Source organism: Panthera leo, chromosome C1 (assembly GCF_018350215.1).
Source record: "Panthera leo isolate Ple1 chromosome C1, P.leo_Ple1_pat1.1, whole genome shotgun sequence".
Taxonomy (NCBI): Eukaryota; Metazoa; Chordata; class Mammalia; order Carnivora; family Felidae; genus Panthera; species Panthera leo.
Window position 1 is genome coordinate 88919498 of NC_056686.1, and position 72089 is coordinate 88991586.

The window sequence follows — 72089 nt, forward strand, 5'->3', positions numbered from 1 at the left end:
TCTGTTGGCTATCTGGATGTCTTCTTTGGAAAAATGTGTCTTCATGTCTTCTGCCCATTTCTTAACTGGATTATTTGTTTCTCAGGTGTTGAGTTTGATAAGTTCATTATAGATTTGGATACTAACTCTTTACCTGATGTGTCATTTGCCAATATCTTCTCCCATTCTGTAGGCTGCCCTTTAGTTTTATTGATTGTTTCTTTCACTATGCAGAAGGTTTGTATGGAACCTCTCAGCTGAACTCTATATCTTTGAACTCCTATGTTATATATATTTATTTGTTTGTGACTTGTTTGAAGTATATCTCAGGTTTGAGGATATTTTCAAAACATAATTGTTTCGTATGTATCAACACATCTCTGTATTTCAGTATCTACACATACATACACACACGATATCCAGGTTCATTATCCTTCATACAAGAGTTTTTTTTTTTTTATTAAGATCTAACTCTATTTGTCTCATCATTTCCTATTGTTTATGAACATTATCTTTATGTGTGTACTCACATATTCTGTCATTATTTTGATATAGAGTTGGATTTCCATATGTAAACTCATAACATCATCTTAACTAGAAATTTCAAGTTTAAATGTAGGATTTTACCCCAAGTAGAAATTTGGAAACATTTTAATAATACATGAGATAGTTTCATTTAAATCTTGATAATTCCATTTTCCATTACATCTTTAATATATTCTGATCTCCAATAGAAAAATGGCAACATATATTGTGCTTTGTGCTCATAGTAACTTAATGGGAGGCAATAAAACATGAAGATTAAGACCAAAGTTCCAAGTAAAGGCTTCCCCGGATTCCCACTTGGTTATTTGTGCCTTTGGGCAATTCACTAGGTATTTTTCTGCCTTGGATTCCTTATCTGAAAAGCAAGATTAATGTTTTTTCACAAGGCTTTCCAAGGGTTAATGAGCATATGCATATATAAGGCAATTAGAAGAGCTCCTGGCACATATGCATAGTAAGTGCTCAGTAAATTCAACTCTTATTAACATAGGGTTAATATTTGCAGTTCTAAGCATATGGTGGTTTAGACACTATTACCACAATTTGGATACTTGGTAGGAATATTTTCAAGAACCAGTAATCTTGTTGGTTTGATTAAAGAAATGCATTAAGACAAGTTACTTTTTTTCATATTTCTTTTTAAAAAGATAAAGGGGAGCCTGGATGGCTCAGTCTGTTAAGCATCTGACTCTGGATTTCAGCTCAGGTCATGATCTCATGGTCGTGAGATTGAGCCCTGCATCAGGCTCCACACTGGGCATGGAGCCTGCTTGATATTCTTTTTCTCCCTCTCCCTTTGCCCCTCTCCCCCACTCATGCTCTCTATCTCTGTCTAAAAAAGTACAATTAAATTAAATTTAAGAATTAAAAAAATAAAAAGATAAAATAAAGTAAAAGTTTTCACTGTAATGCCCAAACTGTTTAAACCATTCAACCAATGACTATAGTCATGCACAGGAAAATGATATATAACATAGCAAATCTATGTTAAGTATGTTCTTCCATTACGTGATAATTAATATCAAGCAAGATTTTTCCCCAACCCCAATTAATTTTGCATACATGTTAAAATTCTCATTTACACCAAAGACTAAACACTTCCTGTCCTTACCTTTTTATTCTTTATTTGTAAATGACTACTCTTCCTACTTCCTACATGAAGCAAATGGATCTTTGGGACTATGCATTTTAACTTATGCTTTGGCATCCCATCATCAAAGTCTTTAACTAACAATGTTCCAAAACTAGGCCAAGATTTTGCCTAATTTGATCATTTATCTTCCAAAGTCAAGTGTAGTCTAGGTCTGTTTTATGATTTAACTGTTTTCAGAGACTGCCTCCTGGTCTCTCTCCCTATTCATATGGCTAAATATAGAAAGGAAGAGTAATGTGACATAACAATTCCTTTTAAGCAGGAAAAGTCTTATGGTAACATGTCTTAGGTGTATTTATTTTTAAGTGCCTTCTATGTCTACTGTTCTAAGCCCTAGAGATCTCATCTGAAAACATAGTTTATAGTCTATTGGGTGGGGGCAGGGATAAACAAATGAACCAATGCCTAAATGATATGTTATGTGATGATTTATGTTTAAATTGTAAGATATGTGAGATTGCTACACAGTGAGGGAAATATTGAGGTTTTGTTCAGTTTCTTATATTTAGGTCAATAGAAAATTTAGCATTTTACAGATGGCCATTGTGTTTAAAAAAGACTGTTCTTGCAAAAAACTGCACTTTAAATTTCACGTATTAATATCAAAATACTTGTTACTAATTTACCTTGTTAGTAATGCCTATGTAAATATTAGTGTAAACATTCTACAGAAGGTTGGGAGAGAGTTAAATAAAATTTATGCCACACATTTAACTAAATATGCTGAAAAAATGATTACATAGTAGTTTATCCACAAGTTCCTTTTTTTCCCCATAAGTTCCTTTTAAGAGAGTTACCAGAAAATCTTGAAACCATGTATAGTAATGATAATTACATAATATTTTTCTTGTTAGCTCTGTAGATATTTAATTCATTTATATGGGTAAAAAGTGCTTATTCAGTATGTTCATCATCTACTCTCATCACCCAAACTCTGCATATGATTATAGACTGGGATACAATCTGCATTGATGTATGTATCATCATCTGCTGATGATCACCCTTTTCTGATAATTGTTAGCCAGTTAGGGTTTCTTGATACCCAAGTCATCAGAAACTTTTACCAGTTCCTTCTCAAAACTTTAATAATATACCTAAATGACCTTAGATTTTTCTCTCCTTACCCAGCTGTCAGTTAAAAATGCCTGAGGCTGAAATAATACTCCTTGCCTGTGGCAACCCCATGCCACCTGCCCCAGCTTGAACCACCTGCACCTTCTTCATCTCCCACTCTTCCATAGATTATATCATATTGTATTTGATTTTTTAGGTTGAATTTAAACTCCCGGTTAAGGTCATTCCTCCCTATTTTTGATTTTTATTTTCTTTGCCTTTCTTCTTTTTTAATATGTAGAAGATAATATTTAAATTTGAATGATTTTTTTTTTTCTTCTCTGCCTTCTCAGCACTATTTCCCTTAATGAGGAATTATTTAATGACTTCTAAGACGGATGTGCTGTGATTTGTCCATTATTCCCTGTAGGAGCATAAACCCCACATAGCTCAGTTACCTTTAATTTAAAATCTATTATAGTCCCACTGAAATAAAGTCAATAATACATCCCTGACAGATAAGACATCTTAATGCCGTTTTTGTCATCTGACTTAGTTATTAAATTTAATATCTTATAGGTGATTCATAAAGTATAACTTATATTAAAATAACTTAGTAAAATAAGTCTAGCCCTAAGTGATAACATCACATTACTACTTTTAAATAATGACAGTGTTAATTTATCTAGAAAAGATCCTAAGTATTGTTAAGGGAATTATAGGATTTATGTTGTGTCATTTCCATAGCGCAATTGTAATTTACAGAGGGTGACCAAGAAACAGGAAGGCTGTTGAATTTATTTTTCTGTATGAAAAAAGGGCTAATGTCAAAATGAGTAAAATAAATAGTAGACCCATACATACTAGGTCTTCTCATCTTTCTTTGCGGAAGCTCAAGCTACTTTTTTTCAAAACCCTCCCTGCTCCCTATAAACTAAAAAGAAGAAATGCATTACTGTATTTTAATACATGAAGTTGGAGGACTCTTTCTAAATATATTGCTATAAATTTAAAATGCTTCTAAATATGAATACCCTCTAAATATAAAACATGTAAATATAAAACATTTCTCATGAAAAGGTCATTTTATTCTTCAGCCATACTAGTTAAAAGGATATCAGTACAATTGATTTGTAATTATACATATGTGACTCATCCATTTGATTAATTGCCAAAATAATACAATTTTTTAAAAAATCCAAATCAATTTATGTCAAATATTATCATGGTGGATTCTCTCCAACATCTCATCAGTGTTTTCTAAGTGAATATTTTAGACAAATTCTAAAAAATTCCCTAAGGAATGACTTCTAGTTTCACCTACGTCTTGCATGCAAGTCTTATAATTTGAATAATTCAGCATCTACCTGTGCAAGGATATGTGCCAAATGGTGGGAAAGACAAGGTCCCTCATAGACCAATAATAAATAATCAAGGAAATATAAATCTAAAAGAAGTAAAGAATGACTTTTATGGGTATGTTTAAACTCAACCTGAAATTTATAAAGAATTAGTGATCTAATCCATGGAAGCATTGAGATATGGAAGAAGGGGTTGTTTCAAGTTAAGGCGAGTGTCAGAGGGTTTCTATTGACATAGAAGAGAAAGGAAATTTTTCCTACATGGGTTTATTTATTCAACGCATGTTTATTGAGTATCTACTGGATACCAAACACAATTCCAGGTAAGTGGAAAACAGCAGTGTTCCAAAACTATTAATATTTCTTCTAGTCATAGAAACTATACTAGCAGTGAAAGAAAAACAAGCACAATGAATAGGTAAATAATATAGCATGCTAAAAACCACTAAGTGCTATTTTAAAAGAGCAGATGAGGGAGTACAATACAGTAAAAAAGAGATGAGAGTACTAATTTGGCCCAAACTTTCTAGTTTGGGGTGGAGTTACAAAGAAGAAAAGTTAGTTAGCTATCTAGTTATCTATGGATAGATCATTTAAGGCAGAAAGAACAACCAAAGCAAAGAAAGGTTATCAAGTCCAAGTAGATCGTGTTCAAAGACTGGAACTGGTGATAAACAATACTCAACCATACTGGTCTTGATAACTATTACAAAGATGTTGGCTTTTACTCTGAGCAAAATAAGGAAGTACTGCAGAATTTTGAGCTTAGGAGTGAGGGGATCTGTGTTAAGTTTAGCATCTGTGTTGAGGATCAGTATGTGGTGGATATGTAGATGGAGGTCGATGAGGTTAGAAACAAAGAAGCATATTATAAGACTTTTTCAGTCCTCCAAATAAATGGTGATGATGGCTTAGCTCAGGTGGCAGCAGTGGAAGTGGGAGAAGTTATTGGAATTTGAGAAAGGTAGAGCTAACAGAATTTCCTAGCAAACTGAATATGACACATGAATGGACTAACCATATAAATTATTGTCAAAACTGAGACTACTGTGAAAAAGAGGATACTAAAATTAATTATATAATATGATTATTGTATTTGAATTAATTGAATTCTTGTATTTCTTAAATACTATAACTCACATTAATTTTCTGTTGTTGTGTACAAGTTACTACAAATTTAGCCACTTAATACAAATGTTATCTCACATTTAGGTCAGGAATATGGATAGGGCTAATGAGGTCCTCTGCTCAGCATCTCACTAGGCTGACATCAAGGTTTACATGGACCATTATCTCATTGAGGCTTGGAGTCCTCTTCCAAGCTCACTGGTTATGGGCAGAGTTCAGTTCCTCATGGTTGTATGACTGGGGTCCTACTTTCTTGAGGGTTTTAAACTGGAAGACACTTTCAGCAACTTGATTTGCCCTCAGGTCCTAGCCACATTGCCATTCCCAACATGGCAGCTAAAGTTGTTAAATCCAGCAAGATAATCGTTCCCCCAATCTTTTCTTAATGTGTTTTTATTTATTTTTTTATTGGAGTGTAGTTGACACACAATGTTACATTAGTTTCAGGTGTACAACATAGTGATTCAACAAGTTTATACATTATGTTATGCTTACCACAAGTGTAGCTACCATCTGTCACCCTACAAAGGTATTACAATATCATTAACTATATTCCTTATGCTATGCCTTTTATTCATGTGACTCATTCATTCCATAACTGAGAGCCTGTATTTTCCACTCCTCTTCAACAATTTTGTCCATTCCACCTCCCCACTGCCAATTATCAGTTTATTCTCAGCCATCAGTATTTACAGGTCTGATTCTGCTTTTTGTTTGTTTTTGTTTTGTTTTATTTTTTTGCTTTTTTGTTCTTTTTAAATTCAACTTTGAGTGAAATCATATGGCATTTGTCTTTCTTAATCTGACTTATTTCACTTAGCATAATACCCCCTAGGTCCATCCATGTTGCTGAAAATGTGTAATATTCCTTTGTGTATTTATACCACATCTTCCTTATCCATTTGTCTGTCATGGATTCTTAGATTGCTTCCACGTCTTGGCTATTGTAAAATTGCTGCAGTAAACATAGCAGTGCATAATTTTCAAATTAGTGTTTTCATTTCTTTGGGTAGATACCCAGTAGTGGAATTACTGGATCATATGGTATTTCTATTAATTTTTTAGGAAACTCCATACTGTTTTCCACAGTGACTGTACCAACTTACTTTTCTGCCAACAATGCATGAGGCTTCCTTTTTCTCCACATCCTGACCAACCCCTGTTATTTCTTATATTTTTCACTTTAGCCATCACTACAATAGAATCTTATATAACCTCATACACCCACAGAAATGATTATCCTACCATGTTCACAACATACCTCTCATACTCTATGTGATGGAATTATCCAGGATGCATGTAACAGGGCAAGCACCTTGGCAATCATCTTAGAAATCTTTCTGCTGCAATTCGTTTTTCTTTTTTTAAAAATTTTTAATGTTTATTTATTCATTTTAAGACAGAGAGAGAGAGAAAGCACAAACAGGGGAGGGCCCCAGAGGAGAGACAGAATCTCAAGCAAGCTCCACACCATCAGAGCAGAACATGTAACCGTGTGATGATGACCTGAGCTGAGATAAAGAGTTGGACGCTTAACTGACTGTGCCACTCGGTTGCTCCCATGGTTCATTTTTCAATAGAGTTTTATTATTTTTATATTTTCCAAAAATTCTAGCTGATTTCTTTGGTATTATATTTAATGGTGAGTAAATTGTTGTTTATTTGCCTGGTTAGAGCAGAGCAATTTGTGACAAGTAAAGGATATTCTTAATTTTCTGACAATAGTTGAAAAAACTGATTACATAGCTGCAAATGTTTTCAGGTAGGTATGTATGATAGTGTGACTCTGTGGAAATTATAGAATTAATAATCACTGAGAATGGGTTAGACCAAGAGGTGATCCTGCTTAGTGAGGGTTGATTATATTTGGGCTAAGTTTAATAGAACGAATGTCATTTGGGTGATGAAATATATTGGCTGTCACTTCTACCTCAAAGCCAAATTCCACCTCTAATTGTCTCATAACCTAAGCCAGACCCAGAAAAGAATCACAAAGTCTTAACCAAATACTGCTGAGATTATTCTAAACATCAAAGTCACCTTAACAAGTGGAATAATTTTTCCTCAAATGAAAAGTTGGTGTGCTGTGTTCTTTCATGGAAGACACAGTGACCATCCCACAGTCACTTAGAATGGTTTTAACAGTATAGGGACATATGATCTGCATACCCCGATTAGATTAGTAGTAGGCATTGTTTCTTTGCAATCATGGCAGACAGAGATCCCTTCACCACTCCCAACAAATTCCTACCTCCAATAAGGGAATTCCACAATTATACTTCAAAATTAGCAAATAAACAAAGGAACTTGCCACATCTGGCTAATTACTGCTTATAGGGGAGTAAATAAAAAGTAGATGTCTGGGAAAAATATGTCATCAATGAAGCTGTAAGGAAGATGCGTAGGAAAAGAAAGGTTGATTTAATAGCGCCATTTTGTCAATAAATTCTACACTTATAAATATGAAGATAAAATAACAAGCTTATATATAAAGTAATGTAGGATACATTAAGAATTTCAATTCTTAGTTAAAATTTAGTCTTGCTGAAATAGAGAAAAATAGAATGAAAATAAACAAGGAATTATAATTGTACATGCACCAATCAGAATGTCAGTGTACTGGATTTTCCAAAATGCCTTTAAAAATGGTGATGTTCCAAGTTAAACCTATCCTATTACCTTTGTTTTCATTAAGGTCACACATTGCTGACTTGTTTAAGAGTCCATCTCTACTGTCCTGTGATTATGCAAGCTGTTGTAAGATAGCAAAAGAAACATAAAGTAGAGCAGAGAGAAGATCACAAGATTTTATTTAGAAGACTTAGTTTTAAGTCAAAGCACTACCACTTATTGAATAAGTGATCTCAGTCCAATCACTTAAATTCTGGTAAGTGTCTTCCTCATTTGCAAAAAGGGCATCATAGAACTTACTCTGAACTTCAATGTGTTAAAACGCAAACATATAAATGCCAATTATTTGAAAACTTGAAGGAGCTTTCAGTAAGACGTTCTTGTGATATTTATTACAGTCCATTCTTATTGAAAAAATGTTATGGTTAAATATTTTGTTTGTGAAATACCAGAAAAGCAATACTATCCAATTCATACTCCTATAGTAATCGTAACATATGCTTCTTAGTATGATACTGACACCTACAGAGGCATTAACAAATCTTACACTTGCATACTAGTTCTAAATAACTCTCTTGTTACATAACATTTGAATGGGGATTTTCCAGGTTTCTTTCACAAGATTTATGAGATCTATCGCCAAATAGGTGAAAAGTAAAAGGGAAACACTTTCACTTACTGGAAATGCGATCTAGAATTTTATACTTTGATCAGAATGATTTTTTCATTATAAATTTAGAGCATAGATCATAGCTAAACTTCAGCATTTTAGTTTTAATTCTCTGTGTGATTTCTAATTAAAACACAAGATTTTATTAATTCATTATTTATTTAGTGATATCAAATTCACAAGATTTATAAATTATGTTGTATGATTAATTAGGAAGTGGGAGTTTTGTGTTTTCTGATTCATTTATTTTCTTAATAAACTTTATTTTCAAAATATTTTTAGATTTATAGAAAAATTAAAGATATAGTTTGAGAGCTCCCATATATCCCACAATATTTCTTCTCTTACCATCTTATATCAATATGGTACATTTGTCATGAATAAAGAATTACTATAGCTAAAATCATGCTGTATTCAGATTTCCTTGTTTGTTTGTTTGTTTGTTTGTTTGTTTTGGATAGCTTATGTCTTTTTTGGTTCTAGGATCCAATCCAGGATACCACATTACATTTAGGCTTCTCTTTTATGAACATTACCTTGAGATCTGAGGACTACTGATAAGATATTTTGCAGGGTGCATCTCTATTGACATTTGTCTGATCTTTTCTCCCCTCATTATTAAAATGAAGTTATAGTTTTGGGGGAGGAAACCACAGAAACAAAGTGAAAATCTCATTATCTCAAATGAAGAGTACATGACCTAGCATGATTTATCATAATTTATTACTGTTCGTGTTAATTTTGGTCACCTGGCTGAAGCAGGACTTTTCAGCTTTCTCCACTGTAAAATTATACCTTTTGCTCCTTTCTATAATGCATTCTTTGAAAAGAAGTCACTATGCATGGCCTAAGGAGTAGGACTTTATAATCTACCTCCTTGAGGGTGGAGTTTCTACATAAATTATCAGAATTCTTCTGCATGGGAGATTTATCTTTTCTCTCCATTGATTTATTTATTTATATCAATATAGACTTATGGAAAGTTAATTTAAATTTTGTGTTATAATCCAGTATTACCATATTTTTTATTGTTTTTTAATGTTTATATGTATTTTTGAGAGACAGAGTGCAAGTGGGGAAGGGGCAGAGAGAGAGGGAGACACAGAATCTGAAGCAGGCTCCAGGCTCTGAGCTGGCAGCACACAGCCCAATGCAGGGCTCAAACCCACGAACTGTGAGATCAGGACCTGAGCCAAAGTTGGACACTTAACTGACTGAGCCACCCAGGCCCCCCTGGTATTACTTTATATTTTTAGGTTTGAATTATTTCAGCTTTGGCTACTGGGAACTTTTTCAGTTGTCTCCTGGGTGTGCCCTGTCATTGTGTGAGTATGTGTGTATGTGTATGTGAGTGTATTTTAAGCACTTCCTTACTTTCTGAGACCATGATATGCTCCGGCCAATAGTGTGTATTTTATGCCTCAGTTCTAAAATCAACCAGGTAAGGAGCTCTTGTTTGTTTTATTGGAGAATAACATTAGAGACCAGAATTTGGGTCCAAGCGTGCTTGTTGCTACTAAAGTGTCTTTGTACATAGACACTGTGAGTTGACAGAGAAAGGAAATATATATGAAGGTATAGTAAGCTGTGGCCTTAGACATATCTATAAATATTTTTGTATGTAGCCATCTATATGAAAGTAAGCATTAGCTCATACTAATGTCTCCAGTCTAGCTCATTACCACATGGTCACTCTAGCCTTACCCACCTTGATTATCTGTAACCTCCCCCTCCAACAGCAAGAAACCTGGTTCCCATCACCTGATATCCTTTTACTTAACTGTTCAATAAGTCCTAGGTAGAAACTATTAAAATGGGACCTTCATAAATAAGTTTGGATATATTAACTGTTATAAAGCTATACTTGCTGATTCAGTGGAACCCTCAGTAATTTGGAATTTGGGGGCTTAGTTGGTTAAGTGTCCAACACTTGATTTTGGCTCAGGTTATGATCACATGGTTTGCAAGATCAATACCCATGTTGGGCTCTGCACTGACAGTGCAGATCCTGCTTGGGATTTTCTCTTTCTCTCTCTCTCTCAAAATAAACTTTTTTAAAAAGAAATTTGGAATTCGTTTTGTACATATGACAGCTTAGAATCGCACCTTTCAATAGTTATACAATGTGAGCCACAAATGTGAGCCACATATATAAGATTTTCTTAAACACATTAAAAAAGTAAAAAGAAGCAAGTGAAAATCAAAACATATATATATATATATATATATATATATATATATATATATGTTTGACCAACTAGAATAAAGTGCTAATGTATGGTTTCTTTTGCCTTTAGTCTTATAGAATCCACTCATTTCCATTTAATGAAGACAACATTTTATTCCATTTTTTCAGAGAGGTTATTTTATACATATGCAATAGTTACATTATTATGTCAAATTCTAGATTTCATCTTGGAATTCCTTGACTCCTAAATGATTTTTTCATTTGAGTACATTAAGGCGGACTCTTAGTGCTAAAAATTTCTGTGTTTTCACAAAAGGATAATGTCATGCGTCCACCATTGCAGTATTACCGAGAATAATTTCACTTAGAACAATTAGAAATCCCTTGTGCCTTACCGATTAACTCTCCACCTCAAACTCCTATCACAACTCATCTGTTACTATTTCTGTAGTTTTTCTTTTCTAGAGTCTTATATAAATGTAATTAAAAAGTATGTAGTCATTTTACACTGGCTTCTTTCACTTACTAATATTCATTTAAAATTCATTTATGTCTTTGCATGGCTTATTACTTTGTTATTGCTGAATAATATTCCTTTTTGAGGGGTATCTTGGTTAGTTCCTGTTTGGGAAATAATGAATGCATTTACTATAAATATTCATATGCAGGTTTTGTTGTTTTCAAACTAGTAAATACCTAAAAGCACAATTTCTGGAACACAAAGTAAGATTATGTTCAGTTTTGTAAGATGTAGAACTCTCTTCCAAACTGACTGTACCATTTTGCATCACACCAGCAAAGAATGAGAGTTTCTATTGCTCAACATTCTCACCATCAATTGCATTTTCCATTTTTTGGATTGAAGCCAATTTAGATATTTAGTGCTATCTCACAGTGTTGTAATTTACATTTATCTAATTACGGATGATGTTGAACATCTTTCCATATGCTATTTGCTGTTTGTATATCTTCATTGGAAAAGCATCTGGTCAGACCCTTTTCACATTACATAGTTGGATTGTTTTGTTTTCTCATTGTTGGGTACTGGGGGTTCATTATACATTTTGTATATATGTTCTTAATGAAATAAATGTTTTGCATATATTTTCTCTCAGTGTGTAGCTTGACTTCATTCTCTTAAAAGTATTTTTTACAGAAAAAAAAGTTATTTCTTTTTTAAGTTTATTTATTTATTTTGAGAGAGAAAGCTTGAGCAGGGAAGGGGCAGAAAGAGAAGGAGACAGAGAATCCCAAGCAGGATCCATCAGCATGGGCCTGACATGGAGCTTGAACTCACAAACATCAAAATCGTGACCTGAGCTGAAACCAACTGAGCTTAACCAACTGAGCCACCCAGGTGCCCCAAAAGTTTTTCATTTTAATAAACAGCCAACTAATTTTTTCCCTTTTATGGATCATACTTTTGACTGTGTTCTTAAAAGTAGTGGTGAATAATAGTAGACATCCATGCTTTGTTCATGATCTTAGATAAAAAGCATTTTGCCTTTCATCATAAAGTATAATGTTAGCTGAAAGTTTTTTATTGATGTTCTTTACCAAATTGAGGAGTCCCCTTCTACTCCTAATTTGCTGAGAGTTTTTTTTTTCATAAATGGATATTAGATTTTATCAAATGCCTTTTCTGTATCAATTTATGAGGTTATATGGCTTTTCTCCTTTAACCTGTTGATATACTGGATTACACTGATAACTCTTAAATGTTGAACCAACCTTGCATACATGAAATTAATCCCACTTGGTTTTGATTCATTTAATTTTGGTATGATAAATAAAAATATGCATTTAGCAAAATTCAGGCAAATGTAAACCTATTATAATTATTTAAGTACAACTTTACTATATTTTAGGCAATCCCTCTGAGGTACTTCATTTAATATATGGGATGTTTTAAATCTAACAGGTAGTATTACCATAAAATTCTATTACTGTAATTAAATTGATTAGGTCCATTTGAAAATTTAGAACCTTATATTTTTTGGAATATGTATTTATATATTTGACACTAAAAAGACTAGAAAATAAAGATCATAAAAGCATTTGTTTTCCATACATTCTATTCATCCCCAATAACTAGCATCTACTGTATTATTTATGAGGAATTACTTTAAAGATTTTTTTGTTTTGTTTTGTTTTGTTTTTGTTTTTCTCTTTTTCTTTGGGAGTAAAATATAATAGAACACCACATAGAATATCCATTTTCTTTGGTTTGCTAATATTAACTAGTTTTTCCTATATTTATCAAGAAAAATACAATTCCCTGTAGTTAGAGCCATTCAAACTAACAGTAGGAATTCTTAATGTTGATGGAGGTATCGATCATACAAACATTAAAATTATGTCTCCTGTAGTAAACATCAATAAAAGAGTTGTACATTAATCAGGAAATCAATAGATTAGTCAATAAAAAGGCTACATTTGACAAGATGATGTTGTCAGAAAACCTAGTGGCTGAGGGACCAGAAACTAAGTAATTCAGTGATTGACCTATTTATTTGACTTGAGGCTACTCTCAAATTGTATATGGAGAAATACAATGTAGAAACGAAATATAGGAAGCTCTTTATTTCTCATTCATTTAATTTGAGCAAAGGCTAGCTTATTATTACAATAACCTCTACTTGTTTAGCTACTAAAACACTTACCTTCTATTTTGTATTATAATTCTACTAATTGTTCCAAACTGGCTGAATATTTATAAGATCATTAATCACAATTTTCTCCTTTCTTACACACCCTGCTATTATTAATTATTTTAAACTACTCATTTCAACAATAGATGTTTGAGAATCTCTGTACTTAATTTAATCCAAACTAAACTAAGCATATAGCTGAATTAAAGCATTTAAATATTTTAGACTAACACAATCCAAAAATAATAAAAATATAATTACTACTTCAAAGAAGGCTTCACATTTTCTTTCTAAATTATTTTATTTTAGATAATTAATCTTCCATTTACTTATTTTAAAGAAAATAAATATGAGAATGTGATTTTTTTTTTTTTTTTGCATTTTGCTGTTTGGGAGTACTTTACTTTGTTTAATTTGAAAGTCAAGAGCATTTTTATGAGCCATAATGGTCCAAACCGTAATAGAATAATTCTTCAAAGGTTGCTTTTTCCATAATAGGAGGTGTTCTATCAAGACTTGTAGGGGGGAAAATAAGAACAGCAACAATAAAAAACAGTGTCAAGGTTGGATTTCCTTTAAGTTTTCCCAAAAGCTCTTAAGTTCTAATTGAAATTGTTAGTGGTATTGATTTCAGTGTATGTGCATGTGTGCATGTGCGTGTGTGTGTGTGTGAGTGTTATATACACACAATATATCTATTATATACATAACCATATGACAAAACCATGCCATAACCAATGACAACATTCAACAACTGTAAACATTTTGAATTTTCAACAAATATTTACAAGACAGCCAAAGCTCACTTTTGCTAAATATTTTGTTCCAGGGATGTGGGGTTGTCCTTTCCTCTGTCTTCTTGAGTACTGCCAGTAATAATTGGTTGAGAGCGCTATGAGTTTATAGTGTTTCTTTTAAGAAATAGTTATCTATAAATGGGAATAAAATAATGTTAACAAATTTTTGTATCCCGTGTGTAAGAATATCAGTGTAGAACTCAAGATCAAAATTTATATCATACCAAACATAAAGATTCTAAAAGAATTTGTGGAAATAAAAAAATAATTCTTTTGCAAAAGGATGTCATAATTTGTTTTAAACAGACAAAAAATTTGTTAAAACTCCATGTACCCAGAAGTTAAACACCGCAAAGAAGCATAAGATTCATTATTTTACCCACTTACGGTAAGAAAAGAAAAAAATAATAAAAGCTATTAACACTGATATTGGCATTATTATGATTAAAAGTTTTATGGAAAGGAAATTACTTAAGGCAATTATAATTTTATCAAGGAGATTGTTTCATGTGTTCAGGATGATTTCTTGTGATTAGATCTCTTTGTTCTCTTTCCAAATGTTTCATAGTTTAAATGTCACAGATTACAGATGGCTCAAATTAAATAATGGAAATATTTTTGGCTCCATCAATTCATACTAATTGTAAGAACTCCATATATCAGTTAGAATGTACATTTATTGTTTTGTATGTAACGGCAGTCTTCAAAACCTTTTGACGTTTTCAATTCTATTAGAAATTGCTAAAAGTATATTATGAAAAAAGTTGAAGCATGAGGAATCCAGCAGCATTCACTTTTTAATAAAAGATATTTAAGTGCTAAATATTTTCATGTAATTAAAAAGTCAGAGCATATTCTCAATTTTTTAATACTATAATACGCTTGCTTTCTTTTTACTTTAAGTGTGAAACTTAAAAGATTTTCATGGTCCGCTCACCAAAAGGATAATGGAAGAACAATGTTATTAGAACTTTTTTTAAGTTTATTTCTTTATTTTGAGAGAGACAGAGACAGTGCGAGTAGGGGAGGGGCAGAGAGAGAAGGAGAGAGAATTCCAAGCAGGCTCTGCATTGTCAACACTGGGTTAGAACTCCCCAACCTTGAGATCATGACCTGAGCTGAAACCAAGAATTGGACACTTAACCGACTACACCACTCAGGAGCCCCAGAACATTTTTTGATATTAAGATTAAAAAATACTTTTTGTGTTAAATATAACAAAGACCAGAATGTGCTTTGTGTTTAAAGATGGGTAACAGTAAAGAAAGTAAATATTCCTAAATAATAGAGCTGGAAAAGGTATAATGGTGAAGTCATTTAAGTTAAACTGTAAATTGGTTTTAATTTTACCTTAAGAAGACGTAATTGGGAAGTTAAATTTATAGAAAAAAATGTACTTCAAAAGCAAAATATTAATTATTTGAGAATTATTTTTGGTTTAAATTATTAAACTTACTGTTTTCTGTGATTAACCTAGGTAATCAAAAGCGACAATGATTAGATTTTTAAAAATACATACTCTGCACATATTGGTCTATTATTTTTATTAAATACAAAAGCTGTCATTAAATCATATAAGACCAGCAAAGTTAGAATCATTAACAGTGCTAATCGCCTCTGCCAAAATTATAACTGTTTAATTATTTTCACATTGGAGAATCTTTAATTCTAACAATATTATTCCTTCAAGCAGTTCTAATTATATGGAATTTGAAGTTAATTTTGTACATTGATTAATACCACAGCAATCAAATCCAAATGTTAAAAGAGTTTGAGTCCTAAACCATTAAAATGTATTTTAATACAGACTCATGTAGAAACCAAAGAGATTGAATCATAATGTTTTTGTTTAGAACAACAAATAATGCAAATATTATGATTTCAAATTACTTATTTTAGCTCCTATTTTAAAACATCCTCTCTTGAAACTTAATTTTTCAAATATGAGTTTATCTCACTCAAATTTGAGAATGTATATTTATCACTTTCTACATGGTTTTGGAGCTTGAGAAGAGAAGTCCTGTCTGCTCCCACTAAATGTGATATATCAGACCTTTGTATCTACCTATGGTTTATTTCCTACTCTCTGGAAGGCATTTGTCTTGCTCAGGCCCCTAGGTGCTAGATATCTAGGTGCTAGATATTTCTTGATTATTCATATTAGTTAATATAATGTAGTGGATCAATGTGATATATTGGGATATCCAAATGGTTTAGATCTCTTAGTACCATTAAATGATGGAGGACAGAAGAGGTGATATAGGTCTGGGGCAAAACTGTACATGTGTATTGTTACCTATTCCACGTAAATATGAAAATGTTTCTAATCCTCTGTTCTGTTAACAATAAATAATAAAAAAGAAAGCACTCACCAAATCAACAATGAATTCTTACATCTAAGACCATAATAATCTATTCTCACAAGGACCACATATCTAACACTGCAATTGGGGCTGCCCCTTGTTTGAGTTCGTAATAGATTATAGCCACCCTCTAAGATCCATCTGTTTTCTGCAAAAGCCAGAGTCGTGAATTAAGTGGAGATATCATGGGGACCATTGCTTCTGCATCCTTTGATCTTTATTAAATTATACTATGTGGCCTAGGATGACTTACTGTTTTCTATTTACTATCTTGGCAGAATGGTAGTTTCAGTCTTTATTTTGCCTTCTTTGTTATGAGACATCTTACCCCACACACCAAGTAATTGATGTGACAGTTATGCCAAATATTTAGTATGCCCATAATAATTTTACATTTAGGTACTGTAAAATGACCGCTAAGAGGATTCATGGGTCCTTATAGATCCACACTAAGCTGAACTTTGGGCAGGAGTCCATTATACCAAAAGTAGAAAACCAAACAAAATTAGAAGCAAAATAAAACACATAAGCAATTAGCTCACACAATCAACTGTGGAAAAGGCAGAGGTATAGATTATTTCAGCCAGTACAATTCCAATAGTATTCTTTTTTATTTTTATTTCTTCCTTCCTATTTTGTTTTGTGTTTTGGTTTTATTCTGTTATGCTGACTTTTTCAACTAAACTGGAATCATGAATACCAATGACTTCTAGACTCATGTTTTTACAGCTCCACCACCAGAGAGGATGAGTTCCTTTTCCTTTAGTTTAAACTTGGAAGAATTCTGGCTGGCCTGAGTCAGATCATAGAGCCATTCAAGTGTCCAGAGATGCATATGGTTGCCAATTAATAGCTCCTATTGAAGCACTGTAGTTACAGGTGGAAAAAAATTATCCCCCTAAAAAAAGGTTTGGTGAGGAATTTGGAGTAATTCCAAAAATGATAATAAAATAGGTGTCTACTAAAATGTAGAGTAGGCTTCAGATAGTTTGCCACAATTGTTAAATGATAGGGTTCATCAACAGTATTGGAATTATAACCTTAGGGCAGATTTAAGTAAATGAAAATGAGGTGAAATATGGGTAGCACACTTCAAGAAAACATTACATTCCCCTAATAGAAATGCAAAGAGCTTCTTAATCTCATTCATTTTTTTTCAATGTTTTATTTATTTTTGAGAAAGCAAGAGAGAGCGTGAGCAGAGGATGGTCAGAGAGAGAGGGAGACACAAAATCTGAAGCAGGCTCTAGGCTCTGAGCTGTCAGCACAGAGCCTGATGTGGGGCTCGAACCCACAAACTGTGAGATTATGACCTGAGCCAAAGTCAGACGCTTAACCAACTGAGCCACCCAGGCACCCCATTCATGCTTAAATGTTGTAGAACAATGTATCCTACTTAGGGAATGATCAAAACTAATGATTTTTTTCAACAAATAAATTATTCCTTAAATGTTCAACTAGTAATAGTAACAGCTTTCTAATTATGCTTTTCACAAATCTTCTTTCATGTAAACTGTACAGGAAATTTAACTTCAGATGACATTACTGCTTTTAGAAAGAAGAGCTGGAATATTTCCTTACCAGTGTCTGTGATAATATTGAAAAATATTGTGTATTTCCCCAAATTGGAATAAACCTATTATATAGGGAGATATTAGGGAATTTTTTTTTTTTGCAGAACTTGATTTCCAACATTTATATTTTATAGAAAACTATTATTGTGAGGATTTAGTATCAAAATCTGAATGATTCAGAGATATATAGTTAAACTGCTTGATCTCTACAGAGACATTAAAATCCTTTTCTCTCTGAGTTACTAACATTTCATCTTACTTAACTCTCAAAACTTTCCTTTTTTTTCAAGTGATTCTTTTATTGCCATTACTCTTGCAATAATGATTATTACTTCCAGCTACCAAACTTTCAGCTGAAAAATATGCTTTCTTTCTAAACTTCAAGTAAATAATAAAATGCATTATGAATAATCAGAGTTATATATCTATGTCATTAGGTTCCAAAAATATCCTTTTTTTCCTTATTGAGAAGTGATAATTGATATGAAATATTATGTTCTTGGGGCGCCTGGGTGGCTCAGTCTGTTGGGCGTCCAACTTCAGCTCAGGTCACGATCTCGTGGTCCCTGAGATCCAGCCCCGCATCGGGCTCTGGGCTGATGGCTCAGAGCCTGGAGCCTGTTTCTGATTCTGTGTCTCCCTCTCTCTCTGCCCCTCCCCCGTTCATGCTCTGTCTCTCTGTCTCAAAAATAAATAAAACGTTAAAAAAAATTTTAAAAAGTAAATAAATATTATGTTCTCTTAAAAATGTGCTCATAACTAATGCATTTGCAATGGCATTGCAGTAATATAATTCACATTCTCTAACAGTTTTCTACCTTCTTCATTCTCCATTCATTTTATAAATATTTAGAGAGTGGGAATGGAAAACTGTTCTTTCAAATAGCTTCTAATTTGCTGCATTTCACAATCTCATGTTAACAGAATATAGTTCTTAGAAATGGGGTATATGTTTTTTACTGATTTTCATTTTCTCCCTTAGCTAACTAGACATATGTGCAAGCAATTGAGGTAGTGGACTCAAATACTTTAAGTTCCAGGAGAACAAATGTCCTATCTTCCAATTCTCCTTTCTATAACTAATACCTTGTACAATGGAGGTTCATAATACTGAATTAATGGAATGGAATTTGATAATATTAGCACAAAACATTTACTAGGACAAAGGGGACTGTATGTATTTAATTTAATTCAATTTAATAGGCATTAAATTGAGTAAATTTTAATTAATAAATAATTTTAAAGTAAATGTTAATTAATAAAATTTACTTTTATCTGTTAATATTGCCCTGAACTGTAACCTGGTTATGAACAAAACACAGAAAGAAAAAGAAAGGAAATAAAGATTAAGAAGACACAGTATAAGCAGTACATGATCATGTTAGTCATAATCATTAGGTATTTAATATACAGTGCTGATATTTATTTATTTATTTATTTATTTCGCCAGATATTTTTTCTAGCCATTGTGGCAGGGAATTTTGAAATAAAGAAGTATATCATGGAAAATATCTATGCAATATAACTTTAACATACATAACCTCTAACCCAAGTGAACTTTGTGACAAATGCACATAAGAAAAACTTCCTGGAGTCTCCTTTCCCATTTATTAATAAGACCAGTGGAAAAGAGAAAGTTAAATAAATTACAATAGCTCATTTGATTGAATCCTGAACATCAGAGACTAATATATCAAATTTATTGGAGCTACAATAGCAAAATGCAGGATAATTTTTTTAAAGTCTAAAAACACCAAAATTATCTGAGACAAAACCCTGGTTCAAATGTAGGTATTGAGGAATTAGTATTCATTGTGATGGGGTGTAGTAATTTGGGGAAGGTGTTAGCCAGGGCTGGTTTCTTATCAAGACACTTATCGGGGGAAGGGTCTTCTACCAAGCTCATTGGAGCTATTGGCAGAATTCATTTCCATCTGGCTGTAGGACTCATGGAGACTTGCTTATTCAGAATTTTAAGTAATTCTATTGAAAAGAGTATGTCTTATCTAACATGATTACTTCTCATCTGTGTTACAATATAATGTAATATTATCATGGGTGTGGGGAATAAGCTTAGAAATTCCCTGGGCTTACACCAATGGGTTAACAAGGCATAAAGAATTACAAAGTCATAGGGTGTTCTCACTTAAGCTTGGGTGAACAAGACAAGACCCCAGAATAAAATATGAAGGGGCAGGGCCCCCAGAATAGAGAGGGGAGCAAAGTTCCACGATACAAAGGTATATGAGGCAAGCAAGATTAGGCATTCAGGGCAAAAATACCCTCCAATTTAGTACTATACAAGAAAGCTGCTTTCACAGGAGGGAAGGGCCAAGTTAGGTGAACAGGTATATAGGGCTATAGACCGCTGCTGTACTGCAGGTGATGCTGCCCAGAGCGGAGCTGGTTAACAAAAGAAAAGGTACCTTGTTAACCCTGAGGTTATTTGCCCTATCTGTCTTATCCCCTAGACTAGCTAAGATAAACAGACACGGTGCCTCCTGTCTGCCATTAACAACCATCTGCCTATCTGCCCAGCGCCAGTATTTGTTTTATATTGACCCAAATGCCCAACACCGTATGTCTTCAAAACCCCCTTTCCCTCATGCCCATGAATTAATGTTCACTGATTCATTGTCTCTTTGTGCACGCCCATCACGTTTGTAAGCCTTCTGATCTTAATAAATACAAGGCAAAGACCCCTATTCAGGGTTTTTGTCTTTTCCCGGACATTAGCCATCTCTTACTTTTAATCCTGAGTCTGCTCTCTTGCTGGCCAAGAGAGAACTTTAGACGTAGAGTCTACAACACATGGGAGTGTTATCTGATCACCTTTGCCATATATTTGTTAGAATAAAGTCACAAGTGTCATCCATTCTCATATGGGTGAGTTTGTATAAGAGAATGAATACCAAGTTGTGTGGATCATGCAGAGACCTTCAAGTCAGCCCAAAACACACCTCTGCAAGTAAAAGACACCAAAACAATGGGATAAAAAAATATAAAGCAACAATTCAAAACTGTTACTGAAATATAGAAAGAAGGTGAAATCTGGGTACCCCATGGCACAGGCAAGGTTTATACATAAAATTGATCATTACAAGTTCACTCCTTGCCATCTTGGTATCCATACACATCTCCTTAAACCATATTTAATTTTCAAATAAGAACCATGACAAGGTTAAAATTCCACCTACTATGATACAACTATCCTACATACAACTGAAAATGTATTTATACCTTCTCAAGGAAAAAAGGTAAGGACCTTAAGTGATGTTTTCTCTTCTCACTGATATCCCACAACTTAAATAGTATGATATAAAATTAACAATATTTAAGTACTGGAATAAGAGAGGAATGAAAACAGGGGCACCTGGGTGGCTCAGTCGGTTGGGCATCCGACTTCAGCTCAGGTCATGATCTCGCCGTCAGTGAGTTCGGGCCCCATGTCAGGCTCTGTGCTGACGGCTCAGAGCCTGCAGCCTGTTTCAGATTCTGTGTCTCCCTCTCTCTCTGCCCCTTCCCCACTCACACTCTGTCTCTCAGTCTCTGAAAAATGAATAAACCTAAAAAAAATTTTTTTAAAAACAGAGGAAAGAAAAAAATATATACACATATAGATACACATATACATCTTATCATATGTCATAGATATCAAAGATGTGTATATACATACATACATACATTTATTACAAAATAAAGGAGGAAATACTCATGACAATTTCAGTCTTCTTTTCTGTCACATGATTGTAGCTGATATTTATGACTACTTTCTTCTACTGCTCATTCTGTATTCTCTATTCCTTCAGCTAGCATTTCAGCTCGTCATGGTTCTTTACCTTTGGGGTGATCCAAACCTTCTTTCCTAGAGTCTGGCCCATTGGTTGTTGTGGCTTTCAATTGACATTAATCAAAGGGTATGGTAATACTAAAAGATGCCCTAAGAGATCTCCTGTATTCCAGACATATTCTTCCTAATCTGCTGTAGAGTAGCAGTCCAATTTTTCCTTGGCAGTCGGATTCAATTATGAAAGCCAGAACCTTAATACCTTTCTTTGCCTGTTGATTTAGAGGTAGGAGGACCCCAAAATAGCTGGGTTGCAATCTGAACTTTCTGTTTAATGGATTCATTTTCAGTTACCTGGTAGAAAATTAATTCCTCTGGAACTAAGACCTGCAGGCCAGTAAAGCATAAATTCTCAGAAACAGTAAGCAAAAATTTTGCTGGTGAGTCACTAGGAGTAATAGTGAGGAGTGCCACTCCCATTTCCACACCTTGAATCCTGGATCTGTGAATTTTGCCTATGAGAAAAACAATACCATATATTGGACACTAATTCAGAGCATACACAGTCTTCTGGAAAACCTTGCCCCAGCCCTATGAGGTATTGTCACCTAGGTTGGCACTGTAACTGAGTTTTCAAAAGGCCATCGCATCATTTTGTCAAGAAAGATGCTTCAAGATGATTAAGAACATGGGAAGACCATTAAATTCCTTGAGCATGGGCCCAGTGCCACAGTTTTGCTGTGAGGTGAGTTCCTTGATTGGAAGCATGCTCTGTGGAAAACTGTGACTATGAATAAGCCATTTTGTAAGTCCATGGATGGTAGTTTTGGCATAAGGATTATCCTTAGGGAAGGCAAATTATCTCAAGTAAATTTCTATTCCAGTAAGAACAAAATGCTGCACCTTCCATGATGGAAGGATCAAATATAATCAACTGGCCATCAGGTTGCAGGCTGAAATCCCTGAGGAATAGTGCTAATAGGGATCTTAGTGTTGGTCTATGCTGCTGGTAGTCTGGGCATTCAATGGGTGGCTATAGCCAAGTCAGCCTTGTGAATGGAAATCTGTGTGGCTGGTTCCGTGCATAACTTCCGCCACTGACAACATTGCCACTTTGTTCACAAGCACATTGGGTGAGAACAAGGGTGGTTGGAGAAACAGGTTGACTGATATCCACTATCTGGCTTATCCTATTCACTTGATTATTAAAATCTTCTTCTGCAATGTCTCTCTTTGGTAAATAAGCATTCACAAGGAACACATGGCCGTTCAGAGAGATCTGTCCACATACCACTTCCACGTATTTCCTTGTTACCAATTTTCCAATTATGTTCCTTCCAAGGCCCCAAGCAGCCAGTCAAATCATTGACCACAGCTCATGAATCACTGTATAATTGTACATCTAGCCATTTCTTTCTCTAAGCAAAATGAAGATCCAGGTGTACTGCTCAGAGTTCTGCACATCAGAAGAATTTCCCTTCACTGCTGTACTTTAGGGATGTCTCAGAGAGAGATGTAGTGCTATAGCTGTCTACTCTTGGGTGGTGCATACATACCATACAGAACCATGAGTAAACATGGCTTGACTTTTCCTTTGTCAACTGAATATAGGGAACTCCCCATGAGGCCACTGGTTCAGGCTAGGAGAGAGAGACCATATATCAGGAGTGGAAACCAGATATTTAGACCACTTCACATAACTTATTTGTGCTCAGGCCAGGTCACATATCAATGATGGAGTGTTTCTGCACACACACTCTTGGTGTGTCAGATAACATCCTGTTCATGATGAACAGCTCAGGTTGCATGTGCTGGCCATGGTTAAGCATTCAGTCTCTGATCAGGGCAGTATCAAGCCAAGTACTGTTTCTCAAAAGGAGCATATTTATCTGCAGAGGATGGCAGGAGTTTGCCTTGCAGTGTTACAGTCTCCACTGAGATTCATGTATAGGAACCTGCCAAAAGCTCTGAACAGCATCCCTCTCTGCCACTGACACTTTAAGCACCGTTGGATTTGCTGAATCATATGGCCCAAGTGGCAAAACAGAACAGCTTGATGGCAGCCTGGACCTGTAACAGAGCCTTTCTTGTTCTGGGCCTCACAGGAGGCAAGCAGCTTTTTAGGGCACTCAAAAATAGGCTAGAGTAGTGCATTCAAATGAGGAATATCTTGCATTCATAATCCAAAGACTCAATCAAAATAAATTTATTTATTTATTTATTTATTTATTTATTTATTTTTGCTGTAAATGATACCATTAAGTAAGCGAAAAGACATCCTATAGACTAGGAGAAATATTTGCAAATTATATATCTAATTAGGGACTGATGTCCATTATACAGAGAGAACTCTACAACTGAATAACAAATAGAAATAGATAATAACTGAATAATAAAAAGCCAAATAATGCAATTGAAAAATGGGCAAAGAGTTTGAGTAGTCATATCTACAAAGAATATTACAAATAGCTGATGGGGACATGCACATAAAAGATACTCAAAATCATTAGTCACTAGGGAAATGCAAATCAAATTATGATGTGTTACCATTTTATACCCAATAGGATAAACGTAATACCAAAACAGGAGATAGATAATCAATGAGAATGTGGAGAATTTGGAACCTCATAGTCTTCTGGTAAGATTGTAAAATGATGTGGCTACTTTGGAAAACAGTGTGGACTTCCTCAAAATGCTAAATAATAGAATTACTATATAACTCAGCAATTCCACTCCTAGGTATACACCCAAGTTAAATAAAAACAGAATCAAACAAAACCTTTTGCCATATTTAATCAAGTTCAAATAAAAATATATGCACATATACATAAAAAATGTTTTATTAACTAAGACAATATTTTTATTTAAATGCCAGTGTTTTAGTGTATTCTTTGTTTTAATAAAGTATTTATTCTACATTTGGGTAGAATTCTTATCAATTTGTTGTAAAGTGATACCATTCTTTTCTTATATGTTAACTAAATAAGTAAATTAAAAGCCACTTATGTAACTTGTTTGACTCTAACTACAATCTATGATACTTTAAAATTGTAACAAGAATTAATACCCATGGACAGTTTTTGCTAATACTCAGGTACACTTTTAGTCTCTGGAAGAAAAAAGTTGCTTCCACTGTAAAATAGTCAGGGCTGTAAATATGTTTTTTTTACTGAGTTCTAATCCTCAGTACTAATTAGCATATTTTATGACTTTATTTGGATGATCTCCAAGTATATCTGTGCCACTACACTTCATAATTGCTTTATTTAAAGAGGTTGCATCAGACCCTTGTCCCTTAGAGGTAGTCTGCTATCAACTTCTGGAATTACTACATATATTAAGCCAATGTCAACACACTACAGATTTTTAATTAGTTGCAAAGGATTTGTATCATTTCCTCATATCTCCAAGTACCATAGTCATTCATTACCAGACCTCCATGTCACCATTCAAATCAGACAGAAAACATATTACGGAAAGTGGCAGCCAAGGCCAAACATGTTATCACCACCTCTCTTAGAGCAGTAACTTGGCAAATAAACACAAAAGAAAGAGAGAAACAGAGGATCTATAAATGTATGCATTGTTATTTCATTCCCAATGAAGACAATATCAACTGTACTACAATTCTCAAAAAATGTATCTCATTTTACACTCAACTACCCCAGTGGAGAAAATCTTGCTAAATGTTAATGTGTGAGTAGCTGAGGTGGTATAAGTAACATTGTGCATCATGAAATAGCACAGAAAACTGCCAGAAAAACTGAGACAGATATTTAGGATCTGTATGAAAGAATTTACAAGAAGAATTTAAGATGTTTGTCATATTTGAGACCCAAGAATCTCAATTACAAAAAATCCAGATAAAACCATTTTGTATAATGATGAAGAAAGGAGGTTTTGCAGTAAGACAAGCTTGGCTTGCATCCCTGTTCTGTCCCTTGGTAGTTGTGGGACCATGGAGAAGTTATTTAACACTGCTGGGTCTCATTCATACATTCATGCATTTGAAAAATGGTAGTGAACATATACTGGATCAACACAATGCTATCTCATGGGAATAAAATCTTGTAAAAGTCAAACAAAATTTTTCCTTATTGGAGCATCCATTCTTTTGGGAAAGGTATATCACATCCAATTAAAAATCAACTTATGAGGGGTGCCTGGGTGGCTCAGTCGGTTGAGCGTCTGACTTCGGCTCAGGTCATGATCTCACAGTCTGTGAGTTCGAGCCCCGCATTGGACTCTGTGCTGACAGCTCAGAGCCTGGAGTCTGCTTCAGATTCTGTGTCTCCCTCTCTCTCTGCCCCTCCCCCACTCATTCTCTCTCTCTCTCTCTCTCTCTCTCTCTCTCTCTCTGTCTCTCTCTGTCAAAAATAAATAAACTGTAATAGGGCAACTTATAAGATATCAGAAAGCTTAATTGTATATAAGTTTGGCTTAAACTCACCTTTCATGAATAATTGAGATAAAAACTTATGTAGTTCCCTATTAGGGTTATCGGAAATTACTAACTGCCTTATCTCACTTCTGTAACTTCATCTGGTTGCTAAATAGATAACTTAGGTTGCAAAACGCTCCCCCACCCCTTCTACCAAGATCTGGCCTAGGCAAGACCAACACGTCAAAATCAAGAACTCACTGCCCCATGGTATCTTAGGTGACCAACTATGATTGGTCATTTTAAACCCTCTTAGGACAAAGAACTTTAAATTGATAGGTTCCCACCAAAACTAACATCTGTGTGTCACAATATAATTGGCTACCATGAAATGCTGTAAATTGTAATTGGTTAACTAAATAATGACATATTCTGACTTGCTAAAATCCATATAAGCTCACTGCTACCTTTGTTCGGGGTGTTCTGTGCACTTTTCTCCCTAAGATCAGGAGATCAGGTTTGGCCTGGCAGTGAATAAAACTTGCCTCACTTCTATTCGATGTCTGGTGGTTTTTTTCTACAGCACCCTGTTTCATAAACACTAAAAAAATTTTTTTAAATCAATTAACGAATTCATGATAGACTTTGGTAAGAGCTTGCAAAGAGAAGACAGAGTACCAACATAAAGAACAATGCCATGAACTATATAGAAAAGGATGTTCAGGCAAAGCCTCTCGGGGGAGTTGGAAATTTGGGTCAGACCTGAAGAGTAGAAACTACAATGTCTCTAGAATAGAGAATTTGTTGTGCACAATGATTGAAAAACAATTTATAAAGATTTTTAGGATAGTTTCTGGAACAGCATAAAGACTCAAAATTGGGGTATGGTAATATTATATTTGCCATTGCTATTATTATCACATTATGTTAAAACTCCTTAGGGTTTGGAGTTTTAACTGACTATTGTAAATCTAACGGAAAACCTTAAGATTTACGGAGAAACTTGAGGAATTGAATAAATTCCAGGAATCAAGTAAACTCCTTAAATTGTAAATAAATGCATTTTAAAAAGAGGTCTAATGAGGTACTAAGGGGTTGGTGGGTTTCCTGGTGTGTGTATATATATATATATATATATATATATATATATATATATATATACAACATTTGTAAAGATTATTAAAAATCTTCTTCAATGCCTGGCACTCAAGAAATTTAATTCAATTCTTTGAATTATTTACCCTCTTTATTCATTAATTATAAACATTTACATTGTTTTATAAATTTTCATGTTTATCAATTTTTATTCCAAATGGGCACATGACATGTTGTGCACCAGAGAAAAGAGTTCTTATTAAATTTCTCACAGTAAATATTGACTACCTCCATTCCTTTTTGCTCTAGTCCTTATCACTACGGCCCTGTGGTGAAAGATAGGTCAATTAACTAAGTCTAGTTCCAGACACTCCACAGTGAGAGAAGGAGAAACAATTTTTCTCTGCTTATAAAAATGGATACATGGGGGCAACTGTTCCCCTCCTCCCCTGAAAGGATTTCTTCCTTATTCCAGTCCTTTTGTATGTAAATAAAATCTCTCCAGGAGCCTGATAGCCCCAGGGGTTTTGGCTTTTACAATACAGAGAAGTCTGGATCAAATGTAAATAGCTAGGAAAATAATACTCCAGTCTCCCTGGTACCTTCTGAGCTAACCTAAGTGTCCCTCCCACACTGTAACTGTTGGACTATTAGAGGGATGAAAAAAGTCTTAAACACAGGACAACCCATTGAACCTTACAGTGTGTGAAAACAGTTCTAGGAAGAGTGAAAGTAAACATTCTCTAATTTTATAGTGTGTTTCTTTATCTTAGGAGGCTAGGCCTCTATAAAAGAACACAGAAAGCCATGGAGGCTTTATTTCTCCAGGATTTGTAGACAAGAAACCCATAACGTATATAGAAAACATTCCTACTCCTCTCACCGATTTTGCTAAAAGGAAAACAAACCAACATTATCACATCAAAATGCAGTAAAATGTGTTCTTACTTCTTGATGTTTTATAGTGGACTCTGTATTTATATTTAAAACTCAATTGTCTTACCAATTCTATGAAATTTTACTGGGATTAAATAAGAGTCCCCTTGATCTCCTAAAAAAATTAAGTTTCTAAGACTTGTTTTGCAATGATAGAATTTAAAATGCAAATTCATTAAGAAACTTTTATTCAAGTGAAAATTTAACCTCTACTATTTTTATGTCATTGGCTCTGGAATTGCCTTTATAAAAGTAATGATTGCTTTTATGATACCAATGGTAGGCAGTATTGTACCATATTTAGTTTTAGTTCAAATTTGTGTTTACTCTCGCTGAAGTCAGGTTTTCAAATTAGTAAATGTCTCCAAATGTGTAAGAACAGTGAAACCTGCTCCCAAAGGGGCATCTGGCTCCTAGACTTCCCCTTACCCTTCACCCACACCCAAGTGTGCATCAATATGAGGAGAGATACAGTTTCATTTTTGACCCTTTGTGATTCAGTATAATCCATAGAGTTAAGCACTAAAGATAAAAGACAAGAGGTGCTGAAAATGTATATGAATAAAAGCAATTTTCAATAATAGTCAAAATGTACAGTATTAAAAATACACACACACACACATGTGTCTGTGTGTGTGTGTGTGTGTGTGTGTGTGTGTGTGTGTTTTAAATGCAGGTTTCTAATTTTGAAACATTGTTTGATATATAGTGAACTTTATTGTTTTTCAATTGACAGTGTCTTACATTAAAAAAAATCACCTTCTTATGAATTTTAAATTATGTCCACCCTTGAAGCAGCAAAAAATTCCAAGGGAGGAATGGCAGAGCATGATTCCAATGGCAGAAAGAGAATATTTATAGAACTCTAGAGGCCTGAGTATTTGAATTTCTGCCACTCGCCGGATCAACTAGATTTGTGGAAGAATCTTACCTTAAAAAAGAATAATAAAGTGGTGTCATAATTTAGATTAAGACCATATATCTAGTATAATATGAAACATATATCACATAATGTGTAAATGACTCATTGCACTATGAGAGAAGTTGACTAGAAGTCCTAATTCAGAAAACAAAACCAAAAGTTAACCAGATATCAGACCAATAAGAGAAAAAGAGAACTACTGACCAGATTAGAAACTAGTCATGAGATTTCTGGTCATCCTTGCTGTGAGACCACAGACATATCCATGACTGCCATCACACTTGAGGGTTGACAAGGTGAAGATGTCTTGTTTCTAACCCTTAAAGCTATTTTTAATTTTACCAAAGCAGTATATGCATGTGTTTAAAATAGGCAGAGTCTATTCCTGGGTGTCACGATAAAAAAGAATTTAACAAGTGAATCTTAAAGATACAGTAAGTAGCAATGAATGTAATTAAGGATATGAAAAATTTCATTGATAATGATGAAGTTTTGGGCTATTGGGGAGTTCATGGGGTTTGGAGCTGATGGCCAAGAAAGAATTCTTGAAGACGTTTTTGGTGCAAAAAGGTGATTTTATTAAAGCATGGACACAGGACCCATGGGCAGTAAGAGCTGCATTGGGGTCGTGACAGGTAACTCATTATATATACTGTCAGGTTGGAAGGGGGTCAGGGATAGAGTAAGTCTCTAAAGTATTTTGGAAGCAAGGTTTCCAGGACCTTGATGGGCTAGCTGTTGCTAGGGAAATGCCAGTTATTACCATTTAATAAAACCATAGTCATGAGACCCTTCAGATATATATCAGGGGGGCATAAGCTTGGAGTATGATTGCCAGCATATATCTTGGGGCAGTTGAGATAAAGGAAGTATCTAAAAACCATTCTCATATGGTTTTTAGATACAGTACATCAATTCCACCAAAAATGAGATTTTTAAATTGGCTTTACTTTGAATTTAAATATTGTTTTGGGGAAAACCAAAAAATTTTTATAGGATATGCAAGGTTGGGATAATGTTAAGGTGAGATTCACTTTTGCCCCTAGCACAGTGTCATCATCAAGGCAGCTGGGCTTCTAGAGAGAGGTCACTCTGCCAGATTCAAGGACTTGTCAGTGGGCTGTAGGCAGTAAGGGAATTTAATTTTTCAATCGCCTTAGTCTCCAACATCACCATGGAAAGCACTTAATCCCCTTTCCTTTGTTCTTGGGTAGCCAGGAGTGTCCGAGGAATATCACACATATTCCACCTGGGGGAGGGGATGCTACCCTGTTTTTTGTCCTCATCCTGCCCCACATTCCTTCATAAAATAATATGACAAAACCTTATGGAAAGAGATTAAAGACATCTTTAAGGCATGATAGTCTATGGTCATGCCATAGAGATAAAATACTCTAAAAATTTTTGGTTTTCCTCCAAATAATATGTAAATTCAAGGTAATGTCAATTTAAGGATATCATTTTTGGTGGAAATTGATGTGCTATAGCAAAAAAACATGTGAGAACACACACACACACACACAAAATTTTAAAAATTAAAAAAAAAATGTGAGAGGGAACCCTGCGTGGCTCAGTGGGTTAAACATCCAACTCTTGATTTGAGCTCAGGTCATGATCTCGCGGTTCAGTTCATGGAATTGAGCCCTGCTTCAGGCTCTGGGCTGACAGTGCAGAACCTGCTTGGGATGCTCTCTCCTTCTCCCTCTGTCCCTCCCCTGCTCACAAATGCCTCTCTCATTGTCTTTCTCTCTCTCAAAAAAATAAAATAAAAAGTAAAAACCAGGGGCACCTGGGTGGCTCAATCAGTTAAGCATCCAACTTCAGCTCAGGTCATGATCTTGCAGTCCATGAGTTTGAGCCCTGCATCAGGCTCTTTGCTGACAGTTCAGCATAAATAAACAAGTAAGTAAGTAAGTAAGTAAGTAAATAAATAAATAAATATAAAAACCATGTGAGAACACAAAGGGTTAAGGATAATCCACTGATATTGAAGTAGAATAGAAATTTGGAAATAATTGTCACTAAGATTCTAATTAATATTTTAAAATTATAATTCCATAAAAGGTAGTGATATTTGCTGAGATAGAACAAAATAATAGATTAAAGAGAAGAGCAACTGAAAGGATATATTTGCCATGCAGAAACATTAAAGGGCTATTATATTGATACATATATTGAAAAACAAAACAATGTGATAGTGGAAAGTGAAATATTTTAACAGATAATTCTGAGAAAAGGAAATATCACCAGTATCAAGGTGGCAAGACCAGGAAAATGTTGAAACAAGCATTATCTGTTAAACAAGCATTATCTTTTCCAAGTTTCCCATCACACTGATTGATATTCAAGTGACTTCTCACATTAATGGTTTCAAAGTATTAACATAGTTATGCCTCTTATTGCTGTCTTCATAACTACCCAATTCTCCAATCACTGTTACATTACAGGCTGAGTTTGCCTCTAGATAAAGCCAACCCTACCTGGCTTAACTTGTGTGGACAATTTGCTTTTTCCTTTCAGTTGGCTTCATGAAAGTCAGCCTATTGATGTGTAAAATTGAAGTGGAACAATAAAAAGAACCCCCACCCCAACACACACACACAAACACACACACACACACACACATACACACACACACACACACAATTGGGTAGGAAGATTGGACAAACTCAACGTTATACATTGAGTTAGTAAAATGGTGAAAAACACTTCCTTACATTAGGATGCACAATGTGTCAAGTTAGGACTGTGCTTTTTTTTTTTCTTCATTTCTAATTGACTAATTTTGTCTTCTATAAAGAAAACTGAATTACATATAACTCTTCTGATACCAAGGTAACATACTAAGAGGAGGATCAATTTCAAACTATTCCAAAAGCCAAGTCTGCCTAGTGAAATGGCTCACCCCATGAAAGTCTCAGTTGACAGATTAAATTGATTGTGGATGTAATCTGATGTCTACTTCCAGTCTATGTTAGTTTCCCTTATTCTTTGTCCCAACACAACTGATTACATCTCTCTCACAGAACTTGTGGGCTTGAGTCTCACCACTCCATGGTCTGCGGCTTAGGGGAGTGTATCTCTTATTTCAATCAAATAAGAAGAAATTCAGTAGAATCTCTTGGGAAATTTGAGATCTGTTACTTAAAAATTAAAGAATGCAATACATGGTGCATGACTCAAGTAATTGTTGTGAAGGAAAGGGAAGTTGTTCAGTGTGATAGTCTGTACTTCCAGTGTTTCAGGGGAAAGGATGTCTATCTCTGGCTGGGGTTTAAATCCTGTCCAACAGAGTTACTTAGAGAAGCGAATTGACACTAGCCTTGAACAGCTGGTGATATAGCACTTGATACATAGGGGCTCACAAAGCTACCGACTAGATGAAGTTCATTTGCCAACATTAAACAAACACCCTGAAAGTGAGAGGTACCTAAATATGAAGGTTTTCCAAAGAACCCAGGAAGGTGTCCCATGAGAGAAAGAATCAGCTTTAAACATCTGCCAGTTCTTGAAAACAATATATCAGCTCATGGAAATAGAAAACAGGCAATATATTTTCATCCCTTTATTTGTCCTCCCAGCTCCAAATTCAATCCTACACAAACCAGGTGCAGCTTGCTAGGGAAATAGGACAGGCAGCAGAAGATCAGGACTAGAGATCTGACGCTGTGCCACCCTTTTCCAGCCTGAAGTTAGAAGCAAAAAGATTTTTTTTTAAATTGAAATATAACATAAACATAAAGAAAGACACTAAAATCATAACTATATAGCTCAAATATTCTTTTATGCAGTGATTATACTTCTGTAACCACTATACAGTAAAAAAAAATATGAACAATGCACCTGACATGCCTTGCTCACAATCCCTTCCAATGATTACATTTCATCCTTCCTTAATTTAACAAAATTTAACCACTTCCTTAATGTCTACATCTGTATTTCAGTTTTGATTGGTTTTGAGATTTAGATGAATCAAATCAGTAAGTATGTAGTTTTTGACTTTTTATTCTATCCCTCAGCAATATATGTGTAATATGAGTCTGTGTAGTTGTGAGTCAAAACTGCAGTTTTAAATTTTCATTCCTATATAGTATTTCATTGTTTAAATATGCAAAAAATGTATTTATCAACTCTTCTTTGATGGACATCTTGGGTTCTTTTAAGCATGAGCTATTATAAATAATGCTGCTATAGACTGTTTTGTGCCTTTTTTTGGTGTTTATATGCATGCATTTCTATTGATTATATTCGAATAGATAAAATTCCAGAGTTAAATTTGTTACACAATGCTTGGGAGATTCTGAAAGTATTTGTAGGAATGAAATTCCCACCATCTCTATATGAGAGTAACAGATGTCCTATATTCTTGACTATTGTTCATATTTTACTCATTTTTAACTTTTAATCAACCTATTTATATATACTGATACATCATTTATTTGAAATTTCCATTTCATTTGGTTAAACACCTTATTAACTATTTACTAGACTTTGGATATCATCTTTTGTGGAGTACCTATTAAGTTTCTACATAGTTTTCCACTGAGGTGTCTGAATTTTTATTACTTATATTTAGGAATTTAAATTATATTATGGATATAATTTATAACTCTTTGATTATACAGATTGCAAATAAATTTTCCTACTCTATGGCTGCTATTTTCCTTCTCATATTAGTATTTTAGTGAGGAAAAGATCTTAAGGTAAATCTGGTAAAAAAATTATCAGTCTTTTCTTTTATTGAACGTGCATATTTGTCATGTATAAGAAATCATTCCCTACTCCATAGTTAAAATATAATCTCTTCACAGTACTACTTGATGAATTAGCAGAAGGTAAGCATACTCATATACTCTCCACAAATAATCAGATTTATAAAATTTTTATTCCTACTTTTGTGCTTTTCCAATCATTACCTCCCTCCTCCTCTCTAAAGGGAACTCCTATCCTTATTTCTTTAAGTTTTTATTTATTTATTTTTGAGAGAGAAAGAGAGAGAGAGAGCGCGAGGAAGGGACAGAGAGAGAGGGAGAGAGAGAATTCAAAGCAGCTCTGTCCTGTCAGTGCAGAGCCCAACGTGGGGCTCTATCTCACAAGCCATGAGATCATGACCTGAACCGAAATCGAGAGTCGGCTACTCAACTGACTGAGCCACCCAGGTGCCCCTATCCTTATTTCTAGTATTTCTTAATTTTGCCTGTTTTCCCTTTAAACTCTATAGAGTATTTCTTTTCTTTTTTTGCTTAGAATTTTGTTTATAAGAATCTTTCTTGGTGTTACTGGAAGTAGTACTTTGTTCCTTCCATCACTGGGTAATTCTCTCTTTATCTGAATATAGCATACTTTAAGTATCTGTTCTCATGGTTATGGATATGTGGATTGTGTCCAGATTTGGGATATTTTGAGTAATTCTGCCAAATGTAAAGGTATTTGGTGTACTTATGTATACTTCTCCCTTAGGTATATACCTGGGACTGGAAATGCTATGTCATAAAGTATGCTGATGTTCAACTTGAATACATACTGCCATAGAATTTCAAAGCATTTATATCAATGTATGCTTCCATCTGCAGTGTATAAAACTGTTAGTTACTGTATACTCTTGGCAACTTTCAGTATTGGTTTTTCTCATAAACTGTTTTATTTTATCATAAAGCTATTTTAGAAGGTAGGTCATATATTATCATATTAATGTAGTATATATTGACCTAATTATAAACTTCTAAGCATAATTTTTTATTATCTTTTCTTAGGATTGTTTGGCCATTTGAATATCTTTTATATGAAGTACCTTTAAGAATTTTCCTCATTTAGAACCCTCTTGCACTGTTGGTGGGAATGCAAACTGGTGCAGCCACTCTGGAAAACAGTGTGGAGGTTCCTCAAAAAATCAAAAATAGACCTACTGTATGACCCAGCAATAGCACTGCTAGGAATTTACCCAAGGAATACAGGAGTGATGATGCATAGGGGCACTTGTACCCCAATGTTTATAGCAGCACTTTCAACAATCGCTAAATTATGGAAAGAGCCTAAATGTCCATCAACTGACAAATGGATAAAGAAATTGTGGTTTATATACACAATGGAATACTACTTGGCAATGAGAAAGAATGACATATGGCCTTTTGTAGCAGTGTGGATGGAACTGGAGACTGTTATGCTGAGTGAAATAAGTCATACAAAGAAAGACAGATACCATATGTTTTCACTCTTATGTGGATCCTGAGAAACTTAACAGAAGACCATGGGGGAGGGGAAGGAAAAAAAAAGAGGTTAGAGAGTGAGGGAGCTAAAGCATAAGAGACTCTTAAAAACTGAGAACAAACTGAGGGTTGATGGGGGGTGGGAGGGAGGGGAGGGTGGGTGATGGGTATTGAGGAGGGCACCTTTTGGGATGAGCACTGGGTGTTGTATGGAAACCAATTTGACAATAAACTTCATATATTGAAAAAAAATAAATAAAAAAAATGAAAAAGAAAAAAAAAGAAAATATATTTTGACACTGTCTTTTATCAATCTCTTAATGGGATATTTTAATTTTTTTTATTTTATTTTATTTTATTTTATTTTATTTTATTTTATTTTATTTTATTTTATTTTATTTATTTTGAGAGAGACAGAGACAATGCAAGTGGGGGAGGGCAGAGAGAGAGGGAGAGAGAGAATCCCAAGCAGGCTCCACACTGTCAGCCTGGAACCTGACATGGAGCTGGAACTCACAAAACAGTGAGATCATGACTTTAGCCAGAACCAAGAGTCAGATGCTTAACCAACTGACCCACACAGTCACCCCTTGATGGGATATTTTAATCATTAGAAGTTTTTAACTCTGATGTAGCTTAAATTGTCAATATTGTTTTCATGGTGGTGCTTTTCGTGTTCTATTTAAGAAATCTTTGTCTACAAAAAGGGCATTGTCTATTCTCCTACTTGTTTTTTTAAGCCATGTTGTGCTTTTTTTTTCATATTGGAAATAAATGTTTAACTGACAGGCCATATTTTCCCCAGCCACAGAGTTGCCTGAGGATCTGACTCTTGTTTGAACTATTTTCTATTTCTATTTCAACTAAGGAAAATGATGGTCTTACTGAGTTAAACATATAGAATTCATTTACAACAATGACTATATGGATGTACAGTGATTGTTGGAAATTTATGTCATAGGTAAGAACACTATATCTTTTGTATTTTATCAACATTGTCTAGTATATTTATTTGTAATTGATGAGGAGTAGCTGAACCAAAGAGTGCAAGCTTGTCACATAACTCCAGGGGGGCGCTGTGACTAGTAAGACAGCAAAGTTGGAGAGACCCAGAACTCAGTTACCCTGTGCCAAGATGGTCTGCACCCATTTAGCCTTGTCTCTAATGGTTCTCTGGTGTGTATTTGTGTGTGCATGGATGTGCAAATGTGTGTGTGTGTCTGAAAGTTTTAGAAGTTATGCCTGGGAATTGGGAGAACTCTGATATGATGTTGGCCTGTACCCTTTCTTAAGTTTCAGTAAACTTGGTACCAAACCAAGCCTACAATGTCTTATGAGTTTGACTGTCATTCCAAATTTATACCCCTCCCTTTTTAGTGGACATACATATATTTAGGTCTATAATCCACCAGAAATCAATTTACATGTATATTGGATAATGATAAAAATTCAATTGTATTTATTATTTTCTTTTACGTTTATTTATTTATTTTGAAAGAGAGAGAAAGCAAGCGAGGAAGGGGCAGAAAGAGAGAGAGAGAATCTGAAGCAGGTTTTGCACTGCCAGTGCAGAGCCCAACGCAGGGCTTGAACTCACAAACTGTGAGATCATGACCTGAGCCAAAATCAAAAGTCAGAGGCTTAACTGGCTGAGCCACCAAGACGACCCTTAATTTATTAATATAGATAACCAAAGACCATATAGTATTCACTAAAAAGATTATTTTTCTAACTCTGGCTCTGCAATTCTTACCTTTCATAAATAAATGGCAATACTCTCTTTATCATAATAAATGGTCCATATATATATATATATATATATATATATATATATGTCTGTTTATATACATATATATATATATGTCTGTTTCTATACATACATATATATATATATATATATGTGTGTGTGTGTGTGTGTGTGTGTGTGTCTGTTTCAGGATTCTTTATTATTCCATTGCTTTGCTTTCATTCTTTCACCAATAATGTGTTTTCCTAACAGTGCAGTTTTGTACTAGATCTTTACTTGTAGTTGTATCATCTTCAGCTTTTATCTTTACTCTCCAAAATTTTCTTGGCTAACCATAGCCTTTCTAATTTCCTTGAAAAGTCAAATGCCATTAGAAATATAGTACATCAGAGGCTCCTGGGTGGTTCAGTCGGTTAAGCGTTCAACTTTGGCTTAGGTCATGATCCCATAGTTCATGAGTTCAAGTCCTGCGTTGGGCTCTGTGCTGATAGCTCAGAGCCTGGAGCCGGCTTCAGATTTTGTGTCTCCCTCTCTCTCTGCCCCTCCCCACTCACAATCTTTCTCTGTGTTTTCTAAAAATAAATAAACATTAAAAAATAATTTTAAAAGAAAGAAAGTACATCAAAGATTGCATTAAACCTGTAGGTTAATTTTGGGAAAATTTATCTCTTGGCAATATTTAAATTTATAGTACATTAACTTGTTATCATCTTCCAATCTAAGTTAGATATAATTGTAAACTGAACAAATAAGGAAATATGTTTTAAGTGTTCTATTATTTTTTTAAATTGTTTTTTCAACGTTTATTTATTTTTGAGACAGAGAGAGACAGAGCATGAACGGGAGAGGGTCAGAGAGAGGGAGACACAGAATCTGAAACAGGCTCCAGGCTCCGAGCTGTCAGCACAGAGCCCCACGCGGGGCTTGAACTCACGGACCGCGAGATCATGACCTGAGCTGAAGTCGGCCGCTTAACCGACTGAGCCACCCAGGCGCCCCTTAAGTGTTCTATTATATTCAAAGTCCTATATGCTATGCTCTTTTACAATCATTATTTTAACATAATCCCATGACAGTAATTTTATTATCTTCGCTTTATAGCCAAGGATGTTGGTAATTTCTGGAATTGAATTAGTTCTTTCCTTTTCTTTCCAATATAGCACTAGAGCTGCTTTCAGAAAAGTTTTAGTTACTTTTAGTGATTTAGTTATTGAGTTTTACGTTCTCCAATGATTTTTCCCATTATAATATCTGTTTGTTTCCTGTTTCATTTCACTATTTTTCTGTTTTAATTATGTATAATAAAAACCTATTCTTATCACTATTATTTGTATAGTTTTTATTTTATTATCCTCTCTATTTCACAGTTGCAATGATTTCACAGGATTATACAGTTGAAAGGACTCACAAGATTGTGTAGACCATACTTAATAGTGCTTTAATTAAGGTAGAGGATACAGTAAAGCTGGAGAAAGCAGAGGCAAGAGTCAGAGGCCCAGGATACACCCAGATGGAACTCTCCTTAACCACACAAAGGTGCCTCATCTTTGAATTATGAACCACTAAAAATAAGTGCATGGAATCTTTGTTTCAGGACAACTTGGACAAAAGTTTCCAGAAGGACTTCTTATGACTCACTAGTTATGTTGCCAAACTATTTATTTAACCAGTTAAACCAACTATAAGGTAGCATCTATCTACATAACTCTAAAAATAATAAAGCAAAACAAAACAGAACTGTCCCTAGGTTCTTCCAGGTGAGTCCCAAACTTTAAACAATTTAAACTTACTGAGTAGCCCATCTTATTCTTAACTTGACCCAGTGTCGGTACCAGAGTTCTAGGCATTTTTGGAGATAGACATAGATATGTCCCAATCTGTCTGTAGATAACACCATGTTACACAATACCCCAAATGTTAGGCTATTTCTATGTTTTTCTTAGGGGCAGGGGTTATATTTAAATACTTGTTACGTCTTTAGCACTTTGGTTATCAAATTATTTGGTGTAATGCAACTTCAAATAACAGCAACAGTGTTCATATTTTTGAATATTAAGTAAATTGTTTTCCCCCAAATTAAACAAACTTAAAAGTTTAAATTTCCCATTTAAATGTTTAAAGTTTAAATTTATTGTAGTAAATATATATGTGTATATATATATACACACACACACACACATATACATATGCATATATATGTATATATGTGTGTATGTGTCTGTGTGTATATATATATATATATACACATATATACATATGTGTGTGTGTGTATATGTATATATATATATATATATGCATATCAAGACCATCAATAATACTGCACAGGTGTTTATACTCCAAAGCAAAATTAAAGTGAATATTTGATGATTGCTGTATAGACTCATTTATTCAAATACCTTGTGAAAATGATTTCTAATGTAGGTCAAGGATCACATTTTTACATACAAATAAAATTTTTGCAGAGGCATAAGCAATATTCTTTTTTTTAATTTTTTTAACATTTATTTATTTTTGAGAGAGACAGAGACAGAGTGCAAGCAGGGGAGGAGCAGAGAGAGAGGGAGACACAAAATCTGAAGCAGGTTTCAGGCTCCGAGCTGTCAGCACAGAGCCTGATGCAGGGTTCAAACTCACGAACAGTGAGTGAGATCACGGCCTGAGCCGAAGTTGGACGTTCAACCGACCGAGCCACTCAGGCACCCCGGCATAAACAATATTCTTAACTTTATGATTTATTCAGTGGATACATAATTATTTGTCTTAGGATTGAGAAGTATTTTTTAACAAGGAAGTTGTATTTGCTAAAGTGTTGAGAACAGAAAGCAGAAAAGAAAGACACACTGTAATTGTTAAATAAGGGACCAAACGTTCACCATGATCTCAGAAGAATATTTGTTGAATTAAAAACCCAATATGACTTTAATTAACCACTTTCAAATGTTAAAACTTACAGCACCTGAGTGGCTCAGTTGGTTAAGCATCCAACTCTTGATTGCAGCTCAGGTCATGATCTCATGGTCCTGAGATAGAGCCCCGTGTTGGGTTCCACACTGTGCATGGAACCTGCTTAAGATTCTCTCTCTTCCTCTCCCTCTGCCCCTCCTCTGCCCTCGCATGGGAACGTGCTCTCTCTCTCAAAAAATGAAAATAGTAAGAGGTTATTAAAACTAATAAAATAATAATAATAATAATAATAATAATAATAATAATAAAATGTTAAGACTTTGGATCTTTTAAGATGGAGATTCAGGAAATTTTATCCTGGAAAAAAAAGAAATTTTATCCTGGAATTTGTATTATTAAATTTTTTAGAATAGTCTAAATTTTGCAGCTTCAAAAATCTACTAGCAAGTACATTATACCTATTTATAGCTATTCATTAGCGCATACTCCTAAGTCAGAATATTATTCTGAAGAGGTGAGGGAATGAAACAAATATAAAAGACATAAAAAGTTTGTAGAAGTTATTAGCAAAACCAAAATACTTATGATATTTAAAAGTAAGTATTACCTCTAATTGCTGATAAGAATATGTATTAGTTTTGGAGAGAATACTAATTTTGGATAAAAAATAAGGCCACCATAGGAATTTATAGAAACCATGGACTATTGCCAGAGTTTCTTAGATAGAGTTGGAGAGAAGGAATAAGCAGGTATAAACGAGAACAAGGTTTTGGAAGGACTGTAAGTAGTATTATTTACACAGTTGTGAAATACAAACACAATAAGCTTTAACATGTAGTTGAAAGAATCAGGGTATTAAAAATTTTTGAATATATATTTTGAATATAGTAAATATTATATACAAATATCAGAATATGGAAGTTTAACTGGAATTGCATTGAGTCTGTAGATCAAAAATTAGGAAAACTAATGTCTTGGCAATATAGTCTATCCATGAATATGGAGGAGCTCTATATTTATTTAGTTCTTTGATTTCTTTTATTAAAATCTGTAATTTTCTTATATACAAATCTCATACATATTTTTTGTTAGATTTGTACTTCATTGTTAGATTTGTACATAATACTGTGTCTTTCACATTCCACTTATGAATCACTTGAATAGAAAAAAGTGATTGACTTTTGTATATTAACCTTTTATCCTACAGCATTACTATAAACTTACTAGTTCCAGGAGGATGTATTTTTCAGTAACTATTTAAATATTTTTTTCTTTGGTGTAATCACTTGATAAAAGACCAACTGTATATCTTTTCTAAATTACTAATTTAGTTATATGCCATGCTGTGATAGCTATTAAGTTAATGTTTGACTTCAAATCAAACAGAATATACTTACCAGTTTTTATAAAATCCTTGGCTACAAAGAATGTTAAACATATATTTCCATTAGAAAATTAAAGTGCCTGGTCATTATATGATTTGAGATCCCCTTTTCATTTTTAGAAGAAACAAGCAAATGATTACTGATATCAGGAAGAGGAAATTTTGTGAAAGATAATTGGCATTAAGTCAAAACTCTGTTGAAGTTTAGACAAAGAGCCTGTTTCATAGTATTCTATTATCTGCTTAGTAGTCTTTATGAAATTATGATCTGTTTTATGTGGATATTTGAAAATGGCACCAAAGTGATCATGGTACTATCATTATCTAGTAAAAGAGAAGATGCTTGGCTCACTCATCTTGAAGCAACTATTAAACTACTGAGCCACTAATAAGAATTTGACTCACTGATACAGTAAGTATAATCACTTATGTGTGAGACAGTGAAATACAAGAATTATTGCTGACGTCTCTGTAATCATTATTACAAGTATGTCATTGATTCTATCCACTTGTAAAATTGTAATAATTAACTTGTATATTTATTTATATTTACATGTTCTTTGTCAGAGTAGGGGTATGTGGGTGGCCCAGTTAAGTATCTGACTCTTGGTTTCAGCTCAGGTCATGATCTCACAGTTCGTGAGATGGAGCTCCAAGTTGGGCTCTGTGCTAACAGTGTGGAACCTGCTTGGGATTCTCTCTCTCCCTCTCTCTCTGCCTCTCCCCTGCTGGCGTTCAAGCTCTCTCTCTCTCTCAAAAGAGATAAATACACATTTAAAAAAAATAAAATAAGGGTGCCTTGGTGTCTCAGTCAGTTAAGTGTCTGAGTCGTGGTGTCAGCTCAGGTCATGATCTCGTGGTACATAGGATCAAAACCCGCCTCAGGCTCTACACTGATAGCATGGGGCCTGCTTTGAATCCACTCTCCCTCTTTTCTCTGTCCCTCTCCTGCTCATGCTCTCTATCTCTCAAAATAAATAAATAAACTTAAAAATAAATAATAAAATAAAAAATTCTCACAACATCTAAAGAAGACAAAACTATTGCTAGTTTTATAAACGTTTTATAAGCGTTTTAAGTAAAACTTATGTGGACACTGAAAAAGAAAATAAACAAAACAAACAACAAAAATTCTTACAATTGCCAGAGTTAGCAAGCCCCTAGAAAGTGATGTGGGGCTTGCACATGTCTTCTTTCTTTCTTTTCTTTTCTTTTCTTTTTTTTTTTTTTTTCATGATAGGCTGTGTTGGTCTGATTGGTAGTTATTACTTCATCTGGATAGAAATACTTAAATATTTTTGGAAGTTATTATTATGTAATGAATAAAGAATACAACTGGAAATCAGAAGACATTTTGTTTTCTGGGAACCCAAGCATTAGCGTTCAGTTTTAGGAGACAATTTCAAACATGTATTTATAAATATTAAGAACCTCATAGAAATTCTTCAGAAAATTCCTAGTATACGCTCATCTTATTGTTATGTGGAAGCTTAATATGTCTTTTTTGCTAGAAATACTAGAGTATGACAATTCTGCTGTTAATTATAAATAACAGGAAAGAGATAAGGTCCTAGAAAATCAACAAAGCAACAGCTGATCCTGATAGAAATGTATATAGCCACATTCTGATTAATATATAGGAATAAGTTATTGTGGTTTTAATTAGCAATTTTCTGATAACTAATGAATCTGAATATGTTTTCATAAGATAATTGGCCTCCTGGGGTGCCTGGGTGGCTCAATCGGTCAAGCATCTGACTTTGGCTCATGTCATGATCTCATGGTTGATGAGTTCGAGCCCCGGGCTTGGGCTCTGTGCTGACAGCTTGGAACCTGGAACCTGCTTGGGATTCTGTGTCTCCCTCTCTCTCTGACCCTCCTCTGCTCATGCTCTGTCTCTCTCTCAAAAATAAATAAACATTAGGGGGAAAAAAAGATTATTGGCCTTCTGGGGTGCCTGGATGGCTCAGTTGGTTAAGTGTCCAACTTCAGCTCAGGTCATGATCTCACGGTTTGGGAGTTTGAGCCCCGCATCTGGCTCTGTGGGGACAGCTCAGAGCCTGGAGCCTGCTTAGGATTCTGTGTCCCCTTCTGTCTCTGCCCCTCCCCTGCTTGTGCGCTCTCTCTCTCTCCCTCTGTTTCAAAAATAAATAAACATTAAAAAAAAGATTATCGGCCTTTTATATATTCTCTCTTCTGATATGTCTGGACAGTCTTGAATTTTTTTAAGGTTTTATTTAATTTCTTGTTATTTTTCTTAATTGATTTATACTATGTATTTAAATGATGTGGATTTGAAACCTCTGTTGCATATATGTATTATACATAACATTTCTCATTTTGTCTTGCTTCTTCAATCTCTTAAAAGATGTTTATTGATAAATAGAGGTTCTTCATTTTATTACTTTTCATGCTGTTTGCCTAACTTCCAAGGTCATGAAAATACTTTTTTTCTCTTTTCTTTTTCACACCACTTTATCATTTTATTTTCACATTCAGATCTGAAATATATCTGAACTTATTTTTGTATACTATAGGGTAAGGGTCAAAATACATTTTTTTCCATGTAAGATAACCAGTGACTCAGCACCATTTATTGAAAAGATGATACTTTCTCCATTGCAACATTGTTTTTCAAAAATCAGATAAACATATATGTGTGTGTCATTTTATGTATTCTGTTCTGTTCCACTGTTTTATTTATCTACTTTTGTAGCAGTATCATACCATTAGATTGCTATGGCTTCATAATAAATTTTGGCAACTTTATTTTTATATTCTTGGCCTTTGTATTAATATTTAGACTTTAACATTACACATTTTATAAGTCATTAGTTCGTACAAATTGAAAATAAATTTCAGCACATAACTACAATAATAACTGTAGCAGTATGTCTATAGCATTACTGAGCAGAAAACAAAAAGAAAGAAAATGAAAATAATCAAAATAGCCATTGATGTAAAAATGGATCAATGAATCGTGGTATATTCACAAAATAGAATATTACATCATGAAAAAGAATGACCTCTTCTATAAGTTCTAACAAAGATAAATTTTAATATATGTAGTATGATAGGGTCTGTAAAGTTTAACAAGTAAAACTGCTTAATAGATATATAGATAGAAAGATATAACATAAAACTTCTAAGTGCATGTGTTTATATGATTAAGCATTTTTAAAGAAAGGAAACAGTAAAACAATAAGTAAATAAAACTACAAATCTGTTGGGGGAAAATGGGAGAAATACATAGGTTGGTATGAGATTATTATCTAGGAAATAGGTTCTTGGATAATTATGCTTCTTGTTTGGCAGTGTTTTTACATATATATCTGAATAAATATGCTAGGTTTTTTAAAAATTAGAATTATTCTCAAGAAACTAACAGTATGCTTTATCCAAATTTGCACCTGAGATCTGAAAAAATTAGCCAATTAAATAAACACATTGGTCATACAAATATTTAATTTATTTCATGCCAAATTAATGAATATGGCCATTTTCCCCTAATTTTTTGTTACTGTTATCTGAAGGACATTTATATTTTAACTGTATTTCTATATTTTAAATCCTACAAGCTTTTTAAATAATGAATTGATATAATGACAAAAAAATTGGGGGTTATAAAAAAAGTCACATAGAAAATTGATATTTTTTATAAGATTTAAGTAGACTAGAAACCAGTCTAGTCTAATACATTTTGAAAGTTCTAATACCTAGTTTCTTCCAAGAGGAACTTTATGTTTAACCAGATTGAAAGTTGCAGATATGCTCATATAAATGCAAACTAGATGTGCTATACAGGAAAGGCCATTTCCTCAATCTAAATCTCTTTAAATATCTGATCTAATATTGGAAAAAATCCATCAAAAAAGTAACAACAAACTTTTCTATAAAGGCCAGGAAGTATCCAAAAGAAAATGGGAAAAATAAATAATTACAGATATAATGCGCATTAGTTACTTTTACCAGTACATTCGTTCGTACATACATAGTTTATTCTCTTCCCTATACACCAACAAATCCGTCACTTTAACATAAAGACTACTCTATGCTTAAAGGAAATAACCTAAAAGTCTTACTATGTTAAACAGGTATACACTTAAAAGAATAAAGACAATTTTTCACCACTGTCAAGTGAAAAACAGGAGACTTTGAAAATGAAGGCAATTTTTGCAAAGAATTTTTGTGTGACATTTTAAGACACCCAAGATGTGTTATATTTTTGTTCCTTTAAGCCTACAGTTCTTCATACAAAGAAAATTATATTCTAACAATTCCAAATCTTCACATAAAAGCCTGCCAACCAGTATCATTTCATAGTTGTGGAAGGAAGAATAGGAAGACTGTTTATTAATCAGATATTATGGGATCAACCTCGTTATTTATTATTTGCTATGGTGCCTAAAAATATCCCTCTCTAAACTCTGAATAGACCTCTTTTCTTCTTTCTTTCTATTCAGGTGATTGGTGATGTCATTCAAATTCAACTACCATCTACATGATGACAGCTCCTACATGTACATCCTTATCCAAGTTATCTCCTCTTAACTCTGGATTTACATACTCAATTGTTACTGTATATTTCCACTTAGGTGCCTGTAATACACTTTTCATCATTAAAGTGTCCAACACTGAGTTCTGAACATTCCCTTGAAACTGTGAATTCAATTATTTTAGTAGCACAAGTTGAATCCAGATGCCATCTTTCATACTTCGTCTCCAATTTACATTCAATCTCCCAGTACATTCTGTGGATTCTATTGAAATATATACCAGAATTTGATCAGTTCTTAGAATTTCCATTGCTATTTTTGCCCAAGTGGCCATATTTTTATCTCATGATTTGTTGCAATACCCTAATTGGTCACCTTTTGGTCTTGCCTTATTACTTTCTCCTATCCAATGGCAACCAAGGGTAATTATTAGGAGTATAATTCAGATAATGTCATGCATGCCATTGTTCCCAACTTTTTAGAGGCTTTCCACATGACTTAGAGTAAAAGCAAGAGTTCTTTCAAAGTTTCTCTTCTCCCATTATCTTTTTGAAATTGTTATCTACTGCTCTGCTTCTTATTAAAAGACTTCAGCTTCCTTGGTGTTTTACATACACATCAGACATTTTCCTCATAATAGGACTTTTGACCAAGGTTCACTCCTACACCACCCCTGTGTACTTCTTTAATTATCAGCTGAAATAGTAGAGATGGCAAGTCTAACATTTGCTATTGGAGATGTATTTCATTAATACATATTATGTAATATTAATATTCTACTGTCTGTAATATTTATGCACTTACTTAATATATTTTTATTTCTTTGGTATAAATGGCTGAAGGTGTTATTGTCATGTTGTATGTTAGCTGTATGTTTAACTTTATAAGAAACTGTCAAATTGTTTTCCAGAATGGTTATTCCATTTTACATACTCATGAGTAATGTATGAGAGATCCATTGGCTCTGCATCCTTGTCAGTATCTTATTTGTACAAACTTTAAATTTCTAGTCTGGCTTAGGTAGTCTTTCCTGATCCTTAGGTTGTACCTTCTTTACATCTTTATTCTTCAATCCTTTTTTTTTTTTTTTGTGGCAGTTGAATCCATTACTCATGAATATTTGTTATATATGGTATGAAATGTATATTTATATTTACTTTCTTACATATGAATAGCATGTTTATGAGAAATATTGTTCTGTGGTTTTGTTTTCTTACAAGATGTTTTTATAGTTTTAGTATTAGGGCAGAACTAATAGGATATTAATATAACTGTAACTCATAGACGAGTTAGAAAGTGTTCCTTCTGCTTCTATTTCTGGTAGATCCTGTAGAGAATTGATATCATTTCTTCCTTAAATATTTGGTCAAATTCACCGTAGAAACCAACTGAACCTAATTATTTCCTTTTTGGAATTCCTCATAAAAGGATATTCCCAGTGCCTCCCTCCCATCCATATGGCATTGTGGTCATTAATTTCACTTATTCATATACTGTAATCGCCCTATGTATTGTTGCTATTTTACTTTAAAAACAGTTATCTTTTAGATCAATGAAGAATAAGAAAAGCAAAATATTTTATTTAACCTTTATTAATCACCTTTCTAACACTCTTCCTTTCTTTATATAGATCTGAGTTTCTGACTTACATCACTTGCTTCTACCTGAAAAAGTTCTTTTAACACTTCTTGCTCGGCATGTCTGCTAACAATGAATTCTCTAGGTTTTGGTTTGTTTACAAATACATTTATTTTTCTCTGAAATTTAAAGAAAAATTTTGCTTGATATAGAATTCTATGATCATGTTTTTCCCCTTTCTTCATATTAAATATTTCACTACATTCTCTTTTTGCTTGCATGGTTTCTGAAAAAAATAGAATGAATTCTTATCCTTTTTCTCTATATGTGAGATACAGTTTTTTTAATGTTGGTTTTTTTTTTTTTTCCCCAGTCTAATTTATTTGGAAATTTTTCTCTTTGTCTTTGTTTTTCTGAAGTTTGCATATTATGATGATTAATGGGTCAACTTAACTAACTGGTAAAACATTATTTCTGGGTGTGTCTACAGTGGTGTTTCTGGAAGAGATTAGCATTTATGTCCTTAGACTGTGGAAAGAAGATGTCTTCACCAGTGTGGTTGGAACAAAAAGGTTCTATAGAACAAAAAGATTCTGTTAGAACCTAGGGAAAATTCTCTTTCTCTCTTCTTGAATTGGGATATCTGTCTTCTGCCCTCAGATATCAGAGCTCCTGATTCTCAGGCCTTTGACATTTGACACTTAAACTAGCACCTCTCACTGCCCCTTCTGCCCTGCCCTTCCCCATTTTGGAGGCCTTTAGCCTTAGACAGGGAGTTATTTTTCATGAGCTCCTTTGATTCACAGGCCTTTGGACTCACCTAAATTATACTCCTGGCTTTCCAGGTTCTCCAGATTGCAAATGGCATATTGTGAGACTTCTATTATAATGATGATGTAATTTATAATAAAATAATGGGTGAGACTTCACCCATAATCACATGAACCAATTCCCATAATAAATCTTTTATATGTTTGTTTCTCCAAAGAATCCTGATTAATAATACACATATGATGTACCTAGTTGTAGATTTTCTGGTATTTCCTTATACTATTTTCTCTGAGCTTAATGGAGCCATGGTTTTTGTCATCAATGATTTCTCCAAAGTTTTGGCCATTATTACTTCAAGTATATTTCTGCTCTGCTGTCTTCTTTTTCTTTTTGTATTCCAATTATGCATGTTATGCCTTTTGAAGTGTCCCACAGTCTACAGATGCTCTAGTCACCTTTATTTATTTGTTTGTTTGCTTGCTTATTTATTTTTTTTTCTATTTGCATTTCAGCTTGGGGAATATCTACTGCCCAATATTCACCCCCACTGATATTGGCCTTTGGTAGGTCCAGTCTACAGCCCAACAAAAGCATACTTCATTTCTGTTTTAGTGTTTCAGATTTCTAGTATTTCCTTTTTTTCTTCCGAGTTCCCATCTCTTTGCTTACATTATCTATTCATTCTTGCATGTTTTCTACTTTTTCTACTCTAGCCCTAACTTATTAATCATAGTTGCTCTATATGTTCTGTCTTATCATTCCAAAATTTTTGTTGTATCTGAGTCTGGTTTAGATTCTTACTCTGTCTATTCAGGCAGTATTTTCTTCTTGTCTTTAACACTTTTTGTTGAAAGACAAACATAATATTTTAGGTAATTGAAACTGAAATAAACAGACCTTTACTGTGTGCCTTTATTATAATATGGCTAAGAGTGTGTTCTGTTTCATATTTTATGGTTGTAGGTGCTAAGAGGCTTCAAATTACTCTCATGTCTAGTGGTTTCATATCCCCTGCACCTGTGGACTTTAAGCACTCCTCTTAGCGTGTGTTTCTTGCTGTCTTAAATCTCTTACAATTATAATCCACTTATTTTAAGGAAGTTCTGTTTGTGTGGTGGCAATGTGGGGTAGAACATAAGCATTCTATAATCTTATGATTAAATCTCAGTCTTTCACAGAGCCAGCATCCCTGCATAGTAACATTCACAAGTGTTCCTTTTCTCCAACCCCTCCTCTTAGGCTAGACAAGAGAACTAAAGGAATTGGGTTTGTGTGATGCTCCTTCTCCCATGTCAGATAAGGCTCTGATAAAGTCACCTCCCCCAAGGCCTTTCTTTTGGAGAGTCCTCTGGATTTATTTCACACTGGTCATGCTTTTTCTCCCAGTGCCAGAGCTTAACACTTATTCATTCACAAACTCTAAGAGTGATACAACTTTTCTTATAATTAGGTAAAATTCCTCAAGAAAACCACTAGTTCCATTTTTACCCCTCCAACATCCTCCAGCATTCCTTTATGTGTTTTTATGTGTTTTCTGATCCTGCTGTTTGTATGGCTGTGGAAATCTTTAAATGGCTAGGGAAATCTTTCTTCATTAGGAGATGTCTTTCTTGCTTTTCTTGGGTTGGATCAGTCTTTCCAAAAACACATGTCTTCCTAAATTTCTTATGTCTTCTTAAATTATTTAATTACTTAATAATTCCTTGAGTACTCCTATTTTGGTGGAACAAATCCTTTTGTGGCCATCTGAGTAAAAATCCAAAGGAATACGTTTTTGTGATTTTTAAAAAATTTTATTTATTAATTTATTTTGAGAGAGTGTGTGTGAGAGAGAGTGGGGGAGGAATAGAGACCGCACAGAGGCTGCTTGGGAATCTTTCTCTGGAGAGCCTGATTTGGGGCTCAATCTCATGAACCATGAGATCGTGACCTGAGCTGAAATCAAGATTCGGACGCTTAACCAACTGAGCCACCCAGGTGTCCTCATTTTTGTGATTTCTTGAGAACTTAAGTAAATGCAAATATATTCCAACTATGTATCTGATCTCTTTCATCTTTTTTCCTCTTAGTTATTTCTTTCTGTTTTAGCCTAAACATTTTTCTGTTGGAGGGTTTATAAATAAAATACTAGTATGCTATTGGGAACTTCATTGGGCATTGGTGCTCCTCACCACAGAAACAGATAGGTCAGAAAACTGGGTCTTTTATTGGAGAATCCACTAAAATCAGTATATTGTTGTTTTATTTTGTTTTCTCTTGGCCAGATTAGTTTCCCCAGAAGGGAATTCTCAGTGCATTGACTAAACCTGGATTTCATTATTTTGAGAGAATTCAAAAGAGAGAACTTGGAAGCATCAGAATTCATTGTGATAATTTTCACTTAATCTACCTATTTTTAATAGGGCACTTCATCACTTTCATTCTCTTCTGTGTCTAGTGTTCATATTCTAGCACTTATCTGTTCCAGTGTTAGAGAGAAAACTATTTACTTCTGCTAATGTTTAGGTAAGACTGGGGGCCAGAGGGCTGGTCACATGATAATAAGGACTAGAACAGGGGATCTGGGGATTAATCTTCTCCTTAACCACATTTTTAATCAATCTTCCTATTTTTGGATTTTAATATTCAGATTTTAAAATTATCCAAAATTCTAATTCTCTATGCTTTCTAGGATTCTCTACAAAACACTGTTGTTTTATTTCCACCATGCAGGCAGTTAATTTTCATTTAAATTTTTAAGAAATCTGATATGCTAAGTTATTTTATTTATCTGTTTTCCTTATACTTTCCAATGTTTTACTGACACAGTCTGCTTTCATCTCCTTTCTCATTATCTTTGTTTCTTTTTTCTTAAATTTGCTTTTTAAAAAATTTTTGTGCTATAATGTTAGAAATCTATTCACCCAGGTGTTTCTTACAGTATATTCTCTGCCCTCAGTTTTGCAGAGTTAAATGAAGAACATACAGCAAAGAGAAAGAAAAATAATTAAATTATGCCCTTATATCTTACCCTTTTCATTAGAAAAATATGGCTTATAACAAAGAAAATATAAGCAAAGCAAAAAAACACAAAAATACATTTATGCCTACCTTGAAGACTTCTCCACATAAAACTTGAGGCAAGAAAATTTGGGCAACAGAGGTGAAGATTATATTTGTATCAAACAAAATGACATTAGCTTTCAATTGAGTTTTGCATCTTGAGGGATCAAGAGTTACAACCTGCTTCTATCTTTACTCTCCATTTTCATTACTAAGCCCATTACATCATAGATTAATTCTTTTCGTATGACTTCACATATCTTATTACATTTCTTATTACATTCTAAGACTGATATACTCTCAAAAGCTAGTTTAGGCTTTGAATTTCACAGGTATATAAACTTTTCAGATATCTCAGGAATACTTTAAAATTTTTATATAACAGGGGCGCCTGGGTGGCTCAGTCGGTTGGGCGGCCAACTTGGGCTCAGGTCACGATCTCGCGGTCCGTGAGTTCGAGCCCCGCGTCGGGCTCTGGGCTGATAGCTCAGAGCCTGGAGCCTGCTTCCGATTCTGTGTCTCCCTCTGTCTCTGCCCCTCCCCCGTTCATGCTCTGTCTCTCTCTGTCTCAAAAATAAAAAAATGTTGGAGTCTCGCGGAAGATGGCGGCGTAGGAGGACGCGGGGCTCACAGCACGTCCTGCCGATCACTTAGATTCCACCTACACCTGCCTAAAGAACCCAGAAAACCGCCAGAGGATTAGCAGAAGGGAGTCTCCGGAGTCAAGCGCAGACTAGAGGCCCACGGAAGAGGGTAGGAAGGGCGGCGAGGCGGTGCGCGCTCCACGGACTGGCGGGAGGGAGCCGGGGCGGAGGGGCGGCTCGCCGGCCAAGCAGAGCCCCCGAGTCTGGCTGGCAAAAGCGGAGGGGCCGGACAGACTGTGTTCCGACAGCAAGCGCGACTTAGCGTCTGGGAGGTCATAAGTTAACAACTCTGCTCGGAAAGCGGGAAGGCTGGAGGACAAAGGGAGGGAGAGCTGCTGAGCCCCCGGACGGCAGAGCTCAGCTTGGCGGGGAACAAAGGCGCCAGCGCCATCTCCCCCGCCCATCCCCCAGCCAAAATCCCAAAGGGAACCAGTTCCTGCCAGAGAACTTGCTCGCTCCGCGCAAACACCCAACTCTGTGTTTCTGCGGAGCCAAACCTCCGGCAGCGGATCTGACTCCCTCCCGCTGCCACAGGGCTCCTCCTGAAGTGGATCACCTAAGGAGAAGCGAGCTAAGCCTGCCCCTCCAGCCCCCGTGCACCTTGCCTACACACCCCAGATAATACGCCAGATCCCCAGCAACACAAGCCTGGCAGTGTGCAAGTAGCCCAGACGGGACACGCCACCCCACAGTGAATCCCGCCCCTAGGAGAGGGGAAGAGAAGGCACACACCAGTCTGACTGTGGCCCCAGCAGTGGGCTGGGGGCAGACATCGGGTCGGACTGCGGCCCCGCCCACTAACTCCAGTTATACACCACAGCACAGGGGAAGTGCACTGCAGGTCCTCACCACTCCAGGGACTATCCAAAATGACCAAACGGAAGAATTCCCCTCAGAAGAATCTCCAGGAAATAACAACAGCTAATGAACTGATCAAAAAGGATTTAAATAATATAACAGAAAGTGAATTTAGAATAATAGTCATAAAATTAATCGCTGGGCTTGAAAACAGTATACAGGACAGCAGAGAATCTCTTGCCACAAAGATCGAGGGACTAAGGAACAGTCACGAGGAGTTGAAAAACGCTTTAAACGAATTGCAAAACAAAATGGAATCCACGATGGCTCGGCTTGAAGAGGCAGAGGAGAGAATAGGTGAACTAGAAGATAAAGTTATGGAGAAAGAGGAAGCTGAAAGGAAGAGAGATAAAAAAATCCAGGAGTATGAGGGGAAAATTAGAGAACTAAGTGATACACTAAAAAAAAATAATATACGCATAATTGGTATCCCAGAGGAGGAAGAGAGAGGGAAGGGTGCTGAAGGGGTACTTGAAGAAATTATAGCTGAGAACTTCCCTGAACTGGGGAAGGAAAAAGGCATTGAAATCCAAGAGGCACAGAGAACTCCCTTCAGACGTAACTTGAATCGATCTTCTGCACGACATATCATAGTGAAACTGGCAAAATACAAGGATAAAGAGAAAATTCTGAAAGCAGCAAGGGATAAACGTGCCCTCACATATAAAGGGAGACCTATAAGACTCGTGACTGATCTCTCCTTTGAAACTTGGCAGGCCAGAAAGGCTTGGCACGATATCTACAGTGTGCTAAACAGAAAAAATATGCAGCCGAGAATCCTTTATCCAGCAAGTCTGTCATTTAGAATAGAAGGAGAGATAAAGGTCTTCCCAAACAAACAAAAACTGAAGGAATTTGTCACCACGAAACCAGCCCTACAAGAGATCCTAAGGGGGATCCTGTGAGACAAAGTACCAGAGACATCACTACAAGCATAAAACATACAGACATCACAATGACTCTAAACCCATATCTTTCTATAATAACACTGAATGTAAATGGATTAAATGCGCCAACTAAAAGACATAGGTTATCAGAATGGATAAAAAAACAAGACCCATCTATTTGCTGTCTACAAGAGACTCATTTTAGATCTGAGGACACCTTTAGATGGAGAGTGAGGGGATGGAGAACTATTTATCATGCTCCTGGAAGCCAAAAGAAAGCTGGAGTAGCCATACTTATATCAGACAAACTAGACTTTAAATTAAAGGCTGTAACAAGAGATGAAGAAGGGCATTATATAATAATCACAGGGTCTATCCACCAGGAAGAGCTAACTATTATAAATGTCTATGCGCCAAATACCCGAGCCCCCAGATATATAAAACAATTACTCATAAACATAAGCAACCTTATCGATAAGAATGTGGTCATTGCAGGGGACTTTAACACCCCACTTACAGAAATGGATAGATCATCTAGACACACAGTCAATAAAGAAACAAGGGCCCTGAATGATACATTGGATCAGATGGACTTGACAGATATATTTAGAACTCTGCATCCCAAAGCAACAGAATATACTTTCTTCTCGAGTGCACATGGAACATTCTCCAAGATAGATCATATACTGGGTCACAAAACAGCCCTTCATAAGTTTACAAGAATTGAAATTATACCATGCATACTTTCAGACCACAATGTTATGAAGCTTGAAATCAACCACAGGAAAAAGTCTGGAAAACCTCCAAAAGCATGGAGGTTAAAGAACACCCTACTAACGAATGAGTGGGTCAACCAGGCAATTAGAGAAGAAATTAAAACATATATGGAAACAAACGAAAATGAAAATACAACAATCCAAACGCTTTGGGATGCAGCGAAGGCAGTCCTGAGAGGAAAATACATTGCAATCCAGGCCTATCTCAAGAAACAAGAAAAATCCCAAATACAAAATCTAACAGCACACCTAAAGGAAATAGAAGCAGAACAGCAAAGGCAGCCTAAACCCAGCAGAAGAAGAGAAATCATAAAGATCAGAGCAGAAATAAACAATATAGAATCTAAAAAAACTGTAGAGCAGATCAACGAAACCAAGAGTTGGTTTTTTGAAAAAATAAACAAAATTGACAAACCTCTAGCCAGGCTTCTCAAAAAGAAAAGGGAGATGACCCAAATAGATAAAATCATGAATGAAAATGGAATGATTACAACCAATCCCTCAGAGATACAAACAATTATCAGGGAATACTATGAAAAATTATATGCCAGCAAATTGGACAACCTGGAAGAAATGGACAAATTTCTAAACACCCACACTCTTCCAAAACTCAATCAGGAGGAAATAGAAAGCTTGAACAGACCCATAACCAGCGAAGAAATTGAATCGGTTATCAAAAATCTCCCAACAAATAAGAGTCCAGGGCCAGATGGCTTCCCAGGGGAGTTCTACCAGACATTTAAAGCAGAGATAATACCTATCCTTCTCAAGCTATTCCAAGAAATAGAAAGGGAAGGAAAACTTCCAGACTCATTCTATGAAGCCAGTATTACTTTGATTCCTAAACCAGACAGAGACCCAGTAAAAAAAGAGAACTACAGGCCAATATCCCTGATGAATATGGATGCAAAAATTCTTAATAAGATACTAGCAAATCGAATTCAACAGCATATAAAAAGAATTATTCACCATGATCAAGTGGCATTCATTCCTGGGATGCAGGGCTGGTTCAACATTCGCAAATCGATCAACGTGATACATCACATTAACAAAAAAAAAGAGAAGAACCATATGATCCTGTCAATCGATGCAGAAAAGGCCTTTGACAAAATCCAGCACCCTTTCTTAATAAAAACCCTTGAGAAAGTCGGGATAGAAGGAACATACTTAAAGATCATAAAGGCCATTTATGAAAAGCCCACAGCTAACATCATCCTCAACGGGGAAAAACTGAGAGCTTTTTCCCTGAGATCAGGAACACGACAGGGATGCCCACTGTCACCGCTGCTGTTTAATATAGTGCTGGAAGTTCTAGCATCAGCAATCAGACAACAAAAGGAAATCAAAGGCATCAAAATTGGCAAAGATGAAGTCAAGCTTTCGCTTTTTGCAGATGACATGATATTATACATGGAAAATCCGATAGACTCCACCAAAAGTCTGCTAGAACTGATACATGAATTCAGCAAAGTTGCAGGATACAAAATCAATGTGCAGAAATCAGTTGCATTCTTATACACTAACAATGAAGCAACAGAAAGACAAATGAAGAAACTGATCCCATTCACAATTGCACCAAGAAGCATAAAATACCTAGGAATAAATCTAACCAAAGATGTAAAAGATCTGTATGCTGAAAACTGTAGAAAGCTTATGCAGGTAATTGAAGAAGATATAAAGAAATGGAAAGACATTCCCTGCTCATGGATTGGAAGAATAAATATTGTCAAAATGTCAATACTACCCAAAGCTATCTACACATTCAATGCAATCCCAATCAAAATTGCACCAGCATTCTTCTCGAAACTAGAACAAGCAATCCTAAAATTCATATGGAACCACAAAAGGCCCCGAATAGCCAAAGTCATTTTGAAGAAGAAGACCAAAGCAGGAGGCATCACAATCCCAGACTTTAGCCTCTACTACAAAGCTGTCATCATCAAGACAGCATGGTATTGGCATAAAAACAGACACATAGACCAATGGAATAGAATAGAAACCCCAGAACTAGACCCACAAACGTATGGCCAACTCATCTTTGACAAAGCAGGAAAGAACATCCAATGGAAAAAAGACAGTCTCTTTAACAAATGGTGCTGGGAGAACTGGACAGCAACATGCAGAAGGTTGAAACTAGACCACTTTCTCACACCATTCACAAAAATAAACTCAAAATGGATAAAGGACCTGAATGTGAGACAGGAAACCATCAAAACCTTAGAGGAGAAAGCAGGAAAAGACCTCTCTGACCTCAGCCGTAGCAATCTCTTACTCGGCACATCCCCAAAGGCAAGGGAATTAAAAGCAAAAGTGAATTACTGGGACCTTATGAAGATAAAAAGCTTCTGCACAGCAAAGGAAACAACCAACAAAACTAAAAGGCAACCAACGGAATGGGAAAAGATATTTGCAAATGACACATCGGACAAAGGGCTAGTATCCAAAATCTATAAAGAGCTCATCAAACTCCACACCCGAAAAACAAATAACCCAGTGAAGAAATGGGCAGAAAACATGAATAGACACTTCTCTAAAGAAGACATCCGGATGGCCAACAGGCACATGAAAAGATGTTCAACGTCGCTCCTTATCAGGGAAATACAAATCAAAACCACACTCAGATACCACCTCACGCCAGTCAGAGTGGCCAAAATGAAGAAATCAGGAGACTATAGATGCTGGAGAGGATGTGGAGAAACGGGAACCCTCTTGCACTGTTGGTGGGAATGCAAATTGGTGCAGCCACTCTGGAAAGCAGTGTGGAGGTTCCTCAGAAAATTAAAAATAGACCTACCCTATGACCCAGCAATAGCACTGCTAGGAATTTATCCAAGGGATACAGGAGTACTGATGCATAGGGGCACCTGTACCCCAATGTTTATAGCGGCACTCTCAACAATAGCCAAATTATGGAAAGAGCCTAAATGTCCATCAACTGATGAATGGATAAAGAAATTGTGGTTTATATACACAATGGAATACTACGTGGCAATGAGAAAAAATGAAATATGGCCTTTTGTAGCAACATGGATGGAACTGGAGAGTGTGATGCTAAGTGAAATAAGCCATACAGAGAAAGACAGATACCATATGGTTTCACTCTTATGTGGATCCTGAGAAACATAACAGAAACCCATGGGGGAGGGGAAGGAAAAAAAAAAAAAAAAAAAAAAAGAGGTTAGAGTGGGAGAGAACCAAAGCATTAGAGACTGTTAAAAACTGAGAACAAACTGAGGGTTGATGGGGGGTGGGAGGGAGGGCAGGGTGGGAGGGAGGGCAGGGTGGGTGATGGGTATTGAGGAGGGCACCTTTTGGGATGAGCACTGGGTGTTGTATGGAAACCAATTTGACAGTAAATTTCATATATTAAAAAAAAAAAAAAAAAAAGAAAAAAAATAAATAAACATTAAAAATTTTTTTAAAAGTAAAAAAAAAAATAAAAAATAAATAAATGTTAAAAAAAAATTTTATAAAACAAAAATATACAGAAACACTCTTTTTTTCCACAATGCATGTATGTTATTTGTAGTCTACTCAATATATCCATACCATTGCTAATTAATAGGAAAAAAATGTTTGTATCTATTTCCATATGGAGGATGCCACAAGAATGACAAATCAAGATGCATTAGAGAAATCATAATAGAAAACCATAGGACATTAACTGCGTCTGCAACAGCAAGGTGATACTGCCTTGTCACAATTGTCACTTAAAATAAGCTGCTGTAAGTTATGATGTAATCTCCTTGGTAGTTTGGCTTCAAGATCAATTTTCTAAACACTCTAAGAGCAAAGAATCGCCACAAAGAAACAAGCAAAAAGACTGAGGAATCATTTATTATTAACTTGTAAAAAGAGAAGTATCATCTGAAGATATATAGCAATACAGTATGGTTAATTATTATTCAGCTATGTTTAAGTCTGCATGTTCTAAATTTACACTACCTTGGCTGAAAACACCATTAATATGTAGATACAGGTCTCAGTTTGGTAAATATACTATTAATGTGATTTTATAACCATATTAAATAAAAACAGTAGCTTCGGTAAAAAAACAATTTGAAAAGAAAAGACTTGAAACTATGCATGCAGCCCTGTGAAAATAGACCTGATTTGATGTGCAAATAGAAAAAGAGAAAGTAGAGTAAAAGCTATAGTCATCATATGAGAGAGATTAAAGAATTGCACATCTAAACCAAAAAGAAAGAAATCATTAGTATTATGTAAGCTGGGTGCTCTGAACACACAGAATTATGCAATGCAAATCTCCAGAAAAGCAAAATAAATAAATAAATTAATTAATAATAAATAAGTAAAATGCAATTTATTAATTGTATATTAGTAATAATGCATTGCACTTAATTTTTTTAATTTTTACTTATATTTTTAAAAAAATTGTAATGTTTACTTTTGAGAGAGACACACTGTGAGTGTGGGAGGGGCAGAGAGAGAGGAAGACAGAATCTGAAGCAGGCTCCAGGCTCTGAGCTGTCAGCACAGAGCACAATGCCGGGCTTGAACTCATGAAGAGTGAGATCATGACCTGAGCCAAAGTCAGATGCTTAACCAACTGAGCCACCCAGAAGCCCCAAGTTTTTACTTATTTTTGAGAGAGAGAGAGAGAGATGGAGTGCAAGCAGGGGAGGGGCAGAGAAAGAGGGAGATACAGAATCCAAAGCAGACTCCAGGCTCTGAGCCCTCAGCACAGAGCCCAACATGGGGCTTGAACTCACGAACTGTGAGATCATGACCTGAGCCAACACAACTGACTGAGCCTCCCAGACACCCCTAATGCACCATACTTTAAATTAATCCTTAGAATAGGTTTATAAGCAATAAATTTGGTAATCATGCCTACCGATATTTTCTGGAATGGAAACAAATTAGTTCTTACATTTTACATGAAATTAAAGCATTTATAGCTAGTCAAGTGCATTTTATTATAAATTTATTTTAACATACAGTGCCATAATAATTAATACTTTTAATATAATTGTTAGATTTTTCCTAGGTAATGTCTGTGACATTACTAATTATTTGGGAAACCAATCCTGTGTTTATGGGCAGCTCTTGTCCCTAACTTTGCTTCAGTTTTCACAAATAATTTATTCTGTTAACTAATAGTATATTAAACAAGGCACGGTGGCTCAAAAGTATTAATGAAAATGATAATGAAATTATATGATCCCAAATTATACTGAAATTTGTCTTATTCTTAACAGAAAACAAGCTTCATATGTAGACCTGTAACAAAGTAGGCTTAAAAATTCTTTTATTAACACATAAAATTCTATATAACTAAATATTTTTAAAATCTCTACAATTAAACCTTGTTCTTAGGACCTAAAGTAAGTTCAGGCTTATTTAGATTCAGAACCTTCAGCATTTTTAAAATTTACTTCCTTCACTTAAAATTATTTGCCAATTCATACATATGTTAGTACCTATATCACTCAGAGTTGTGGCAGGAAACAGATGGTACAATCAAACTCAGAGAATTTAATAAAGGAATTGTTTACAAAAGGAAACCAACAAGGGAGATACGGTATTCTAGAGGTCAAACTATAGGCACCATTAGGCCTCTGTGAGCCAGAGGAAAGACCAATTACTCAAACCCAGTGTAGCAGTATGGAAAGGGTCAGGAGCTGTGGGAATTAAATGGATAACTGAATGTAACCTGGCAGAAAGGGAGTGAGGAAAATCAATGCCCTAAATCCTCTTTCTTCTAATCCTCCATTCTAAGGTATCTTCTATTGCCAAATCCAACAGTTTGATGTGCAAGGATCTCCTGAAGTAGATTCTAGGATTAGTCTTTTCAGACAAAGAGCAAGGTGGAAAAGATGGACAGTAACATTGGAGATACAGTGTGAACATCACAGACAGTAAACAGTTAATGATTTGGGAAGGAAGTCATCAATCTTTATTTTCTATAATTGAAGGACTCTGTATGTCTGAGGACCAGAATATACGGGGGTAACAGAAACACTAGCCAGATAGACGAGAAGATCAGGAGCCCGAATGTGAAAGATGTGGCACTATAAATTTGGTCTGGACTTTAAGCTATAGGAAATGATAAGAAAAGTTCTGAGAAGGATATAGCATGGTCATGTTGTGCATCAGAAAGATCATAGGGTATGTGATAGGCTATATAGAGTGATCAAAGACATGGTAGGCAATGGGCAAAGGTAACATTTGATTTCTGAATGACAAAAAGGAAGCCACAGATTTCATTCACTGAGATCAAGAGATTACTGGAAGAGAGGGAGTTTGAAGTCAGGGAAGGGAAGGTAATTAGCTCAATTTTGGACTTGCTGAATTTAAGTTTTCAGTGGAAGAAATAACTTAGAATTTCCAGAAAAATGTGGTATATACTTCCTTGGTGTTTAGAAAAAATGGCAAGTTGGCAGCAATGATTTGGAAGTTATCAACTTAAAATGCTAATTAAAGCCAAAGTAGAAAAAAAAAAAATAAGTGCCTTGGAGGCACATATAGATTGCAAAAAGGACAAAATACAAATTAAAGCCCCAAGATATATCAGAATTTGAAGGAATGAAGAGTTGGGGAGGTTTGTTTGTTTTTAGGATTGTTTAGTCTTGAGCATTTAATTGCTCATTAAACACACACTTAAGAAGTTGTACCCGCTTCTAGGCATTGTGCTAGATCCTTAGGACACCATCTTGAAGAAGACAAACATCAGTCCTACCTTCACAGAAATTCTTGTCATGCGTAGACAAATGAAAAACATATAAACCCACAATATCCAAGTATCAAGTATGATTAGAATTAAAGAAACAGACTTCAATGAGAATTGGTATTGGAATATACTTGGGTAAGGCCTTTAAAAGACATAGTTATTTAAACTGAAGCTGAAAGAGTCATAGCCAACAACATGAAGAGTAAAGAGTTGAGTACAAGTCATTTGAAAAGGCAATTGTAGGGCCTTTTGCTTTTACCAAGATCTTAAAGACAACTCCCATGTTTTCCTCAAAAGGCTTTATAATTTTTTTTTAACCTTGAGTCCTCTGCAATTCAGGACCTTTGCAGAACCCTCTGATGATGGAGAACTTGTATTTCTCTCAAAAATACTTTATAGTTCCTGATGTAGAAATCTTGGGCTAGATAGTAATCATTATACTATGTCTAAGTTTATCAAATCATCATTTGTATAACTTATATATACATAATTTTTTTTGTAATAAAGGAAATTTTGGAGATGGTCAATATATTCATTATTTTGATTTTGGCAATGGTTTCTTAGATATATACATATAACCAAACTTATCAAATTGCATACTTTAATTATGTTCAGTTAATTGTGTGCCAATTATGCCTCTATAAAACTCTTAAATACTTAATAATAAATGACCTTTATTCTTAGGAAGGCACCACTAAAGATTAGAAAATGAAAAACACACAATGAGAAGGGATATTTGCAATACACTTTGTATCACAAGATCTTTTTTTAAATATCACAGAATATTTTAAAAAATAATGACAATATACAATATTGATGAATGTCCTTAGTGTGGTTGTATAGGCACTTTTGTCTCATGCTGCAGAAGGACAAATTTGTATAGCTTTATTTTACAGTGATTTATCAAAATGTACGTATATTTTAAAGCATACAGTTGTGTATACTTTCTGAGCACAAAAGTACACCTCCAAGATTTTACCATAAAAAATATTAAAACAATTAGTCTGGAAATATATAAGTGAGTTTTACTGCAGCATTTTTATTACTAGGGGAAAAAAGGAAAATTAAATATGCTATATGACATAGTAGAGAACTGCTAAAATATATTATCATAATTTCAAACAATAGAATTAAATGTTTGGGGAATCAATGGTGATTTTAAGTACTTCAAAAGAAAAAATATTCGGAAAAGATTAAGTATTTTATTTTTGCTTATACATATAGAACATATGTATATATACAAACATATGTACAAAAAAACCCTAATTTATGATAACTAATCACGACTAATGCTGTGAAGGTCAGTTTGCATTTTTTCCCCAAATAAAAAGCTTTTTAGAGTAAGTGATTAATGAAATCACCCAAACCAAAAATCTACCATTGTAATAGCCTTTTGAATCATGGGAGAGAATGAGCGTGTAAAATGAAGGCAATCCCTTTACTTGATAATCGCTTGATATTAGGCCTTTAAGGAATTCATATTAAAGAAATAAACACACTACAAATCATATTTTTTTTTTTTTTTTTTTGCTATTCAGTATGTCTTAGGTAAAGTAGAATATCTGAGTTCGAGAAGAGAGAAAAACATAGGAACATCATGGCAAAATTGAATTTGCTGTCATTATTTTCCATTTCCTAAAAATTAAAAATTACCACTTATTGTGTAATGTATATTGTGTAATGTAATGTACCACAATGTATAATGCCTTATTCATTTCCGAAGTTTTCATTTAAAACAATAAAATTTAAATTGTTTTTGTTTAATGGAAACTTCCTTGGTAATCGGCACGAGTAGACAAGGCTCATTCTAAATGAAATTATAGAGGGCACGTGGGTGGCTCAGTCTGTTAAGAGTCCGACTCTTGATTTTGGACCCAGGTCACGATCTCAATTGAGCCCCGCATCGGGGCTCTGTGCTGACAGCACAGAGCCCCTTGGAATTCCCTCTCTGTCTGTCTGTCTGTCTGTCTCTCTCTCTCCCTCCCCCAGTCTCTCTCTCTCAAAATAAATAAATGGACATTTTAAAAATTGAAATTATAGGGAATTTCAGACTCTTTATAGGTTTTGGAAGATCAAAAGAGCTACACTTTATTTTACAAATTTTTGGTGCATAAAAGTTTGTGGCAGTAAATGGAAAAAGATAATGTGTTTCTCTACCCACCACAGAATACTATGAATACTGTGATTTACAAAAGATGTTCTCTGTTTGAAATCCAGTGCTTTTATACTAATAGGGAGTATAGTGCTTTGTTTTTCAATCTCAATATTTTTCACACATAAAAAGTTCTCTTATTAAAACAAAAAAAATCTTATCATGTACATGAAAATAAATATTGCCCTCATGCAATTTAGCTTGTAATAACATTTCCTAAAAGTGCCTTCTTGAAAAATATTAGAAGCATATATAGTTATTAAGTAGTCAAATATATAATTGGACTTTCCTTATCTTTCTCTTACATACGTGTATACAATGCACTATCCCCTTACAATTTATAACATTCAGGAAATACCTTTACTAGTATTTAAAACCTTTTTACTTCTACATTAAAATCATTATAGTTTGTACTTCAGTTTTACCTAATTATAAGATCTATGTTTTTGAATTGTAACTGTGCTGAAAATTGATTCCAATATGAGATCATTTTAAAAAATTTATTCCACAAGGTAAGTGATATAAAGTAATAATATATGTGTGAGAAGTAAGGATGTATAAGTCTAATTATTCAAAATATAGAATTTCTACCTTCTCTAATCTAATAAAATCACATGAATTTATAGAAGTTAGGGTTGAGGGTTTTTGTGGGGTTTTGTTTTGTTTTGTTTTGTTTGTAAAGTCTGGGATTCAGACTGTAGAGGCATTGAGGAAGTATAAAAAATCATAGGATTTGTACAGACATGCCAGTGGAAGTCTTTCTAAAGAGACTGGTATTCTGTAACAGTCATCTGGATCATGTCACTGTCTGATTTGGGAAACAGAATTAAATAGATAAAAGCTTTGAAAGGTAGGGTCCTGATACCCTGCTACTGGGTTTCATTAGTATAGGGGGATAGAAATGACGAGGGCAGATTTTAGCTGATGCAGTAGAGGAAAGAGAGGTCTGATAAATTGCTCTCTTTCCCTAAAGCTGAATGGAATAATCCAACAAAGTCCTGAAATATCAGTATACCACAGTCACAGTTCTTGCTTTAGATCACAAGATGAGCTACTGGATTTGGAGGCATTACTAACTTCCAATGTGTTGTTTGTTTTGCTGATTAGTTGATTTACTTTTTTTAAAATTTATTTTCAACTTTATATTGTCATTAAAAATTAAGCATATCCATTGATATGCAAAGGCAAGTGTACACACTAGAATATTACTACTTATTTTATTTATTTATTTAATCAATATTTAAACGTTTTAAGTAACTTTTTTTTTTACCAGAGAAACTTCGGAAACATGCAGTTTCCTTATTCTTACCACATCTAACAAGAATTAGTTACTTCAACTAAGTTATTATAAAAAATGATTGATGGGGAGGTTGTAGATAGTCGCCTAAATATATTAATATGTGATTTTAGCTAGCAGATCTTTTTCTTTATATAATTGTGCTCAATTCACATGCAGAAGTGTATAGGGAAAAAATGTATGCCTAAGTATATAAATATTTAAAAAATAATTTAGTTGTACATCTTTCTGTCTTCTTTCTGCTATTTATATGTGAAGGCTTGGAGAAGACAGACTTTTGTTTATCAACATATAATAATAAAAAAGTATACCCAGAATTATTTGCAATTGTGGATGCAGAAAAGATAGATCCATGTTATTTTATATTTCATAGATTCTCTTGAGTTAATTTGGAACCATGCTTCATCTGGTTCATGGACTGTGACAGAGATGATATGGGTCCTTTCTGAGAAAAGCAGTTAAGAACAACTTACCTCCTCAATCTCTCTCATTATTTTCAGTAGTGACCATAAATTTCATGTGTTGAGATGACTGTGGGGTAAGATAGAAACAGTCCAGATACTAGAAGCACTGTGTTGAGGATTGCTGCTTTGGAGGGTGTCCTAGCCAGCATCAGATTTTGTGTGAGAAAGGAATACAAGGAGATACATCAATGTTGTGTAATGATTTTTAACATTTCAGGGCCTACTAGTTACACTGGCACTGACTAATGTAAAAAGCACAGAGATCAATTACAATGGATACGAAGGGCTCAGAAATGAAATGATTGGAAGGTATTGGTGAAAGAGAGGGCAAAAGAAGATGAGCCTGAGTTGACAGTAGTAAGCCAGGATGTAAAAGGTAGGAGGGAGGCAGATAACGATGAGTAGGAAAAAAAACATCTCATGGAAGGACATAGATAGAATTTTAAGACTATGATACAGTCTAGAAAATACTTTTTTGTACTCTATTGCAATGTATTATATAAAATACCTTGATTCCTAGGGGTAATGAAAGAAGTGTGGGAAACTAAAACGTTACCAATTATTTTTGTCAACTTTAGTGGCTCTCTTATTCCATATGCCTTACTTTCCCTCCTTTAACTACAGTATCAGCCAGGATCTTATCAGGTAACAGAAAGCACAAACTAATTAGGATATATAAGGAAAGTATCAAAAATGAGTTATTTACAGAGCTTTGCACAACATAAAACCAGGCATGGCTAGTATTAAAGTGGCCATTATCATCCATACAGTCATGAGAGATGAAGGAAGGGTGCAGGTTACTGGAACTAAGGAGAGAGTCTTGTGGAAAAGTTACTTTGGGGCAGTGGCTTTTTTCAAGAGGCACAGCCAGCCTAAATCTATCAAACACGGAAGGAGTTAGAGAAACTGATACCCTGATCTTACTCTCCTCTTTCCAAATATGCTAAGGATTCCTTTTGATAACATTGGACTTAACAGTATAGGTGTTATATGTAAGTGATGAATCACTAAATTCTACTCCTGAAACCATTATTACACTATAAGTTAACTACTAAAACTAAATAAAACATTTATGGGGAAAAAACAAAAACAAAAGAAGAAGGAAAAAATGTACACTTTCAGGATGAAAAAAAGAGTGTAGGCTAAGAGATCCTATTGATTAATCATATAGGTCAGCTTCTTGGAGTAGATGGCAGGGTGCAAAGATAATTAATTAAGAGTAGAATGGACAAACAGAAGATATTCAACACTGTTCACACATTATACCCCTCAGCACCTGGCTTTCAATTGGATGAAAAGTTTACGTCCCCAACCCACGATACAAATCAGATTAACTGCCTTATAATTTGGAGTGATATCAGTTCTGTCATATTCCCACATAAAACCTAAAATACTAGTCACTACCGCCTTTGCTTCTAAGGCTGGGTAAAGAGCTCTAAACTGGTTAGTATAGATACCTTTATCCCCTACCTGTTTCAGGTTCCCATTAACTTTTTTTTGTCTTTTATTTTATTTATTTATTTTTTTAATATGAAATTTATTGTCAAATTGGTTTCCATACAACATCCAGAGTTCATCCCAACAGGTGCCCTCCTTCTATGAGCATTTCAGTTGTTTGTGATTCTTTAATTGATGGTGTGGCAGGAGTTGTTGGTTGTGTATGTGGTGTGTGTGTGTGCATATGTGTGTGTTGTTTTGACTTTTTTACCTAGGAAATACCTGGCAAGGAATTACTAAGAGGCACCCTAATTAACTCCAAATATAGTCCTACTTGCCCCTTGCCTTGCATTTGTAATCTACTGTTTCAAATTGTCAATTGACAAATTGGAACCAAATTGGTTCCTGTTGGAATCCAGTCTGTCAATTCACCTAGCCAGTAGCATTCAGGGATCTAGTTTGAAACTTTTTGCATAGTTGTCCTTCAGAAAATGAAGATGGATGCTGCCAGGCCTCTTAAGAGTCAGCTAATAGCTGGTACTGTATTACTTCTACTTCATGCTCTTGATTAAAGCCAATCAAAAGTCCAACCCAGATTCAAAGGAAGGAAAAAGAGTCTTCCTCTCTTGATGGGAGACTGGCATGCACAATTTTTTGGTGAAATTGTTAGTGACCATCTTTGGAAACAATATACCATAATTACTTTCTACCATAGGTAATCCCAATATTACTGAATATTCTAGGCTCTACGGCCAAGGCTCAGGGAAGCTTGTGTCATAACTTGAATCTGTTGTAGGGTCCTTTCTTTCTGCAAGCCACACTCAAAATTGGCGTCCTCAAAGAAGTTGAGTAAAGGAGTTAAAGAAAAATGTGCAATGTGGTATATGTTTTCTCCAAAATCTAAAAAGACCCACATAACGTGATATAATTTTCCTTGGTAATTCATGTTTTTTTCACATTAGAGGGAATAACTTGACTGGTACCAGACCTCTGGACTCTTGATAATTTGAATGACGTGATAGTTTTCCTGAACTTTTTCAGGCATTTATCTCATAACCTCTGGTGTAGATATGTCTTGTTAAGCAATTCAGTGTTCATATTTACTATTCACCAGCTCCAACTAGCATAGCATTATCAACATAAAGGACAGGAGTAGTGATCTTTGAGGCTCACAAATTTCCTCCAGATTATGTCATGAAAGATAAAGAGTTTCTATTTCTTGAGATAAGACTTTAAGATTTGACAACATTTTGTTGCCCTCTCAAATAAAAGCAAACTACTACTTTTTCTTTAATGATATAAGTGGGAGGAAAGAAGTGTTTTCAGGTCAGGGACTACAAATCAGTTCACAGACTCTGTTCATGGGTTTCACCTTCATTTCTAAGAGCTGTGTTGATAGAAAATGAGCAATTTTGGAGGACCAAAATCTAGCATTTGGGTTTGCAACTGTCATTAAGAGATGAACTTTTACACTTGCAAAAAGAAAGCTAAGTGCATAAACCTCTTTGGATAGTTTTCAATTTTGCCCTAATTTTTTAATCTAATTAAACAATATTTTTAGTGACCAGCTTTTATTGAATCTTTTCGGTGCATATAACTTAGCTTTTGTGGAAAAAATTTTCTTTTGCCTTCATATTGTGTTGGTTCATATAATTTTAATTAAGCTTAATTAAAAATATACCTATGAAAACAAGTACAACAAACACAAAAAGATTTTAGAAAAACATAACTAACTTTTGGTAAGGTAACATGGAATTTGTGAGACAAGACCATAACTGTGTGGGCATATTAGAGAGTAGCTGACTAGCCACAAGTATTTATCAGGATATTGGCGTGTTTACATCAAGATTAGTTAAGGGACTGGTTAGTGGATGTTCAAAAAATAGAAGATACTCTGCCTAAAGCTGGGGCAGGGGACCTGAGGGCCTACCCTTTCAGTCTACTGCCATCTTATTTAAAAAGAGAGAGAGAAAGAGATGAATTTTTTATGGGCTAAATAAGCTAGGTACATGAGATGTATTAGAAGTCTCAGATGTATAAAACAGAATGACAATATTTGGAATTTGGGTGAGATTATATGTTGACCCATCTGGATTTTGCACTGAAGAAAAAAGGTAGCTAAATGAGAATGTATTAGCAAATTTATTGTATTAGGTTTCTATTGCTGCTGCAACAAATTACCCCAAACACAGTGGCTTAAAACAGTACGATTTTGTCTCTTAGAGTATTTGAGGTTAGAAGTCTCAAATTAAAGTTTTACAGAGTTGTGTTCATTCTGGGGGCTTCAGGAAAGAGTCCTGTTTCCTCGCCTTTTTTAGCTTTTACGGGCTCCTTTATTCCTTGGCCCATGGCTCCTTCTACACATCACTCTAAATTCTTTCTTATGTGCTTATATCTCCTAATACTGAGTCTGATCCTTTTGCTTCATTGGACCACCCACATAATCCAAAGTAATCACCCATTGCAGACTCTTAATCAAATCTGCAAGGTCCCTTTTATCATTCAAGGTAACATATTCATAGGTTCTGAGGATTAGGATGTGAACATCTATGGAGGTTATCATTCAGCCTATTATACTCAAGGAGAGAAATTTGAGAGATAAGTGTCACCATTCAAAATTGTGATGAACTATATGTGATATTTTCATTCTGCTCAATAGTTTTGAGTCACTCATATTCTCCGTATTTTTTCTCTGCCAAAATTTTTGCACTATTGTCATATCTACTTTCTAGTTCATTAATCTCTCTCCAGCTTTTTCTAATCTACAAAGTAGAGCATACTTTTTATTTATAAACAATTCTACTTTTTTCATTCATAAAATTTCCAGTGGGTATACTTACAAAATATTTCTAGTCATTAGTAAGTTCCTCAAATTTCCATTACATATTTTATGTGCAGTTACTTTATATTCAGTATTAAATCATTTCAATATCTTATGTATGTGGTGATGTATAAATCTTTACATGTATTGTTTTACTGAATCATGTCTGATTGGCCATTTCCTTATTTGTTATTAATGCATATATACATAACGTATACATATGAAATTTAGCATACATATATATGTATAGAAATTTCAAAAATCCACCAGTATATAAATCTTACTTGTTGAAATAAATGAATTGTTACAAAATGAATACACTTCTCTAACCATGCCAGGTCAAACAGTAGAGATTTATTAGCACCCCCAAAATAACTTCCTATTCATAGCTTCTACCACAAAGACAGCCCTATCTTGATGTCTAACTCTACATACTATTTTGTTTCAAGGCATATGTATTTTTTTCCTTAATTTTTTCTATTCACCATTATGCTGGTATTTTTCATTCATGTTATAGTATATAGCTATAACGCATATGTTGTTATATGTAATTGCATTCTACGAATATGCTACAGTTCCTTAAAATGTCAAAAAGAAATATGGGTTTCTTTTCTGTTTGGGCTATTATGAATAATGTTGCTAAGAATATGTTTGTAGGTCTTTGGTGTTCATATGCAAATTTCAATTTGAGTGTATACCTGAGTATATATGGTTACAAAGGATCTGCATATTCAACCTTAGAAGATTCTGCCAAAAAACATTCATGGAGATGATTTTAAGTCATCTTTATCAATTTGTTCTTCAATCACCAGTGGTTGAGAGCTCTCATTACTCCATATCTGTGTCAAACTTAGAATTATCAGAGTTTAAAATTCAGCAATCAAGATGGTGCTCAACCTGCCATTTTCCTAATGACTGATTTGAGTAAATGTTAATAGTTATATATAAAATATATTTTCTTATCCTATTGGTTATCACTCTTCTCTCTTAATGTCAACTTTTATGAGGAGATTTCTTTTTATTTGTTTCTTTCGTATGATTTAATTTTAACATTTCTTTTAAGGTAATACAATTTCAATATTTTTTTTAAGTTTATTTTTATTTATTTTGAGAGAGAGAGAGATAGAGAGTAGGGGAGGGGCAGAGAGAGAGGGAGACAGAATCCCAAGCAGGCTTCATGCTGTCAGTGCAGAGCCTAATATGGGACTCAAACCCACAAACTGTGAGATCATGACCTGAGCTGGCATTGAGAATCAGATGCTCAACCGACTGAGCCATCCAGGGACCCCATAATTTCAATCTTATTAAAGAAATCTTTTTTATTCCAGTGCCTTCTATAAGGTAAGCATTTTTACATTTTATTTTTAAATAATAACATCATCAGGGGTTTCTTTTTGTGCGTGGTAAAATACAGAGAGCAACTGTCATTTTTCTTTTTTTGTTTTTTATTTATTTTTATTTTTTATATGAACTTTACTATCAAATTGGTTTCCATACAACACCAAGTGCTTATCCCAACAGGTGCCCTCCTCAATACCCATCATCCACTTTCCCCTCCCTCCAACTCCTCCATCAACCCTCAGTATGTTCTCAGTATTTAAGAGTCTATTATGGTTTGCCTCCTTCCCTCTCTGTAACTTTTTTTCCCCCTTCCCCTCCCCCCGGTCTTCTGTTGAGTTTCTCAGGATCCACGTATGAGTGAAAACATACAGTATCTGCCTTTCTCTGCCTGACTTATTTCACTTAGCATAACACTCTCCAGTTCCGTCCACGTTGCTACAAATGGCCAGATTTCATTCTTTCTCATTGCCAAGTAGTATTCCTTTGTATATATAAACCACAACTTCTTTATCCATTCGTCTCAACTGTCATTTTTCTACATGCAGATAACTAGATGAATCTATCACAATATGTTGAAAAGTCCATACTTGATACACTGTTTTCAGAATGCCAAGTTTGTCCTAAATGAAGTGTTAAGATATACATATGTGTGGTTTTGGATTTCTATTCTGTTTTTTGTTTGTTTGTTTTTTACTTTTACACTGGTAAGACATTCTCTTCTTTTTAACACCCTTAGTAAGATATAATTGATATACAAGGAACTGCACATATTTAATATGTACAATTGGATGAGTTGAACATGTGCAAACACCTATGATACCATCACCATAATCAAGGTAATAGACTTTTCCAACACCTCTCAGTTTCCTTGTGCCCCTTTTTGGTGCATTACTGACACTTCATATGCTGTCTACCCTCAACAAATTTTGAAGTGCACAATACCATATTGTTAACTATAGGAATCATGTTGCTCAACATATTCCTAGAACTAATTGACCTATCATGACTAGAATTTTATATATATTTAACAACACCTCATTTTCTTTAACCCCCTCTCCCCAGTTCCTGGCAACTAATATTATATTCCGTACTTTTATGAGTTTTTGATGATTTTTAGATAACTCATATAAGTAAAATCAGGCTGTATTTTTCCTTCTGTGTTGACTTATTTCACTCAGTATAATGTCCTCCATGTTTGCCCATGTTGTTGCAAATATCAGGATTTCCTTACTTTTTTTGAGGTGGAATATTATTGCATTGTAGTTACACACCACAGTTTCTTTATCAGTTCATCTGTTGATGGACACTTGGGTTGTTTCCATATCCTGGCTATTTTGAATAATGCTATAATAAACTTGGGAGTGTAGACATCTCT